This window comes from Mirounga angustirostris, unplaced genomic scaffold (assembly GCF_029215605.1).
Source record: "Mirounga angustirostris isolate CCGP_5_RB_7025 unplaced genomic scaffold, mMirAng1.0.hap1 SCAF_9, whole genome shotgun sequence".
Taxonomy (NCBI): Eukaryota; Metazoa; Chordata; class Mammalia; order Carnivora; family Phocidae; genus Mirounga; species Mirounga angustirostris.
In genome coordinates, this window is record NW_026991717.1 from 82,915,591 (window position 1) to 82,987,679 (window position 72,089).

The window sequence follows — 72,089 nt, forward strand, 5'->3', positions numbered from 1 at the left end:
TTTAAAAAAAAAAAAAACCTCATCTTCATAAAGTGTCCAAGTACAAACATGGGATTTCATTCATTATTCCTTACAACAACCCTATGAAAAAAAGTTGGGACTGTCCTAATTACATAATCAGGGCAACAGAAAAGGCAAGACTCTTGTCCAAATGTCCATGACAAACAGCTAAATGGGGATTAGAATTCTCTGTTCACACGCTTCTGGTCCATTTTCTTCTGCAGACTTTCTCTGAAAATTCTGTTATCAGGTACCGGCCTCCTCTGGGCTGTTCACATCAATCATTAGCCACCATTAAACCAGTAAATTCCCGCTGCTTCCTCCCTGAGCCCAGCCTGCTCTTGGGAGAATGGCATTGTCAGAATTCAGTGCCTGGGGACGCCTGGGTGGCTCAGTCGTTAAGTGTCTGCCTTCGGCTCAGGTCATGATCCCAGGGTCCTGGGATGGAGCCCCACATCGGGCTCCCTGCTGAGCAGGGGGCCTGCTTCTCCCTCTCCCTCTGCCTCTCACCCTGCTTGTGCGCGCTCTCTCTCTCTGTCAAATAAATAAATAAATAAAATCTTTAAAAATAATAAAAATAAAATAAAAAATAAAGAATAGGCAGAGGGGCGCCTGGGTGGCTCAGTTGTTAAGCATCTGCCTTCAGCTCAGGTCATAATCCCAGGGTCCTGGGATCGAGCCCCACATCAGGCTCCCCGCTCCGCGGAAGCCTGCTTCTCCCTCTCCCACTCCCCCTGCTTGTGTTCCCTCTCTCGCTGTGTCTCTCTCTGTCAAATAAATAAAACCTTTAAAAAAAAAAAAAAAAAGAATAGGCAGAAATTTTGTTTTATCTAAATGGGTAAGTGATATCATCCAGGACTCATAACACACGGACTAAGGTATTAAAACTGCTCTGGTATGTGGTGCTGATCATTATTTCTCCATCAGTGGCCTTAGAACAAGGGGCTTGTTAAAATGCAGATTCATAGGTCCCAACCCATACCTACCAAATCAGAGGTACTTCAGTGATTCTTACTTCAGCTCACCTGGGACTTCTCAGACTGCTCTCTTCTCGAGGCCAGGAAGCAGCTCTTACTCACCCTTACAGTTCCAGTGTCCAGCTGAGGTGCTTAATAATGCTCCAGGATGGACTGCATATGGATTGGTTTGTGGCCAAAGTCTTTTATGTTAGAATTAGTTCATGCATAGCGTGAAAGAATTTCAATCTAAAATACAACCAGAGGGCATCTGGGTGGCTCAGTTGGTTAAGCGCCTGCCTTCAGCTCAGGTCATGATCCCAGAGTCCTGGGATCAAGTTCCACATCAGGCTCCCTCTGCCCCTCCACTTGTTCTCTCTCTCTCAAACGAATAAATAAAAATCTTGCAAAAAAAAAATAAAATACAACCAGAGGAGGGGCGCATGGGCGACTCAGTTGGTTAAGCGACGGACTCTTGATTTCGACTCAGGTCATGATCTCATGGGTCGTGGGATCAAGACCTGCATTGGGCTCCATGCTGGGCGTGGGGCCTGCTTAAGATTCTTTCTTTCCTTCTCCCTCTGCTGCTCCCACCACTCTCTCTCTCTCTCTAAAAAAAATAATAAATAGATGATAGATAGATGATAGATAGATAGATAGATAGATAGATAGATAGATAGATAGATGATAGATAGATAATTAAATACAACCAGAGGATATAAAATGGGGAATCTCACACATGTGCCCTCAGGAAGACAAAACTAAGAGTGATGCCCCATAATTGGCCTGATTTACAGAAAACTGATAGGGCTGGAATTTTCTTAGCTGACTGGAGGTTGATCAGAGGTTGTCTCTGACCAGCCTTGGGAAATTTTGCCAGAGGCGTGAACTGGAGATGACCCAGGTCAGATTGGTCCCACAAATTCCACAGAATTGAGCTTTGTGTGTGTGACTGGACTGATTCTATCTGCTTGGGAAATTTTTCAAGGCTGGTCTTTGTTTGCTTTTTCCTTTAACGGACTCCAACTGAACTCCCCCCTCCTTAGGATCCCTGCCTATAGATGCAGCCCACCCCAACCCTCAGCAGACCTGTCTGCAGCTTGCTACAGTTTTCTTCCCCTGCACTGGAATCCCTTTGCCCTTCCTGAATAAACTCATTTTTTGGAGCTTGCCTCAGTTTACCTCCTTATTTAGGTCAACCATAGTTACTTAGGAGGCAGTATAAACACTTATAAACCTCTTAAACTGATTAGGATTTTCTGATTCCCAGGGTGTAGAGTGCAGAACTGAATGAGCCGAAGGCATGCCTACCTCTGCAAAACCCACTGTGTAGACCTGTTCCTTCCCAGCTGAAGGTTCATAGATTCTCCAAGGTTCATAGATTCTCCAGTCACTCAGAAAATAAAAATCCTTCCATCACTTTTAGGCAAAAATTCTTGTCTGCTCAAACAGCTCATCTACAAACTCTCATTCAATTAAAGCTAACTTATTTTCCAGTAGGAAAACCTGCTGAAGATGGGGTGCGGGGGCCTGGTCCGCTCCTTCTATGCCTACCCCCGCCCCCCACCCCCGTGCCCTTTGCTGCTTCTGGTTCCTCCTAGGGCCGCGAGGGAAAACAGGCAGGGACGTCAAAGTCCTCCAACAGCGGGGTGTAATCTGAAAGCAGGCCTCAGTGCAGGCGATGCGCAATTACTGTCTCTTCGTCCTCCCAGGCCCCTGCTCCCCACTGAGGACTTTGATGTCGTCCCCAGTATAGGTGGGAGCTCCTCCAACTGGCCACCAGTGCTGTCCGTCAGCTCTAGAGTCCCTGCCACCCACCTCCAGCCTCTTAATTCTGTGTTCGCCTTGCCCTCCAGGAGAGCATCCTTTTTAAGACGACCCAAGTCCCACCTCCTCTTCCCTGGGGCCTCACCTGTTCACACCTTAGCTCCTCCACCGCTGGAGGCACATGCCTTCCATCTTCACCTTCTTGCCTTACCCTGCCAGCTCTCGCAAGAAAGAAACATGTACTAGTCCCTTCACCTGAATCTCGGAAGCTTCCCTCATTTGCCTGACGGCCCCAGGGACATTCTCTCTACTCCCCCAGCGAGCCACACGAACAACTCTCCCCAAGAATTCTCACTGCCCGCCCCCGTGATGATTCTTCACCCTCTTCACCCTCTCCTAGAGCATTTGAGGGGCGAATGTTGGCAACACCAGCTCCACCATCTCTCAGCATGTCCTCCACAGGTGGTCCAACATTTCATGAGGAAGCGGGGGCATTTGTCACCTGTCATAGTATCTGGGGAGACAACTAAAAAGTCACTCTAACGTCCTATTACATTAGTCAGACTCTCAGCTACAAAAAAAAAAAAAAAAGACTCACTCAATTCATCTTAATTAGTGGAGGGTGGAGATGAGAATATTCACAGAAGCAAGAAATACTGAAGTATTACGCCAGCCCAAGGGCAGCAGGGTACAGCTGGCAGGAACCCCTGACCAGCCTGTAGCCTGACTCACCTTGGCTTGGGTACTCACCCCTGACCAGAAGACTAGAAATATGACCTCCCACCCTTAGCAGGAGATGGTGAAGGGGACAGTCTATAAAGAATCCCAGTTCTCTAACCCCTTTGCGACAGCCAACCATATTGAAGGGATATAACCAGGAGACTTAAGTTAAACAAATGTTTTTCAAGTGCCTTGGTAGTCCCCCCAACCTAGTGAAGTATACCATAATCAAAATGAGACCGGGGTCCATATTAACACCTCCAAGTTTCTTCACTGAATAGGTGAGCCATATTTTAAGTATAGACATTTTCAAGGTGTGTGTGTGTGTGTGTGTGTGTGGTATATTTAAGTACTATATAGGATATATAGCATATTTTAAGTATATATAGTATATATATTTAAGTATATAACATTGACTCCTTCCCTTAACCCACTATATAGCTCTTATATCAAGGCTAAATTATATTTCTGTGTTTGTGATTACTATTTAACCATATGCTTAAAGTCTTTAACAGCTAGTAGCAAACCAATAGTCAATGATTTTTTAATTTAAACAATCCAAAGTAAAAGGCTAGATGCAAAAATGTTTTGTAAGCTTCTATTTTCTTAAGTGCTGATTTGCAACACTGAACCCAATCTGTCTGTAGGTGGGTTTGGTCTTCTGGCATGTGCGGCCCTGTTCCTATTAAACATCTCGGCCCTCCTCATCTCCAGCTCACCGGTCACATTCAGCTCATGTGAGGACAGCACCAGTTCATTAACCTTATTCCACAGACTGGATCATAAAAATGCACCTTCAACATTGTAAGAACGTAAGTCGGCCAATGTGAATGAAGGTCAATTTAATAAGTCATGCACTCGTCCAGTTCCTCCTCCATGGGGTCATTTGTGAGCTGTAATTAACATGCAATGGCGAGACAGAGGACTCCCCAGCCAAGAGAAGGCAAGTGATGTAAAGTGCACAGACTAGGAGTCAGACGGGCTAGCTCCGTGACTTCAAGCAAGAAGGTTGAATTGTCGAAGTGTCGGTTTCCTCTTCTCTGAAATGGTGAGTGTCATGTGTAATATTCAGAAATAGCCTGTGTACGTAAAGGACCTGCCCTGGGCCTAGGACACAGTAGTTGCTCGATAACAGTGGTGGTGGTAGTAGAGTGATGGTGATGGATTATAGTATAGACAACACTCTGGTTGCCTTTCTTTTTTTTTTTTCTATCTGCCCAATATGATTTTCCTCCATATTCTAGTTGTAGCACCCCCATTCTCTTTGGGTAACTGCCCCTCCAATTCTTTGTGCTTCTGGATGAATGCCAATCACAGTGTCCCACACCCTTAACCATAAGGATGAGCTTCTGATCCAGGCCTTTGTAATCAATGTTCTTCTTCCTCCTGGCCCCAGGAATTAGAGGCAAGGGGGTGAAATGAAGCAAGGACAAATTAGTAAAGCAGAACCCATCAGACTCTTTCTTTTTTTTTTTTTTTTTCTTAAGTAGGCTTCATGCCCAGCATGGACCCCAGTGCAGAGTCCAACTCGAGGCTTGAACTCATGACCCTGAGTCATGACCTTCAAGCATGGAGCCCAATGCAGAGTCCAACTCCAGGCTTGAACTCATGACCCTCAAGACCTGAGCTGAGATCAAGATCTCAGATGCTTAACCAACTGAGCCACCCAGGTGCCCCCAGAGTCTTTCCTCAGGATTTTATGGAGAGATCCTGAGCGAAGCTTCCCATTCCTACAGGAAGACATAAGGCTGCAACCCTGCTGCCTTTTACCTCCTAAACACAGGGAACACATCTTGAAATAGGTGACAATGTGGCCAACACAGAGAATAGCAAGACAGAAGGAAAGAGAGAGAAAATAATATTTACATCCCTGGATTCAGCTCTACCCCTAGATTTACCAGTTAAGTAAGTCAATAAATTCCCCTTTTAGGCTTTAGCTAATTTGAACTGAGCTTCTGCCCTTTGCATTAAAAGGTTCCTGTCTAATATAAATATACTTTTTATGAAAGGAAGAAAGAAAGAAAGAAGCAGAAACAATACCCAGAGGCGTCCTCACACACTCATTCCAGCCCCGGAAGCGGAAGTGGAAGCCAGTGAGTGTGCATGGTTGCTACACGGACGTGAGCAGCAGATAAAGTGGAAGAGCGACCTGCGGCACAGAAAACACTGTGGCATCACTGCAATTTCTGGCCTGCAGCTTAGTGGAGGTAGGAAGGTGAACCCTGATCTTGTTTCCTTGGCCAGAGTTGTCCCCTGCTCTCGCTCCAGGATAGAGAGACCATGGCCAGCAAAGCTGGAAAAGTTAATAGAGACCATATGACAGGGGCCTCACTGTAAAATAAAAGAGCTTGGATTTTCTCAAATAAACCATGGGAACTGGAAACTGGAAAGTTTTAAGGAGGGGAATGACATGTGATTTTTGCATTTTTTGGAAAGCTTTCTCTGGCCTAGAATGGTGCCTGGGTTGGAGGAGGACAAAGCTGGAAGCAGGGGGACCAGCGGAAAGTTTGAGAAACAACCAAGTGAGTCCTTGAATGAAGACAAACCAACAATGACAGAGAACAGAGAATGTACATTTAGAAGGTCAAATCTACAAGGCGTGGTGATTGATTGCATGGGGTGAGGTGGGGGGCATGGAGGCAGGAAGAAGGAAAGAACCCAGGACATGACTTCAGGGATCCAGAAAGAGGGTCGGAAGCTGGCCACGGAAGAAGGAAGGAGTGCATGTTGGAACGTGCTCAGTTGGAGAATCCATGAGTATAGCCAAGTGAAGATGTCCAGTAGGAAATTAGGTGATTTGAGCCACTGATTCTGTGATCATGGGCAGGTTACTTAACTTCTTAGAGCCTCAGTCTCTTTTTTGTCAAATGGGAATAATTTTTTTTATTTAAATTTTACTTAGTTAACATACAGTGCTCAAATGGGAATAATATTCTCTAATCAGGATTTTAATTAACTTGTCCAAGTCCAACCAGCATAAAACATTGTTCTTAAACAGAAAAACTGGTAGAGAGTCCTGATTACTCTGAGGGTGAGATCCCTAGAAGGTCACTGGTCCTGGGGAGCATTCTGTCCTCCCCAGTCACCCATGCTCCAACTCCTGCCTTAGCCTCGGGAAGCCCAAAGACTTTCATAGCTTTGCCCTGAGGGTTTTTGTGCAACTCAGCCTACTTAAGGGTTTGGGCCTTTGCACCTATGGTTCCTTCTGACTGGAACACCCTTCTTACACAGGTTAGTAGTAAGTTCTTCCACTGGTTCTCCCACTGCCCAAGGAACTCCTTTTCATCCTTCCAGACTCACCTCCTATCACCAGCCCTGTGATGTTTTATCCGCCTTATCCATCTGGAACAATTCAAATGTCATGTTGCAATAAATCATTGTTTCCTTAGTCACCAGACTGTCCCGTAAGTGACTGACATCTGTAGGCCTTACCTATCAGGCTGACTGATGCAACCTGAGACAATCTGAACGTAGACACTGTCAAGGTGTGTGCCCATTACTAAGTTATACAGCCTCTCGGCTCCAAACCCAGCTTCTCTGCGGGGCCCCGTGGCACTGGGACTGGGCCTCTGCAAACCACATTTCTGCTTGGCCAGCAGTCTCCCAGTTAGGCTCCGCTCTGCTAGAGGGGGCCTGGGACGCTGCAGGAAGGAGAAGGGAGTCCTTCCTCTCTGTTCACAAGTCCTATGAGCATCGCACCAGCAACGCTTCTGCTCCAATAGCAGCAGTTGGATCCAGCCTGCAGGTTTTCCGATGCTTGTGCTAGTGGCCGCATCCCAGCTGTTTTCTCCTTCCCAGAGGTCTGGTGCTCAAGCCCGCAGCGCCCCCCTTCTGAGCTGAGACGCTGTTCCCAGCAGACCTCTGCCACCCCCTCAGAGGTCTAAGCTCCATTCCCTTCGGCCCCTCCTCCAAGTTTCTAAATGTTAATAATCGCAGTCTTTGTGAGTAGTGACTGCTTCCTGCAATTGCTCTCTCTCTGATAACTTGACCCTCTTTTACCGCCTTTTTGGCTACCCAGTTAACAACTTTATTCTAGTTAACAGTCTATACATTAAATTCTCTTTGTTCAAACAATTATTATGGTCTCTGACTCTTGACTGGACAATGACGGTACCAGGTGTTTTTAATATAAGCATATAATTGGCTTAGATCCATTTTTTTAAATTTTTTTTTAAGATTTTATTTATTTGCGAGAGAGAGAATGAGAGACAGAGAGCATGAGAGGGAGGAGGGTCAGAGGGAGAAGCAGACTCCCCACTGAGCAGGGAGCCCGATGCGGGACTCGATCCCGGGACTCCAGGATCATGACCTGAGCCGAAGGCAGTCGCTTAACCAACTAAGCCACCCAGGCGCCGCAGATCCATTATTTTTTAAGATTAATGAGTCATCTTGGCCTCGGGAGCCCCAGCTCCTGAGTATCTGGCCACCCTTAGTGTGACCGTGTAGCCCAGCCCCTAGACGCCTGACCACCTTGACAGAGTCAGGCTGCCCAGCCCACCTGCATGAATTCTTTCCAGAGTCTGGACCCCACCAAGTGACCCCATTCAAGGAGAGCCCCGTGGACTAGCCTTAGGCAACACACCACACTCCTGGTGCCAGCTGCAGTATGCTGACAGGGTCTCTCTCTCCCCAGGCAGGATAAGACATACCAGGCTTTGTCCAGTATTTGTGGCCCACTGAGACATCACCATCCTCCCTCTCTACTGTCGGTGTGGGTGGAACTTTGCCCTCTGAGCCCTTGCCTTTCTGCCTTGGGACCTTCTCCTTCCTTCCCCACTGAGTCTAGGAAGGCAAGGAGCAGCATAGAAAGACAAATACCATATGATCTCACTCATACGTGGAATTTAAGAAACAAAACAGGGGCGCCTGGGTGGCTCAGTTGGTTAAGCGACTGCCTTCAGCTCAGGTCATGATCCTGGAGTCCCGGGATCAAGTCCCGCATGGGGCTCCCTGCTCAGCAGGGAGTCTGCTTCTCCCTCTGACCCTCCTCCCTCTCATGCTCTCTGTATCTCATTCTGTCTCAAATAAATAAAAATAAAATCTTTAAAAAAAAAAAAAAAAGAAACAAAACAAATGAGCAAAGGGAAAAAGAGAGAGAGAGAGAGAGACAAACCAAGAAACAGACTCCTAACTCTGGAGAACCAACTGATGGTAACCAGAGGGGAGGTGGGTGGGGGGATGGGTGAAATAGGTGATGGGGATTAAGGAGTGCACTTGTAATGAGCACCAAGTGTCGTATGGAAGTGTTGAATCACTCTATTGTACACCTGAAACTAATACGACACTGTATGTTAACTAACTGGAATTTACATCAAAACTTTAAAAAAAGAGGCAGCGTAAAATTTGTTTTTGTGTTTAGCCACATACCCTCCATATTAGTGTCTTATCAAAAAGGTCCTCTTAGGGCGCCTGGGTGGCTCAGATGGTTAAGCGTCTGCCTTCGGCTCAGGTCATGATCCCAGGGTCCTGGGATCAAGTCCCGCATCAGGCTCCCTGCTCCTTGGGAGCCTGCTTCTCCCTCTGCCTTTCTCTCTTGCTCTGTCTCTCATGAATTAAAAAAAAAAAAAAAAAAAGGTCCTCTTATTTGGAGCGCAAAAACTAATCTGTTTCCCCTTCCACCTCTGGAACCAACCAGTTTGTCCTGACCTAGACCAACACAACTGGTGACTAAGACATGGTGCCCATCTTCAAAGGAGCTTGAGTATGCTTGGGGAAAGCAGACAACAGGTTGTAATTAGGATACAAGTTCAGCTGCATGAAGCAGAGATGCAAAACTGCAGTGAGTCGAACAGAATAAGCTTCTTTCTCTTTCATGAACCAGGGCAGATATAGGTGGGGGGTTGGTAGGGCCGCTCTATTCTATGAGGTGACCCAGAGACCGAGGCTTTCTTGTTACACCACCATCCCTTGAGGGTGGCCATTGTCCACAAGATCTAAGATGACTGGCTGTCAAGTTCACACTGTACTCAGTAGAGTAAAAGAAGGGGAAAAGAAAGGGCGTGCCCTCTCCCCGGAAGCCACACATGTCACTTTCCTTCACATCCCACTGGCCGGAATGGAGTCACATGGTCACAGCCAGCTGCAAAGGATGCAGAGAAATAGAGCCTTTGTTCTCAGGGCAACCATGTGCCCAGCTCAAAATTAGAAAGTCTATCTTTACAGAAAAAAGAGAAAATGACATGGAGGGGAACTAGCAGTCTGTACCATGTCAGACAACTGTAACAGTGTGGCAGATGGTTCTTGTGAAGGTGGGTATAGTAAGGAGCAGTCCTGGGCAAGTCTGAAGGGATAGAAAGAACATGTCCCAGAGCTTAAGAGTTTTAAGATGGAGCATTGCCACGTGCTGACAAGGTCCAGATGTGGCACAGGGTGAGTGACTAGAGTAGTAAAAGGAATAATTAGACCTGAGATAGTCGAAGATTTTTCAGGGTAGGATGTTGAGTGATTGTTGACTTGGGTTTCGAACCTCACTGGAATAATGCTATGCATTCGGGTGGAAAGAAAGATCGTGTGGAAGGCTGGGGAGTTGACCAGACATAATAGAGGTAAGGAAAGAGTCAAAGACCTTTCTGAATTTTCATTCTTGGGAAAAGGTCGAATGAAAGTCCTACCCACAAAAATAAAATGTTGGGATGAGGTCCCTTTTCTATATATTACATGAGGTTAAAGTGGGACACCTAAGTAAAACTACGCTATTGACAGCTGAAAAACCAGGTTTACCCTGAGTCTAGAAAGCTGAGTTACAAACAATGCCTATCTCTAAAAGTAACAACATCAATCATAAACCATTGTACATAAGAGGGGACAGTGGTAGGTGGTCCAGTTTGAATCTATTTGGGAATTGCCAGAAATGTAGCCAATTTGCCTAAAAGACTGAAGTACCTTCTGAGGGGAAAAAATCATGCTGTGTTTTTGCTAAACTTTGCATAAATCCGTATATGTCTGATGAGCTGGTGGAAGAACCAAACTGAAATTTACTTGGTAGGAGCCTGAGGATCTTCCTCCATGGAACTGGCACCATGAACTAATACAATAAAGAAGTTTTGGTTATTAGAGGCTGGGATGATGCTGAAGACAGTAGGGTCAGCAGTTTGGATTTAGTGATTAAGATAGTGGGCTGGAGGAATGCTTGGGTGGCTCAGTCGGTTAAGTGTCTGCTTTCGGCTCAGGTCATGATCCCAGGGTCCTGGGATGGAGTCCCACGTCGGGCTCCTTGCTCAGTGGGGAGCCTGCTTCTCCCTCTGCCTGCAGCTCCCCCTGCTTGTGCTCTCTCTCTCTTTCTGTCAAAATAAATAAATAAAATCTAAAAAAAAAAAGTGGACTGGGGTCAGACTGGCAGTACTAACTAGGTAACCTTGGGCAAGGAAATTAACTTCTGAAGCCTTGATTTCCTCCTCTGTAAAATGGAAATAATAATAGAATCTAGAATTAAAAGGAATAATTATCAAAGGGCTTATCGCACAGCGAAGTATATATTAAATGCTCAATAACTGTTAACTATAACAACAATTACGACACTCCCAAGCCCACCCCCCCGGATGCACACCAGGGTCCTAAGGGATACAAGTAGCTTAAAAAGGAAAAAGCTCTGATGGTATGTTGGGGCTAGTCGTGCTCTGCAACCCCTCTAGCTGAGAGCAACATCAAGCTCCAAGTTCAGAGGGCATCCTCATGGATGCCACACAGCTCTGGTCTGGGAAAAGCCTAGGGCATCAGGGACAGTATCAGGATTCAGGACTCAGCCACCGCACTGGGACCCAGCAGGAGACAGCAGGACCCAAAAGGCAGGTACCCCGTGGAGGTGGCGAGGCGGCAACAACACCAGGCTGGAGAGGGTTCATTTGTGTGCACTTAGGAGAAACCTCCTGGAGACTTCCAAAAATGTTTTACAGGGTGAAGCCCTGCTGGAGTGGGTGGGAGAAGAACCAATGTCATTTGGGTCACTGTGATGGATGTGATCCCATTTGTACTAATAGGCAGGTATCTTGGGTCACGTGTGAGATGTTGCCTAAGGACCAATCATAATCATGCTGCTGCAATCAACATTATCTTTGATGATAAGAGGCCTCACATTTAATATGACAGCCAAAACATGCTGCCTCATTTACATATAAGGAGTCTTCATTTTCCTGGGCCCACGAAATGTTTATCACACAGTTTTATTTAGGCAATAAATCTGTGCAAAACACAAAAACAAATAGGAGGGGCACCTGGGTGGCTCAGTTGGTTAAGCGACTGCCTTCGGCTCAGGTCATGATCCTGGAGTCCCGGGATCGAGTCCCGCGTCGGGCTCCCTGCTCGGCAGGGAGTCTGCTTCGTCCTCTGACCCTCCCCCCTCTCATGTGTTCTCTCTCTCTCAAATAAATAAAATCTTTAAAAAAAAAAAAAATCTCTAAAACAATCTTAAAAAAAAAAAAAAACAAATAGGAGTTCAGCTGCGAATTGAACTTCAGATGCACATGAGTTGAAATCAAGTACTACCAAGCAAAAGTCAGTGGAAAAAATATATAAAAAGGTATCATCGTGGCAGGGCTGGGTATTGGGATAAAAGATCCCTTCCTGCCCCAGCTACTTTCACGTGTTAATATTAAATCCGGTATTATCCATGATTCAGTACTTTGGAGGGCATGTCAGGAGGTTTCCGCTTTGGACAAGCCACAAGCACAACGAGCTTAGCCCTAAGGGCTCCTCAAACTCCTAAGTGATAACTTCTTTAAATGAGGGCATCCAGACTATTGCATCCTCATTTCTACTGATGACTAAGATATCCTTCGGTCCTGGAACCTATAGAAAAGTAAATGTTGGTTTCTCCTTGCCCAGAGTTTCGGCCAGTTATGCTTGAAGGAGGAAAGAGTCTGAAGTATTCCAGAGGGTCACCAATAACAGTCATTTCTTTTTTCTCTCAAATTCATTAAAAGGGAAACCAAACGTCTTGGCTAAGGCAAGAGCTGACCCTTTCCTAAATTAATAGAAGAAAACTCTTCTTGGCCAATCCAGAGCTCCTTGAATCAAAGGGAAGTGCAAGGCCACGGCTTTTGTAGATAACAAATTGGTTCAGGCAAGGAAAGACTGTAGATCTGACAAGGAAAAAATGGCATGCTCAAGAGAAGAGGAATTTTTACCATGTTTCATGATAGAAGGCCACAATGAAAGAAAAATGACCTCAACAATCCCATTCTGGGAGCCCTGGCGAGGCTAAGGACAAAAGGAGGAAGCCTCTGGAACTGGCTTGCTGTCATCGTAGTTCCATTCATCAGTTGAGAGCAACTTCAGAGGGGCAGACGCATCCCAGCCGACAGTGGATAAATCACAATTATCAAGACCTTATTAGCTATTGCCCTAGAGTTAAAGAGGGTCATTTGCTTCTATCAGATAGCAATCGATTGCTTTGTATGGGCTACGACTTATAAGGCCAAGGTCAAGGTATGGTGATGGAAATTAGGTTAGATATCATAAATCCTCCAGCGCCAATCCTTCTTATCTGAACGAGAGTGCTATAAACTATTAACTCCGAAGACAGGTTGGTGGGAAATAGAACAGAATCCAGAATCATAGCAAACTTTCTGATGGATAATACAGTATATCAGAAAAACCTAGAAAGACTGAACTTGCTTCACTTGATAAGAAAAAAAAAAAGAAAGAAAATTGAATTCACCCTGCCTTGATGCACATGGCTAATTCTTCAGACCAGCAAGTACTCAGCAAAAAGGGTGAAAAGACATTTTATGGAGGAAAGATACTCTTATTTCTCCTCTTCTTCTCTTGCTCTGATCCAAGAGAACCCATACCCTGATTGAATGGCTCGTAAGTGGCAGATACTACGAGGTTGACACTGACCAAAGGGAGCGGATAATTCTGTTATAGTGTCTTTTTGTCTCTGTAACTAACCACCAAGAAGCAAAAAAATAAAATAAATAAATAAACAGAAACAAAATGCAATTCTCAGCTGCCCAAATAAAAGATGTGTTGTAACTTTTTCAGAATTGTCAGGAAGTATTACCAATTCATAAACCTAAGGTAAGGGGCATATAGTGTTACTTGTACCATTCTTTCAACTTTCTTGACTCAAAATATTCCAATTAAGAAGTTGGAAAAAGATCTTGTCATAGTTGGTATGAAAGTAAAAGTAGCCATGGTTTAACTCATAAAAATAATTTTGGGTACTCATCTTTCTGTTTTTCTTATAGTTACTTGCATTTTTACTGTCATAATAAATGTATCTATTTTTATGTTTACTGAAGTTTTTATACCTAGCATTGTACCAACTAGAAATAATCTGTAAGTCAGCATTTTCATACTGATCACAACAAATAATCAAGGAACCTACCCACGTCCTTGGTTCGGCAACTTCAAAAAACTCTGAAGAAGACAAAAAGGTAAAAAATAATGTTATCTCTGATAATGGTCTTTAACATAGGTGAATTGAGAAAAAAAAAAGAATCAATTTTCTAAGCTTTACAAGGCATAAAGTTATCCATGAGAAATGACAGATATTTCTCAAATGAGTCTTTTTTTTTTAATTTATTTATTTGACAGAGAGAGCGAGAGAGGGAACATAAGCAGGGGGAGTGGGAGAGGGAAAAGCAGGCCTCCCGCAGAGCGGGGAGCCTGATGTGGGTGGGGCTCGATCCCAGGACCCCGGGACCATGACCCAAGCCGAAGGCAGACACCCAACCGACTGAGCCACCCAGGCGCCCCTCAAATGAGTCTTATTCACAAATGTCATAAATTAGAGATTGTTCTTAAAAATTAATGGGCAATGAGAATGAATCTGATAAATTCTGCAAGCCTAGAAAGGGACACAAGAAAATGTAAATCCAAAATGGTCTCTGGATTCCTAGCGAGTTGAACAAACCTTGACAGCAAGTCAAGTTTTTCTTAAATCAAAACTGAAATTTTCTATAGATTTCGATAAAGGCAGAAGCAGAAAGCTTCAGAAGCAGATGTCCATGAAAACTTTCAAAGGTCCAAAATTTATGACTTTGCCATCTCCCACTGCTTTCTCCCACTCTTGTTGGACACTGTTTTTTCCCAAAATGCTAGCTTTATCATGTTATTACGTCTCCAAGTCTCACTAGCCTACATATATTTCTAATTACTTGGTGACAATTTATGTTTGCTCTAATAATCTTTCAGTTGTAAGTATATGGTTTTTTTAACCAGGATCTTGTATTAAAAAATACTGTGATCCTCCACACCATGTCAAATTTAAAATAAAACACAACTCTGATGGCACTACTAATTGTAATAAGTTCTAGAAGATTTGGGGAAAGTATAAAAGCTTCCTAGATTTAATTATATTTTTACATTATTTATGCTGAGGGTTTAGTGAAAACACATAAATATAAGGGAAATTGTCCTGGAAATGTTTCTTCTGCCAGCTAAACTTTTTTTTTTGAGATTTTATTTATCTATTTACCTACTTATTTATCAGAGAGAGCACACAAGCGGGGAAGCTGCAGGCAGAGGGAGAAGCAGGCTCCCCACTGAGCAGGGAGCCTGAGGCAGGACTCGATCCCAGGACCCTGGGATCAAGACCTGAGCCGAAGGCAGATGCTTAATTGACTGAGCCACCCAGACTTCCCTACCAGCTAAACTTTAATGGTAAATAACACAGTGAGCTTTACTTTCCAGGCTCCTAACTAAAAGACTGATGTTTCAGGAAAGACTCTTTTAAAAATTAGTATGAGAGATAGACAGCAGGAATGGAGAGCAAAAGGCAAATCCCCAGCAACCCAAAAAGGTAGGCAGCTGATCTGTAAAGCAAGAAGAGCTATCCAATCACTATTTTGTACACCTGAAACTAATACAATGGTATATGTCAATTATATCTCAGTAAAACTGGAGGGGGGAGAAAAGCAAACATTACAGAACTATGCAGTATAGAAAGGGAAAATCACCGAGAACCTCACCCTTGGAGACTGACCACTGCCCACCACTCGGCACTTCTTCCTCCTGTTGTTTTCTTCCACATATATACTAACATACATATATAATGAGGTTGCAAAGTTTAATTTGCTACAGTGTATATTTGCAGAGAAAATGCATTTGACTGTTACAGTTCTCTTCTTAGGCCTTAACCGCCTACACACTAATAGATTAAACAAATATTTTACTGAACATCTACTGCAGCTTAAACTCAGTCAGATCCAGTATTTTAAGCAGTCGTTTCAGTCTTCTGTCTGGATAAAGATGCTCAGAATCTCAGAAGGCCTCCTCCCTCTGAAATACACTTATACATCCTCGGGGAGTATTGGAGCAAAGGGAGTCTCGGCCTTGAGCTAATCCTTGGGTTTACAAGCCTCATGTGCCCTGAGCTCCGGGGTGACTCTCTGTGTCTGCTGGATGGCCCAGTGTAACTCGTCTGCTGGACCCCCTGAAGACTCCATCCATGGTCTGTTCTTTTGGCTCACTCAATGTTCTCAAGGATTATTGGCCAACTCCTTGTTGATTCGACCTCCTCTCAGCTTCTGCTGTCTCAGGAGGCCCATCCAGTTTCTCACTGTGACCACCACGAGGTCCTAGCTTGGAGGGGCCATTCCATAGCCCCCTCCTAACATACAGAGATAACTCCCCCTGCCTTAGGAGGTCCCCTCTGACTCCCCAGTCTGTCTCTCAGCAGTTTCTGGGTCCCATCTAAACCCCAAGAGAACTAGAGCAACCCAGGGAGACACAAATTCAAGGCCTCCCTCAGCAGCTCATCACTAAGTATCCTTTGCGGTGGCCATGTCCCTAGTTGGCAATGTACAGCCTGAAAGGTGGTCTTCTCCCAGAGCCCCCGTCTTCGATCTAACATAACTCCAGGTCAAAGCCTCTGAACCACTTCACTCTCCACCCTTCTCTCTCTACAATCCAAGGCTCTCAAGCACAACTGTTGTGCTGCAGAAACTTCTTTTGCACGTCTAGACTTTTGCTCTAATGTCCAGATGCAGGGGGGGTTTAATGGGATGGTTCTATAAATCTATTTTGCAACTTTTTATGTGTTTTTTTTTTCTATTTCACAATATATTATGGACTCTTTTCAAATCCTTTCAGAGAAAGTTAGCTCATTCTTTCCAATAATTGTATGGCATTTCGTCGCATAGATGTACCATAATTTACCTACCAACCCCTACTAATGAACATTTGTGATGTTTCCAATATTTCACTACTAAAAACAATGCTGTAAATTCTTTTTTTTTAAAGATTTTATTTATTTATTTGAGAGAAAGAATGAGAGAGAGAGAGCATGAGAGGGGGGAGGGTCAGAGGGAGAGGCAGACTCCCTGCCGAGCAGGGAGCCGATGCGGGACTCGATCCAGGGACTCCAGGATCATGACCTGAGCCGAAGGCAGTCGCTTAACCAACTGAGCCACCCAGGCACCCAACAATGCTGTAAATTCTTATACATTGCTAGTAGGAGTATAAATTAGCATAGTAGAATGAATAAACAAATTGTGTTTACTCACAAAATGGAATACTACACACAGCAATGAAAATGAATGAATTACATGTAAGAACAGGATTAATTATACAAACATAAAAGAAGCAAGATACAAAAGAATACATAAAGCATTTTCCATTTGTATAAATTTTTAAAATAGGTGAAACTATATTATTTTGTGGATGTGTGCACAGATGGTAAAAATCTAAAGAAAAGGAAGAAAATTATTATCAAAAAGTCAAGATCGTGGTTACTTATAGAGCTGTGCTGTCCAATATAAATATAACATGAGCCACAAAAATAAGCCATACATGTAATTTTAAATTTTCTAGTAGTCATATGAAATGAAGGGGGGGAAGCTGGTAAAATTAATATATATTTTATTTAACCCGATATATTCAAAATATTGTCATTTCAATATGTAATCAATATTAAAAGTCATTAATGAAGTGCTTTACATTCTTTTTCTTATACCAAGTCTTCATAATCCAGTGTGAATTTTACACTTACAGCACATCTGAATTCCAGCTAGCCACATTTCAAGTGCTTATTTGCCCTATGTGGCCAGAGGCTACCACATTGGACAGCCCAATTCTAGCAGACATGAGAGTCAGGAAGGTTAGCTCTACAGGAGAAAAGTAAGGCTGTAACTGGGAAGGACGTGTGGGAAATTTTGGGAAACTGATATTGTTATCTTCCTTGAGAGGAGTGTTGATTATGTATTTGCACCGTAATAATTTATTAAATCATATATATGAATTTTGTGAACTTTTTTGAATGCATTTTATCAAAAAAATGTTTTAAAAATACTGAATGCATATTCCTGTTTTAAATGTTTTAAAAATACTGAATGCATATTCCTTATAATGTATCATTATAAACTTGAGCAAGTCTTTCTGAAGGATAGATTTATAGAAGTGTAACTCTTGGGGGTGCCTGGGTGGCTCAGTCGCTTAGGCGTCCAATTCTTGATTTTGGCTCAGGTCATGATCTCAGGGTCATGAGATCAAGCCCCGAGTCAGCTCTGCACTCAGCATGGAGCCTGTTTAAGATTCTCTCTTTCCCTCTCCCTCTACCCTGCCTTCTCTCTCTCAAAAAAAAAAAAAAAAAAAATTAATAATCAAAAATAAAAATAAAGAAAAGAAGTGTAACTACTGGATCAAATGATGCAAACATTAAAATATTTAATACAATTACTTCCACATGCTTATACTAATTCTCACTCCGACCAGTAACAATGAAAGAAAACTCCCATTTCTCTAATTACTTAGCAACACTTCAATTTTAAGACATTTTTGACAGTTAGGTGTAAGAAGATATTGGAAGAGTTAGAATCACTCAATGACTATTCCAAGAAATTACAAAATATATTCCATTCAGGACAAGCTCTCTTTCAGCATACACAGGCACTAACAATCAGTTTGTTGGTCCTTCTGGCGCCTCTGAAAGGGATGGGGCGCCTGCATCCCAGGGCGGCCGTGGCCCTACACCAGCAATTCACCCTGAGCTACATAAAATCTGAAACAGCCTTCCCTTGATAGTGCATACACCAACCTTCACTGGGACTGAACATTTTATTTTTTTGTTAAAGACTTTTATTTATTTATTTGAGAGAGAGAGCACAAGCAGGGGGCACAGGCAGAAGTAGAAGCAGACTCCCCGCTGAGGAGGGAGCCCGACGTGGGGCTCAATCCCAGGAACCCGGGATCATGACCTGAGCCTAATGCAGACACTTAACCGACTGAGCCACCCAGGCGCCCCAGGACTGAACATTTTAGACTTGGACACTTCATTTCAGGGCTGTTCATGCTGTCAAGTGTTAGCGTGAGTGGTGGCCAAATGCAAAAACCTCAAAGCGAAAGATGACCTTGATTCCACAGAATTTTTAAAAAATCTTTCCATCCTGGCACTAGCCCAACCTTTCTCCTCCAGAGCATAATCACAGTCCCCTTTCCTTTTATGTGACAATCTAAACTATTTAAAATATATGTTTGGAACTTCCCTAATAAAACTGTCTTCAGAGATGGGTTATCAGCCATACAAGAAAAATGAGATTTATTACTCTATAATCACAAAATACTATTTGTCAGATTCTTCTCTCTCTACACCTCCTTCTCTTTCTTCCAACCCTTTCCTCTTCCTTCTCTCTCACTTTTATTTTCCCAATATTCTCGGCTTAATTCTGATCTCTCCTTCCTTGCTCTTCAACTTGAGCCCACAGCCTAAGGATCCCAAGAGGTCACAGTCCACAGGCAAGATGCCCCAGGATCAAAAGGTGGGCAGCAGAGAAGGAAGAAATCCTGGAGATAAAATGAGACCTAACCACAGAAGGACACACCCAGGAGCTTTAGCAAGCAGATCTAGGGAGGAGGGCTCCCAAGTTCAGTGCTTATTTGCTGGCAGGAATCAATAACAGATCACAAACAACTTGGCACCGTTAAGTGAAATGGTCAGATATTAAGTCAGGCCTGCTTGTACTTTTCTCCTAATTAATAAAAGAAGACTGTCGGGGCGCCTGGATGGCTCAGTCATTAAGCATCTGCCTTCAGCTCAGGTCATGGTCCCGGGGTCCGGGGATCGAGTCCCACATCGGGCTCCCTGCTCCACGGGAAGCCTGCTTCTCCCTCTCCCACTCCCCCTGCTTGTGTTCCTTCTCTCGCTATGTCTCTCTCTGTCACATAAATAAATAAAATCTTAAAAAAGAAAAGAAAAGAAGACTGTCTGGTATTATAGAGCTATTAACTACAGAACCGTATAACTGACTAGTAGGGATTTTCAGGCTCCGTGCCAGATCTGAATCAGAACCATCAAGGATGATCATCCTGGTGCGGAACCCCTTGACAGGGGGAGGCACACAGAGTTTCTAGCCTAACAGCCCTGGGCATAAATCTGCAGACACACACACACACACACACACACACACACACCCATCACTTATTAGTGTGTGACCTTTGAAAGTCTCTATGAGGGGCACCTGGGTGGCTCAGTCGGTTAAGCGACTGCCTTCGGCTCAGGTCATGATCCTGGAGTCCCGGGATCAAGTCCCGCATCGGGCTCCCTGCTCAGTGGGGAGTCTGCTTCTCCCTCTGACCCTCCTCCCTCTCATGCTCTCTGTCTCTCATTCTCTCTCTCTCAAATAAATAAAATCTTAAAAAAAAAAAATTAAAAAAAAAAAGAAAGTCTCTACGAACCTCACTTTCCTTATCTGTAAGATAGAGATGATGCCAACCACACAGTATGAGTTTAAGGATTCTGCATGTAAAGCACTTGCACAGAGATTCTCAACAATAAGTACTGATGATAATAGCATATGATGATTTTAACAAAATGTGATAAGTGCCATCCAATTTTACTGAAATTTTGTCCAGCAGATTTCTATTGTTGGTATACTTAGGGGAAAAAAATAAAGGTACTTCTATTTTTAATGGGTCTTGCTTTTTCAAAAGCATAGTCTTTAAGTATCCATTATAGAATCTGTTACTAAAATTTTAAAGAGGAAGGGGAATGTGGTTCCACTTCATGGAATAGGAACTAGGGGAAAAAGAAATGTTCGTATCTTTAAAACATAAGTTTCTTCATCCCAGTTATACTTACAGATATTGAAATAGAAAAGAACAAGACAGACACAAGACCTACTCTCACACTTTTTATAGACTATAGGAAAGAGATGACTTATAACAGAAATCACTGAAGTGTGCTAAGTGACCCTGAGTCCCAGGGCCCTTCCCTTGGTCTGGAGTGTCATAGAGCTTCCCTGAGGAAGAGATGCCTGTACTGGGTAGACAAGAGAAATTCTAGAAGGAGGATGGGGAGGCACCCTCCAGGTGGAGGAAAGAGCCTAGGTAAACACCCTGAGCCCTGAGGTGGAAAGAAGGCTGGGGAAGGGAGTTGGAGTTGGGTGAGAGTCAGAAGAAAAGGCTTATGGGGGCACCTGGCTGTTTCAGTTGGTGGGGCATGTGACTCTTTTTTTTTTTTTTTTAAGATTTTATTTATTTATTTGAGAAAGAGAGAGAGAAACAGCATGAGAGGGGATAGGGTCAGAGGGAGAAGCAGGCTCCCCGCCGAGCCGGGAGCCCGATGCGGGACTCGATTCCAGGACTCCGGGATCATGACCCGAGCCGAAGGCAGTCGCCCAACCAACTGAGCCACCCAGGCGCCCGGCATGTGACTCGGCTGGTTCAGTTGGTGGGGCATGTGACTCTTGATCTTAGGGTTGTGAGTTCAAGCCCCACACTGGGTGTGGAGATTACTTGAAAATAAAATCTTTAATTTAAGAAGGGGGGGTGGCGCTCCTGGGTGGCTCAGTCAGTGAAGCATCTACTTTCAGCTCAGGTCATGATCCCAGGGTCCTGGGATTGAGCCCTTCGTCTGGCTCCCTGCTGTTCTCCCTCTTCCTCTGCCCCTCCCCCTGCTTGTGATCTCTCTCTCTCAAATAAATAAATAAAATCTTTTTAAAAATGTATTTGCTAAGCCAAATACTGCCCTGGGAATATTAAATAATATATACCATTTACCTTCCTAAATACTCCAAAAACAAAATATTTATATTCCCAGGGATTTTCGATAAGGGGTTATGGAATTCTATTCCTTATTGATTTCTAAAACATTTTTGTAGATTAGGAAAGTAAACCCTTTTTTATAGATTTTGCCAGTTTTCCCCTTTTTTGTCATGTTCCAATCTAGCTTATAGTACCATAGGTTTTTTAATTACTAATTAATTCATGTCCATTGGGAAAAAAAGTAAACACATTATGACAATGGGTCTTAATCCTTTCAAGTCAGTAAAGACTTTGAAAATCTGATTAAAGTAATGGGAAAGTTCCTCAGAAAATTTACATATAATTTTGCATATACTTTCAAGAGCTTTAATAGGCTTAGGCACCAGATTATGAACCTCTGCTTTCTATGCTCTTCCTAGGAACTTTCATCCTTTCCAAGGGATGATCCTTTTCAATCATCATCTATCCAAGACAGGCAAATATATATATGATACATATTGACATCTCTATCTATTTACATATCTATACCTATATATAGCTTCAGCCCAGATCCATTTCCTGATTATCATATCTCCATATTCATCTACTAATATCTCCACTCAAGTATTTCACTAACATCAAACTCAACATACCAAAAACTAAAATCATTTCCTCCCATGCCAAACTCACTCATCACTTTAGTTTTTAATGAATGGAACCACTAACCATTCAACTGAGTCAGCCAAAAATCTGGTCAGCAACCATGACGTCCATCTCTCCTCTATCTTTAATTTTCTCTCTTCTCGAATTGGTATCTCTCAATTTATCCACTTCTATCCATGCATTGCCTGAATTACCCTAACAGCCTCCTGAATAGCCCTCCTACCAGAGTTTTTATCCCCTCCAATCCATGTTCAACCTCACCACTTTTCTAAAATGCCTAGCTGATAACACTCATTCACTTAAAACTCTTCAGTGACTCCCCACTGCTCTAGGGAGAGTGTCCATACTCCTTAATATGGCTTACAAAGTCATTTACCAACTGCAACCCACTTAATTCTTGCATGATCACCCTATCTCTGATCCCTTCCCCCCCCCCCCCAGTCGCTGTATTAGTGAATGTCACCATTTACCAAGTGGCTCAAGACAGAAGTCTGGCCTCTCTCCTTCCCATCACCATCTATATCTAATTAGTCACCATATCCTGTGATTCCTACCTCCAGCGCCACCACCCTGGTCCAAGTTATCCTATTTTTCTCACCGACTACTAACCTAGCCTTCTCTCATTGAGGACAGAATAAAACAGATGGTTCTCGTGAATAACCTGGCCAACCAGCCTTCATCATCTTTCTCCTTAATGAAACTGAAGTCAGGGTAGCAGAGAAGGGAGAAGAGGGTCACGGAGAGAGCAAGCAGCTCTAAGCCAATATGCAAGGCTTTGCGTTCAATTTTAGGGGCACTCGTCCATGGCTCACCTGAATGAACTTCTAATGCTTTCAGGTCTTTACTAAGCAAAATGTCCCTCACTGCTGAGGCCATTTATTTCCATTTTTTAGATTCTTTTGCTGAGCAACCACAGCTACATTGTCTTTAGAGTTGTCCCATTACCCTATGATTCCTTCTTCCACCTGCCCAGCGACAAAGGCACCTTTTAGGCAGCTTGTTTCAATCCTACTTCTCACTACTCAGACTCTACTCATTAATTAACAGGTAGGATAGTGGGGGACCCTTATTCCCATAACCCACCCCATACTTGGGAAACAGCATTTACTACAGGATCACAAGTAGTCTCCACCCTCAGTCTGGCCTGTGGGGCCATTACCCTTCCTCTTCCAGAGACCATGTCTCTGTCAGCATCCTATGCTCATCTCCCAAACTGTCAAGAACTGTGAAGGGTCTGAGACTTCACCCTACTTGCAAGCTAACAAGTTAGTCTGGCCAAGTTCTGTGGGTGCTGGCAGAAGACTGGAGATTCTAGGGTTGGACACAAAGGACTTTATTACTCACAGCAACAGCCAAAGTATCACTGTCCTGTTCTGGTCCCCAAGCCCCAGTTCCAATAGAACAATCCAAGGAAAGGCCAGCTGATATGTATACATGCAGAGGGTGGCATTTCAGGAAGGAACCCTGAGCACAGGGAACCCAAATCTTTTATAATGTCCTTTGCTCCAGAAGGAGACACTCTCTTATTAAATAGCCTTCCATTTAATAGACCTGTTCCTAGTTCTCTTTCTGACTCTCAAGATTCTCTGTACAGCTAAACTTCTCTTCCATCTATCTCACAGGCCAGCCTATTCAACAGCAATTGAATGGATTTCAGAGAAGAGTGGGGATGAATTAAAGATTTCTGAGTAGAGGGCTAGGATAGGTCATCTGTATACCCATCTAAACTAGTGATTCCCAACTTTTCCTGCCTTCAACTCACCAGAGATTCAGATATTAGACATCCACTTATCAATGGTTCTCTATGGGGGGGTCCCTGGGGCAAAGTCAAATTTGAGCATTAATTGAACAAATTCAAAGTTAATTCCTCGTATTCATTAATTTGCTTGAATACTAAAACTAAATAATTACAAATTATCCTCACCATCCCTATTTAATAGTGATGATATAAATTGACTCTGAAAATACCAAACTTTTATATATTACTTCATACCTCTAGACTAAAAAACACTTCAAAAGGCTAGTTCTTAAAAGTTAAGTGCCAAGGGTGGGGTGGGAGGGATGGGGTGACTGGGTGATAGACACTGGGGAGGGTATGTGCTCTGGTAAGCGCTGTGAATTGTGCAAGACTGTTGAATCTCAGATCTGTACCTCTGAAACAAATAATGCAATATATGTTAAGGAAAAAAAAAAAAGAAGAAGAAGATAGCAGGAGGGGAAGAATGAAGGGGGGGAAATCGGAGGGGTAGACGAACCATGAGAGATGATGGACTCTGAAAAACAAACTGAGGGTTCTAGAGGGGAGGGAGGTGGGAGGATGGGTTAGCCTGGTGATGGGTATTGAGGAGGGCACGTTCTGCATGGAGCACTGGGTGTTATGCACAAACAATGAATCATGGAACACTACATCTAAAACTAATGATGTAATGTATGGGGATTAACATAACAATTAAAAAAAGTTAAGAGCCAAAAATACTTTTTAATATTTTTTAAAAAGCAAAACTTATTACGGGAGGCATGTTAAAATAGGTCTAGTTTTTTTAATTAGCAATACTTTTATGTTGAGAGACATGTTAAAATATACTTAACTGCTTACTTATCCACAGCAATCAATTCAGAAATTTAAATACTAGATCAATATTTAACAATCGAGGAAAAAATATACCACTACATCAGCTGATTTTTCTTTGAATTTAATGAGTTTACATCAAAAAATTAGGTATTTTACATTTAAGGAATAAAAATCTTTAAAAAAAAATACAAAGAGTGAAAGGATTTTAACCAAGTTTACATTTCTTTTTGCTATAGTTTTTAACAATTCATCTCATCTTATTGCAATGTGCATATGCATTTGCAGCACCCATTACAATCATGAAAACTAAATTTAAGGAAGTACATTGTTACTAATAACCCTCAGAGGAAACTGATTTACTTTCTACTAAAAACTCTATGGTATATAAGCATTACATAATAATGCTATTTAACCACCTTTTGTCATAAGAACCATCACCAAAGTTTTCTGGAAATGAGTCCACATAAGAATTAAATATTTAAAAGGTGAAATGTTCCTTATTTTAACTTTAGCAAGATCTTTCTTTTTCATTGTTAAGAAATACTTAAATAGTTTTAAAGCAAAAGCTGTTAAGAGTAGAGTCTAGATAGCTAAAACTGTACTCCTGAGTTCAAACTTACAGATAGTCTTTTGTAAATAGTTCTCAATAAAATATCCTCCCCTCCCCATCCCCCTGCCCCAAATCTTGTATTGTTTCTTACAAAACTTTGGTCAAGAGTAGAAATATATCCAGGCAGATGTATGTGCCATACAATAGCAAGAACAGTAAAGCCCAACTAATGACTTTGGGTTTTAGAAATAGAAGGCAATTAAAATGTACTCAAAATTACATTAAGAAAAGCTTTCACAGGGTAATATTGAAACAGTCACAAAGGTTAAGAAAATACTGATATCAAAGTACAAATGATTACAATGTTAAAATAGACAAAAACTACTATATAAGAGCCTCTTTTAAAATTAAAAATAAAGAACACAACACATGAGTCAGGAGTATTTTCCTGTTCTACTCATGAATTTTAGTCTTTATATTCATAGGGTTGGTTATGTTGACATCTAGTAGAGTTTCTTATGACAGCTGATGAGGTTTCATTCCATCTTCAGAGGGTGGTTCTTCCCCAAGGAGCCGCTCAGTTCTGGTCACATCTTGGTCATTGCACAATCTCAAAGTAGTGCAGGATTGCCATGATGTGCTGAGGCATGAAGACATATCCCGTGTACAGGGCCATCCCCACGATGGAAACCAGCATGGAATCTGAGTTGTAGTTAAGGAAACAATTTACATTCTCTTAATTGATTCAAAAGTAAATCCCCCGATTTTTTCAACTGTTTCATGTTGAAGTACCCATTCACTTAATGCTTTCTCATATGTGTCAGAAACGAATATTATAGCCACTAACATTAACTATGCCTGACACCATTCTAAGTTCTGTAGCTCACTTGACCTTCACTATCACCTTCCAAGACAGGCACCTGTTTCTTACTCTCCCTGCTTTACTTCAAAACATCAGAGAGCTTAAAATGAAGAAAGCGACACTGTTCAACCTAAGGAACAGAAATGTATAAGAATAAAATTATATTTAATGACTTCAAAAGGTCTACCACCTTCAACAATAATGTATGAAAAAAAAAGAATGTATGATCCAAGAATTTTTAAATTATTTAGACTATTTGGCTAAAAGCCCTGGCTTTTAGAGTCTAAGCCAAGATCAGTCACATACCTAATGACATATAAACTGACAGCATCTACTGCTATTAAACATTTATTATTATTATCACTAAATTTTGCAACATCAAATAAAAGTCATCCTGACCACCTAAACAATAAACATTTGTATTGTGTTCCTTTCTCTTCGTTCCAAAGAAACTGAAATGGCATACATGCAAATCAGCAAGGGGTCCTCTTTTTGGGCCACACAAAATACTGCCAAAAAAATTATGTAAACCCTAAGGGCTTTCTGCTTTGCTGTCATGTAGCCATGTTCAAAGGAATAACCACTTCTGGACTGGGACCACATTTTATTAATCCATTCCTTCACATCCTCTCTCTCTCCTCTGTCCCCGCTCCTAACTTTCAGACCTTTCGACTCTACATACTGGTAGTTCCACAGTGCGTGACATTCTTTCACAAGAAGATAGGGTTTAAATAAATAATGTGCTTACTACCAACTAATATTTGTATAACAGTTCAGTTGACAAACCTCTTTTATATATTATCTCGCTTGACCCTATCAGCTTTCCTGTGAAATGTTCATCATGACCATTACTTCTCAGAGCCTGACCAAACACTAAGTCCAGGGACCCTCAAGAAGTCGTCTCTACAGCCAGAGCACAGACTGAAGCCATCTGACTTAAACCCCCAAACATGAATGAAAGTCTCCCATAATCATTTTTTACATTTACTTTTTAGCCTCCCTTAATCCAGTTCTTTCTAAAACTACCACCTTCTATTTACCCCTTAATTTCTTTAAATACACACACACACACACACACACTTACTGCTTCCATATCACTGCCCATCACACAACCATCTAAATTCTACCCCTGCAGGCTAGAGACGCTGTTCTCGGGTCACCAATGGCCACCTATCAAATCCAATGGCTATCTGAACTGACAGTTTTAGTCCTTCCTCTTCAAAACCCTTCCCACTCTGAGCTAAGAAAGTACTTTTCTCTAGGACTCTTCTCCCATCTCTCTCACCATTTTCCTGTGTCACTGGCTCTTTTTCCCTATCTGTCTCTCATATGTAAGATAATTAGAGTGAATTTTGTGCTTTTATCCCAAACACTCACTCCACCCCTCCACCCAGTATGACAGTCACGCTCTTTAGATGGACCTAACCTATCCGATCTCCAGTCCTGACTGATTGTAACCAATCAGAAAACCCTTCTCTTTGTAACAGTGCTCCCCCCTCAAAACCAATCAACCAGGGCACCTGGGTGGCTCAGTCGTTGAGCGTCTGCCTTCGGCTCAGGTCATGATCCCAGGGTCCTGGGATCGAGTCCCACATCGGGCTCCCTGCTCCGCGGGGAGTCTGCTTCTCCCTCTCCCACTCCCCCTGCTTGTGTTCCTGGTCTCGTGATCTCTCTCTCTGTCAAATAAATAAATAAAATCTTTAAAAAAAAAAAAAAAAAAACGATCAACCAGCTCCAAGTTTAGCACTTCTACCGGGAATTAAGGAATACAGATTCTCTCCCTCTCCTTCTGAATATGCAGCTTGCTGATGGAATCCTGGCATCACCAGAGTCACTTTGCCTCCATTGAAAAAAACAAAACTTAGAACAAAACTGACACATGAAGGTGGCAGAACAAAAGTAATCACAGAAAAACGAAACCAGAAACCTCACCCAAACACCTGAAACCCACCCCATCACTGGGTTTTCAGATACAGAAGCCAATAAACCTCCTTTACTCGTAAACCAGTTTTAAATTTTTGTTATACTTGTAGCTGAAAGCATTCTAAATGACAAAATGGAATCCCCAATGTTTTGTCTTGGGTCCTGCAAACTCTTGTAGCCTAAACAATGACCTTAATGTTGTTGACGTGAACCCACCTTCTGTACAGCAGACAAGGATTTCCTACAATTTCCTCAACATTTGCACCTATGACATTGCACCTATGACTTTAAATTCAAGAGTCAAAACTGAACTCATTAACTTTCTCCAAAACTACGTCTTTCTAGGAGTCTTATTTTTTCAACTATCTGAAATAGTTGATGTTACTACTGATTCACTATTTGCCTTGTCGCTCAATCTAGAAACTTCTTTGATTCCTCCTCCACAGATTCAAATTATCTAAGACTTCTCAGTTCTTCCCAACCCCGACAAATGACTTTCCTATCTCATGTTCCCCTACCCTAATCAATGATAAATGAGTGAGGTATTTATCACTCCTTAATTATGTCAAAGCTCCCATCTTAGGCCTCTAGCCACTTTCCATGCCACTCTTTTACTAAAGTGATCCTTTTAAAATACATTAGGCTTCCCAATGCAATAGGACAGCACCTGGAATTCTAAGCCAAACATCCAAGAATTTTCCCAATCTAGTCCAAAGTACCTTAGGTTGGAGACCATAAAAGTAGACAGAAACTGAGAGACTGGGACAGGGATTCTTGTACAAGGGAGTTTTAGCAGAAGAGGAGTAAGTAGAGCAGAACTGAGCAGGGAGAAAAAAGTAAGTAGGTTCAGGGGCTCAGCTCCCACAGGATGCTCTGGAGCCTGAATTATACCACATGTTGATTTTGCTTTGAGGCAAGAGGCCTGACTTTCAGTATCCCTTTATCTGTCAATCATTGGCTGAACTGAGTGAGAAAAACTCACCTAAGTAAGACAGCTGCCTTGGCCAAGGCCAATACTCTGAAGAAGGGGGCAGCTAGATGGGATGAGCAGACAACAGAGACTGGGGGAGAGATACATCAGCTAGCAGAGGGGGTTGAGGTAGAGACCAAGCGTATCACCTACTACACTACTTTCCCGCTGTTAACTTTCAACACTCCAAATAATTCCCCTGACAAACACAACCTACTCAGAGCCATATTAAGTGAGTCTCAGAAAACAATGCTTTTTATTTTCATACTGCTCTGCTTTTGCTTATGGTTTAATAATAATATGAGTAAGAATAATAGTAGTAACCATAGCTTTCATTCTGGGAATGTCCAGTGTGTGCCCAGCACTGTGTTAAATGCTTCAGCAAGTTCAAGTAATCCTGAATCTTGAAATCAGAGTAAGCAATAAAGCCAATTCCAAACCAAATCACTCAAATCAAAAATCTGTGTTCTAACCACTATGCATAATACCTTCCTATATGTGAAAAATCCTATTCCTTCTAATAAAACCCATTCTTAGAGCTTGGTTAGTTATCCTCTCTCATATGAGGCCTTCCCTAGCTTTCATATTTTTCCCATTCTTACCCAGCCTCCTGGCCCTACTGCTCACAAAGCTCTTTATTCATATAATTTGGCCCTTATTACTTGACATTACCTATTTTTTATGTATCTCATAATCTCATCCAGATTATCAACTTCTTGAGCACAGGAACAATGTCTTCTCTTTTTTGTATCTCCAACATCTAAAATAACACATGCTTAATAAATATTTAATGAATGATGAAATTCCTCAAGAAACATTTGATTCTAGCTTCACTGTGGCACTTTCTACACATTTCACATTACAGTGATGAAAAACTTTATAGTGACTACAGAAAGAAAAACAAAATCCATTTCTGGGCAGTATTATATTTTCAGAATGTTTTTAAGGTTTTTTACACTTTTATTTAAGTCTTATAAATGTACACACTGGGGCATCTGGGTGGTTCAGTCAGTTGAGCATCTGACTCTTGATTTTGGCTCAGGTCATGATGTCTGGGTCATGGGATCGAGCCAGAGTCTGCTCTGTGCTCAGTGGGGAGCCTACTGGAGATTCTTTCTCCCTCTCCCTCTGCCCCTCCCCCTCTCTCTACTAAATAAATAAATAAACACTATAATTCTACCTTCCATTCAGGTCATGACCTTGGGGTCCTTAGGATGGAGCCCTGAATCAGTCTCCCTGCTCAGCAGGGAGCCTGCTTCTCCCTCTCCCTTTGCCCCTCCCCCTGCTCGTGCTCTCTCTCTCTCTCTCTCAGATAAATAAAATCTTTATAAAAAAATCATAGGGTACTAGAGTTCATGACTTTATATAGCATTATGCTGTGATGCATATATATGTGGAATAAAAGCAGTAGGAAATAAATGATAATAATATAGGCTAAATCAGGATGGTTAGTTGGTGAGGTGAAATGGGGAGAGGAAGAAAGGAGAACTAACTGAGAAGGGGCATAAATGAAGCTTCAAAGGTATTAGTAATGCTTTTCTTCACCTAGTTGGTAGTATATGCACATTCGCTGTATTATCATTTATGGAGTTTTTGTATGCCTGAATATTCAGTAACTTTTTTTTTTAATAAGAACTGTAAAGGAAAATTAAACCACATACAGTACTAGACTAAAAACTGTTTTGTGTGGGGCGCCTGGGTGGCTCAGTTGGTTAAGCGACTGCCTTCGGCTCAGGTCATGATCCTGGAGTCCCGGGATTGAGTCCCGCATCGGGCTCCCTGCTTGGCAGGGAGTCTGCTTTGCCCTCCAACCCTATCCCCTCTCATGTGTTCTCTCTCATTCTCTCTCTCTCAAATAAATAAATAAAATATTTAAAAAAAAAAAAAACTGTTTTGTGTGAAGGATTCTCCCCCTTTACAAAATTTGAGTTAGACATCATTGGGTCTAATTTGTTACTAAGAAATAAACAGAAAGTCTCAGCTCTCAGAAACAGAATAAAGAATTCTTGATTCTGGCCAAGATAAACAGAAAATTATTGAAAGTCACTTGAACCTAGATGCAAAAATGCCAATTTATAAGCTGCTCAAAAAAAATAATAAAAAAACTTAACCTAACCTTTTACTCATAGCCACTTACTAAATTTAACTTTCTCCTGTGTCTCTCCAAAAAAAATGTTTCTATATTCTGATCCCATTTCTAATTATTTCCAGAATCACAATAATTAAGTAAGCCTCTAACAGTAAGTTTTCTGTACAATTAAATGTCAAAATTATTTCCAAAAATTATCTTAAAGCTCTGAAACATAATATTAAAACCAACTTAACTATACAGTAGGTGAGTAAGTAGACACTGGGACCATGAGGAACTTCTACTACCCTTAATAATCACCTTTCCAAAAAATGCAAAAAGAAGGCACCTTATATAAGTAGCTTCCTACAAATGCAATTTAAGCAATGTAGTTGAAATAGCTCCCATGTAACTCAGTTGAATATTCCCTGAGATTATGCTTGGCACCACTTAAAATAGTAGTTTTATTGACATTCTTAGGCACTTGTTTTAATGTGACATTTGCAAGGTTTATCTCCTTAGAAGTGTTCTCACAAACAGAGCTAAACATACACCATTTAGAGTATATACTACCCATAATTTTATCTGGTACTTGAGTGGATTTCTCAATCCACTGCATTCTTGAACACACCTCTCAAAGTTTCACACACTGGGAAGTACAAGAAATGGGTACTGGGAACACCAGGGCCCTGGTTTGAGTTGTGACTCTGCCAATCCCTGATTGTGTCAAAACTCTCAGATCACCAGTCTCCTTGTCTATAAAATAAGGACACACATCACCTACCCTTCAGGGCTGACATGAGAATTATGAATCAAATCCATTCAGCAACAAAAGGCAATATAATCCTTATTAAAACTATTGTTTGAGGGCTCAGGCATTTAACATCATGACTTAGACAATTGCTTGGGAATTGCTCAAGGTCACCCTACTACTAATTTGTTATTAATTTATAGTACAATTCTGGGACATCACAACCCCTCTGGAACCAAGTTTCTTCTCCATAAAATGAGGCCACTTCCTGCATTAACATTTTCGGATCCCACCTGCATGGAGAGGGCACTTAGGCACCACCTTGCAGTCACTCTTAATGTAATCTCCTGTTTCACACACACAGAGAAAAAAATGCAAACAATCAATGTTTTGTAACACACATACGTTGGAAGGTAATACACAAAATAATCATCGTTCTATCTGCCAAACTCTTACGGTTGTCTGTAATATACATATCAGCAGCTGTACACAAATTAACCAGGATGACATTCTAGAGGGGGCTACATGATTTGAGAAGTATAGAATAAAGTTAGTGAAATCTAGAACAAACAAACAAAAAACCTCAAAAACTAAAAAAAAAAAATTGTTTTGTGTGTTTACAACTATCTCTACCACTGAATTTTTTTTAAAGATTTTATTTATTTTTTTGACAGAGAGAGACACAACATGAGCAGGGGGAGTGAAAGAGGGAGAAGCAGGCTTCCCGGCCGAGCAGGGAGCCCGATGCGGGGCTCGATCCCAGGACCCTGGGATCAGGACCTGAGCCGAAGGCGGACGCTTAACGACTGAGCCACCCAGGCGCCCCTCTACCACTGAATTTTAAGTGCTTAAGAGTGAGAGTGCCTTGGCTCGGCTGCTCCTTTGCTTCCAGCTGTGGTGTGTTGCTAGATAAAGTGGGTACTTCATAAATCATTCAAGAACTGAGCAGATAATGTGCCAAGATATGTGCAGGCACTGAAGATAAATGTTTATTCAAGGACTGAATGAACAATCAGATGTTATTTATAACCTGGATATAACATAAATATTTTATGGGTTCCATGGATTTTTTTTTTTTTTAAGATTTTATTTATTTATCAGAGAGAGAGACAGACAGAGTCAGGCAGAGGGAGAAGCAGGCTCCTTGCTGAGCAAGGAGCCCGATGTGGGACTCAATCCCAGGACCCTGGGATCATGACCTGAGCTGAAGGCAGAGGCTTAACCGACTGAGCCACCCAGGCTTCCCTGGTTCCATGGATTTAAAAGCAAATGAATTTAAAAGCAAATGTGAAACCATATATCTGTAAGTTTGCTGTTTCTTTAACAGGGATCCCCAACTAATCATGAGCTGGTAAGTTTCCGGCTAGATAGGAAAAAATAAAAAGATTTCTTTTGCCCATACAAGGGCCATCCCCAACCCTTTCCCCAGCAACTTAAAAAAAAAAAAAAAAAGGTCCTGACAACAAAGAGAGGAAATGCTTTAAAGATAAGTACAGTACTCAGAAGCAAGACCACAGTAACTAACACTTTCTGTCCCAATCAGTAACTGCACTATCACCGCCTACCTTAGTAACCTCCAAAGCAACACTCTGGAGAAATCAAAAGTAGTTTCTCATTGGAAAAAGGCCAGGGACCTTTGTTCCAGCAGGTATGACTTACACCTCTTCACTAATCTAAATAATTTCAATGCTGGGGCACCTGGGTGGCTCTCCCGCTCCCCCTGCTTATGTTCCCTCTCTCACTGTATCTCTGTCAAATAAATTTAGAAAAAAAAATTAATAAATAAATAATTTCAAGCTTTAAGTCTCTGATTGCACTGTTCACTCAAAAAACAAAAGCTAAAACGTCACTTAAAATAATCCAATCTTCTATTCGTCAAATTTCTTTTGTAAAGTCAATTCTGAATGTTACTTTTATCCTTAGAAATACTCAAAAGTTCTGATAAATCTAATTTAAGGAACCATCTTAATAAAAAAAAAGGAAAATCATTTGATAAAGTATTATTATAGGTTGTTTTGTGAAAAGCAATCAAAACCCTAAGTGAAAACAATTGTCAACTACTGAATAAAGCTCTAAAAAGGAAATCTTCCTTACTACTGTGATTTTTTTTCCCTTGACCTCAAAAAACTGGGGATCATCTTAGACAATCCAACACCCAAAAAACAAATAATCCAATTAAAAAATGGGCAGAAGACATGAACAGACATTTCTCCAAAGACATACAGATGGCCAACAGACACATGAAAAGACACTCAAAATCATTCATGATCGGGGAAACACAAATCAAAACTACAACGAGATATCATTTCACACCTGTCAAAATGGCTAAAATCAAAAACACAAGAAACAAGTGTTGGCGAGGATGTGGAGAAACAGGAACACTTGTGCACCGTTGGTGGGAATGCAAACTGGTACAGCCACTGTGGAAGACAGTATGGAGATTCCTCAAAAAGTTAAAAATGGAAGTACCCTATGATACAGTAATTGCACTACGGGGAATTTACCCAAAAAATATAAAAACACTAATTCAAAGGGATATATGCACCCCTACATTTACTGCAGCATTATTTACAATCGCCAAATTCTGGAAGCAGCCCAAGTGTCCATTGACAGATGAACAGATAAAGAAGATGTGGGGTATGTGCATGTGTGTGTATGGACATGTACGTATATATGTGTGTATGCATACACACACACACACACATATATAATGGAATATTATTCAGCCATAAAAAAAAGAATGAAATCTAGCCATTTGCAACATGGGTAGAGCTAGAGAGTATAATGCTAAGTGAAATAAGCAAATCAGAGAAAGACAAATACTGTATGATTTCACTCATTGGTGGAATTTAAGAAATCAAACGAGCAAAGGAGAGTAACAAAAAAGGGGAGAGAGACAAACCAAGAAATAGACCCTTAACTACAGAGAGCAAACTGATGGTTACCAGAGAGGAGGTGGGTGGGGGATGGGTGAAATAGGTGATAGGGGTTAACGAGTACATTTATTGGGGCACCTGGGCAGCTCAATCAGTTGGCCAACTCTTGGTTTCAGCTCAGGTCGTGGTCTCGGGGTCATGCGATCAAGTCCCACGTCGGGCTCCATGCTCAGAGCAGAATCTGCTTGGGATTCTCTCTCCCTCCCCCCCACCCCCAATCACACACACTCTCTCTCACTCTCTCTCAATAAATAAACAAAATCTTAAAATGAGTACATTTATCATGATGAGCATTGAGTAATGTGTAGAATTACTGAATCACTATATTGTAGGCCAGAAACTAATGTAACACTGTATGTTAACTATACTCAAATAAAATTAAAAACTTAGTAAAAAAAAAAAAAATCATCACCAAGAGAAGTATTAAGAAAGTATATTGTTACCAAACATATCAACTATCTCTTGATACTTAAAATGAAAGCAAGTAGAAGATATTGATACTGTTACAGTCTGTATATATTAACTAATTTGGTATTTGTGGGTCATATTAAAGGACATCACCTCAGCATCAGAAGTTAGTGTTTAGCAAGCAAAACACATTCTCCAGCCTTTCTGTAGTGTGTTGATTATACCAAAGTATAGAAATTCATTTTAGAAGCTACAATTTGATGACAAACTCTTTAAAAACTAAACAAACAAAAAAGCATGCTGCTGAAACCACTAATGATCATGTTCAACTCCGAACCAGTCCTGGAGCTGGTTTGCAGCTCTGAGTCCAGAGACACCAAGGCTACGTTTCACTGTGCACCTTTATAATTAAAGTGTCTATTAATTTCAGGCAGATTTGAAGCCCCAGGGTCGGGGGAGATGGAGGGGGGAGAATCCCAGCCTGTTCTGAAATCTAATCTGTTCTGCTGTAATACATCTCTGCGACATCAGCTAGCTCACATCATACTAGCTCACACTAGTATAGCATAGGAGCTGCATTGTTTCCTATGGGATTTTTCATAAATTAGGGGAGCCAGATTAGTGGGAGAATTATAATCTTCTTCAAGAAACATCTTTTAGCTCGGTTGCTGCACAGACAGGAATCCTTTGAGCTCTATCTTAAGAAAATTCAGTCAGCATCTGCAGCCAGGCTCCCTCTCCAGAAAGGCACACCTCCTGACCAGCACAGCCCTCCTGCACCTCCTCAATGGCAGCCCACACCATCTGCCCTACCGAAGCATTTCCAGTCAATTCGGTCCAGACATTTTTAATGTCCCCTGAGGCAGCCTCCAGCCTGCCTGCCTGGGCTATCCAAGTTATCCCCCAAGATGCCAATTATTGTTTTGGTTAGTGCTTGGTGACTAAGTTGCACTGATTTTGATGGTCTGCTCTAGCTCTTTTCCCATAAATCCTGTTATTTGGGGATTTTCCAGGCACACATGAGGGCCAGAAGTCTTGTTTTAGTAGTAATTCTACTTTTCATAGCTACTGATCATAAATAATATCTATCATTTCTTAACTACTATTTTTTAAGCATTTCAATTTATGAAAAGAATATATGCTTAAGTAGATCTTCTGGAACATATAGTTTTAATTATTAAATTTGAACATTGGAGTTTTTTTTTTTTTTAAGCCAAGAATCTATCTTATCTTTGCTCCTAAGTACAATAAATGTTACAACACTCAAAGCCTAGGGGGTGGAGTGGGTCACAAAGTCTTTAAGAATGTGAAGTAGTGGGGGCACCTGGGTGGCTCAGTTGGTTAAGCGACTGCCTTCGGCTCAGGTCATGATCCTGGAGTCCCGGGATCGAGTCCCACGTCGGGCTCCCTGCTCGGCGGGGAGTCTGCCTCTCTCTGACCCTCCCCCCTCTCATGCTCTCTATCTCATTCTCTCTCTCTCAAATATATAAATAAAATCTTTAAAAAAAAATTTACCAAAAAAAAGAATGTGAAGTAGTGGAAGGGGCGCCTGGCTGGCTCCTTCTGTAGAGCATGTGACTTTATCAGAGTCACAAATTCAAGCACCACACTGGGCATAGAGCTTACTTAAAAATTAATTAATTAATTAAATATATATATAATGAGCCACAGTCCCCTCTACTGACAAATCACTGGTACCACATGCTGAAACACTGCAGAATCTGTGTGTTCCGTCCCACTGCCAACCTTGTGCGACTTCCCCTGCCCATCCTTTTACAGACCACTCAGTTCTTGTGTAGCATTTTCTTCATCTTCCACCTTTCCTGAAAGCTACTAAAGAAGAAATTAAATATCCTAAGGAGTATAGATAAGGGCTATTCTAACTTTTTCACTTAGCCCACCAAACATCAAGACAGGGTAAAACAGGCTAGAGCAGCTGTCTTTGAACTAAAGCCCATGAGCCTCAGATAGACAAAGAAGACGTTCCAGAAGGTTCGGATGGGGTCAGGGGAAGGGTTTACAGAGCTTCAGCTACCAATATACCCTCTCCTAAAACTGATCTGACAATTACGGTCATCGGCTAGTTTCCCTTCCCAGACCCCGTACAACTTCATTTCTCCCACTTTACTTCCTGAATCTTACAATTATGCATTTCCCCGGGGTATAAAATAACTTCTGGGACAGCAAACAAAGGAATAATAACGAACTTGAGTTGCACTTTATTGCATTCAGGTAATAAACTCCTGGCACAGCTACAAGCCTCACCTATCTATTCATCTAATAACTTAAATTCAGAAGTGAGACACCTTTCCAGCCTGGGTCTGACAGAATGACTCCTACAAAGAAGGATGGCGAGAAGAAGGGCCTTTTGCCATCAGTGAGGTAGTGACCAGAAAATACACTGTCAACAGTTACAAGTGCACTCATGGAATGGGCTTCAAGAAGCATACCCTTCAGGCACTCAAAAAAAATCTGGAAATTAGCCACGAACAAGATGGAACTCCACACGTGCAGACTGAGATCAGGCTCAACAAAGCTGTCTGAGTCAAAGGAGTGAGAAACGTCCCGCAGCATACCCATGTGTGGGGGTCCAGGGAACAGTGAGGATGAAGATTCACCAAACAAGCTTAATACATTGGTTATCTATGTACCTGTTACCACTTACAAAAATCCACAGTCAATATGGATGAGAACTAACCAATGATTGTCAAATCAAGTCATAAATTAAAAAAAAAAAAAAAAGTGGGGGGGGAGACTGGATTAAAAGTGTTTATGTAACAATTTTTTGAGCAGAAAAATGGCACTGAACTTTTCAGGAATTAAGGTTGGCTTTGCCTATTTGGCTTCACAATGAGGGCTGGCTTTGCCAATTAGGGTATGTGATGAACATTTTCTAAGAATTGTACAAGAAAAAACAGCTTTAAGGTTTTAACAAAAATACGCAATAATAAAATACACATAAGCAAAGAGTGAAATCCTTTTAACTGTCTAAATTTACTATGAAATATTTCTGATGTTAACTTAAATGAACAAGATGTTCGCCAACATAACATGCTTTTTGTTCTTGGAGGGGCTACACAAACAAAACGTCTGAGTACCTCTGGGGGGGGGGGGCTTGCAAGTTTTAATTTCTCAGTTACAATTATTCTTACCTCTGCTTCCCCCCCCACCTTCATCCCTCCCTTGTAACAGAGACTGCATTCATTTCTACAAAAGGAAGTTCAAAAGGAAATGGCATGAAATATAGAAGACTGAAGATTATTGAGGAGAAATTATTTTTTTCTTAAGTTTGAAGGCAATGTTCAGGTTATTTCAACATTATTCTGAAATCATATTTGTTAAGCTGATTTGCTAAGAATATTTTTCTAGAAGTAACTTTCTCTGATATTAGGAATTTTGCCGAATCATCAAACCACATGCTGATTTTTACTGGAACTCTATTTAAAGTGTCAAAGAATTCTGTATGTACATTTTCTTCAAGAGGCACTCATTAAGAAGAAAGTTCTAGTGGAAGACTGGTGAAATGGAGTTTTTATGGTAATCCTTCTACTGAAGAGCTCAGAGGAAGCTCTGCCAAAGACAGAGAAAGTGATCTAAAGGTCCCCACCCCCCCACTCCCCCAAACCCCCGGGCCAAAATATAGGGTTCTTATTAGTCAATTTTGTTTTGTTTGTTGTGTTTATTTACAAAAATATGTTACATAGGAAATACACAGAAAGAGATACTAACTTAATTATTAATACCTCCAGAAGTGGCATAGCAAAATACATTCCTCAAACACCTCTCTACTGCCTTATAAAAACTCTGGTTTCGCCAAACCGGGCACTACTAAACATGGATCAAGAGCCTTTTCCAGGTGTTCACAGATGCTTCAGGAGAGAGGCGCAGGAAACTGGTGACACTGGTTGTCCCGGCGTGGCTGGGGTGGAAAGAAGACTTTGACCAGCTACCTCTTTGGTGCCTTTTGAGTTTTGAACCATGAGGATGTGTAATCTATTTTTATTTAAGAATTCAGTCTTAAATATTTTAGTATATTGAGATGCAAAGAAAAATTCTCAATTCTAGCTGTGAGCACTTGAGGATACAGCAGAAATCTAAGAAAATTAATTAATTTAGCTGCTACTGAAATAGCATACACCATGAATTTTGTAATGCTCTTGTTTTCATTATCATGCAAAGCCTACCTCAATCCAAAATACCTACCTTTGCTTCTACCCTTGCCTCCGCTCACCACCCTTAAACTATCCCAAATCTGCAGCCAAAGTAAACTTTTTCAAACTTAAAACCAGATCAGATCACTCCTCTCTCAAAAACCTTCCAAGGGCATCCTTTTCAACTAAGATTAAAAGCCAAGGGGCGCCTGGGTGGCTCAATCGGGTAAGCGTCTGCCTTCAGCTCAGGTCATTAGCTCAGGGTCCTGAGATCGAGCCCCAAATCGGACTCGCAGCTCAGCGAAGTCTTCTTCCCTCTCCCTCAGCCCCTCACCCCCCATGCGCACACGCATGCTCTCTCTCTCCCCCTCAAATAAATAAAATTAAAAAAAAAAAAAAATCCTCCAGGATCTCACTGACTCTGACCTCATCACCTACTGCTCCAATCATACCTGCCTCAGTGGTGGCCTTCACACATGCCAGGCAGGCTCTGGACTCAGGAACTTTGCACTGGCTGTTCCCTCTGCCAGCTATGCTCTTCCCTCAGATTTCTACCCGGCTAACTCCATCACTTCCTTTATGTTTTACTCAAATATCCCTTCTCAACAGAGCCTCTCCCAATATCCTCTTTAAAAACAGCATTATGTAAAACAGAAAAGTAGGTCAGTGGGATAAGAAATGTGCACTGACCTACTTTTCTGTTTTCCATAATGCTTACCACCTAGCATACTATATAATTCAATTATAAAAGTTCCACAAGGACAAGGATCTTTGTCTCATTTGCTCAGATTTACTGCAAGCACCTAAGCCAGCATCTGGTACCAGGTGTGCACACAGAAGTATCTGGTGAATTAATAAATGGCCCTAACCTGTTTCTTCAACTTTATTTCACACCCAAACTGCCTTGAAGAATCCCTGTTCCAGGCAGTCAGCCTGGCATCCTCATCATCCCAGCACACCTCTGCACCCCAGTCCACACCTTCTTCCCACGGGGGGGGAACAAAAACAAAACAAAAAAACCAAAACACTCAAATACCTCCCTGAAAGTTCTCTGAGCACTCCCAGTGCCCGTGTTCTTCCTGCCCTGTGTCCCAAGGAAGGCACTTTTTGCCCAGCTCACTCTACTGCAATGACCCCAGGGTGGATCCATCTGAGAACATGTATAAATCCCAATTTTCCCTAAAACCTGGCTCTAATTTCCTTGAAGTCTATCTTCTTGAAAACTTGTTCTAGAACTCAGTATGTTAAAAATGAAAAAAAAACAAAACAAAACACTTCCAGGTTGTAATTTTTTTTTTTCCATTCAAAATGAAAAGAACTTCAAGTCTCATGGAGAAATGTATGTTTTTGTGGCTTATTTTCCTAGTTTATTAAATATTAAAATATCAATGAGAAAATTCTTACTGGATTTGAGTGACTCTACTCAAAAGGTATGAGTACCTCCCCTATCTCCTGAACTCTGAATCCAATGCCTAGGAGATCCTACAGGATCTGATCTTCTCTCCTACTAGGTGGATACCCTCCTTCACTCTGCCCCAGCCACACTGGCCTGTGGGCTATCTGTGAAACAGGACAGACATGCTGGTCAGAAATGCTTTCGGGCATTCATATTTACTGTCCCTTCTGCCTACAATGCTCATTCTCCCGGAATTCTCTCCCTGCTTAAATCTTTCTAAATGCCCTTCCTGACCACTCTAGCTAAAATTGAAAAACACTCATTCTTCCTTACTTCCTATCCTCTTGTTTTATTTTTTTCCGCAACAGCTAAAACAATCTAATAGTCTGTATTTTTAACCTATCTAGTGGCATTAGAATAAATATTTTTATCTGTTTTGTTCAGTCATACCCCCACTATCTAGAATAGTATCTGGCAATTAGGAAGTACCTAATATTTGTGAAATGCAGAATTCAGCAAGCATGCATATTTTACAAATGAGTAGACATAAAAATGCCAATTTTGTTAACATCTGTTAAAATAAATCAAAGAAGTTCTTTCAACCTATAGCATTTTCTACTTCTTAAAATCTGAATTCTAAGAACTGAATTCTGTTCATCAGGAACGGCCAAGTTCCAAAGCTACCCTAAAAGTAGTTTAAAATCAGGTCTCTTTTACCATTCCCCAATACTTCTGCAGTTCCTTTGAAATGACAAATCAATAAACAAACAAATGTTTCTCAAGCACTATCTGTGTCCAGCACTGTGGTCTTAAAATAATTCTTTCCTGGGACACCTGGGTGGCTCAGTCGGTTAAGCGTCTGACTTCAGCTCAGGTCATGATCCCGGGGTCCTGGGATCGAGCCCCGCATGGAGCTCCACACTGAGCTTGAGATTCTCTCTCTCCCTCTCCCTCAGCCTCAGCCCTACCCCACCCCCCACTGGTGTGTGTGTGCACACGTGCTCTCTCTCTCCCCAAAAAAATAAATTTTTTTTAATTTCCTTGAAGAAACAAATAAACATAGACTGTCTTTCAGGGAGAATCTAATTCCTAACAAAAAACAAAAATTGCCTACATTTTGCTTAAAATAAATAGAAGTATAAAATGCCATGGAAACATAAGAAGCCATAGAGAGATAGCAAATATAGCTCAGTGACTACAGAATAAATTTAATTTTTAAAGGTTAATCTCTTACTTATGCTTCAAAGAATCTTTTTTTTTTTTTTTGAGATTTTATGTATTTATTTGACATAGAGAGACAAAGCGGGAGAAGGAACACAAGCAGGGGGAGTGGGAGAGGGAAAAGCAGGCTTCCCGCTGAGCAGGGAGCCCAATGCGGGGCTCAATCCCAGGACCCTGGGATCATGACCTGAGCCGAAGGCAGTCGCCTAAGGACTGAGCCACCCAAGCGCCCCTGCTTCAAATATCTTAACAAGGTATTTTTCATTTTTCCACACCTCTCCTGAATAGCATGGTTACAATGTTACTCAGTGAGGCACTACAGGGAGTGTCTCACTGGTTACAAAACCTGTCTTGGTTACAAAACCTGGTCTCCTTTCCCACTGATGGCTGCCAGTAGGGAAAGGGGGCTTTAGAAACGTGTTACAACTTCTACTCTGGAGCAAAGAGTTCAATGGATTTCAGTCTGCACAGGTCTGCTGCAGCACTCACTGTAATACTACTCCACTTATTTGATTTCACTTTATTGCTGCCTTCTGTTTTGATCACGTGTCACATCCCCTTTTCCTGCACTATAGAAACCATGTCTGCACATGGAAAAAGTTCAAATACTGGCTGCAAAGCAAAAGCTAATGTATCAGGGCGCCTGGGTGGCTCAGTCGTTAAGCGACTGCCTTCAGCTCAGGTCATGATCCCAGGGTCCTGGGATCGAGCCCCGAATCGGGCTCCCTGCTTGGCGGGAAGCCTGCTTCTCCCACTCCCGCTGCTTGTGTTCCTGCTCTCTCTATCTCTCTCTCTGTCAAATAAATAAATAAATCTTTAAAAAAAAAAAAAGCTAATGTATCATTTCAAATGTGGTAACAGAAAGCAGATGATAAGAGAAAAAAATAGGATATGGGCCCTAGCATGGAAGGATTTACAAAACGGATTTTTAAATCTTGCTGTTCCAAGAACCATTTACAGTGTGCCTGACTTGACACAGATGCATTTCCTTAAAAACATACTGAAAATAATTTTTTTGACTCACAATTTCCTTACTTAATTTCAAAAACCCTCATATTCAACTGGGATTGACCTTTCAATTCACAACAACTGATAATTAACTTGTAGCTATTTGATCTGGAGAAACAGAGAAGCAAATTCAGATGTTCAAGGATCCCCTAGAAAATGTGCAGAAGTAGTTAATAGCGAGCTATCGGTGTTCTCTAAAACAGGGACTTCAATTTATTAAAGGAGTTATAGCAGCGATTACCTTCTTCTAGAGTCTTTCTCTTAGGACCTTCTAACTCAGAGACCATTTCTCAGATAGCCAGACAAATTTTTCTTACATGAAATTTAAGGTTGCTAACAGTGATAACCATATTCAATGTTATTTTTAAGAAAGTATGTCTCTTTCCCAAAACCATGTAACTAGCCACAAAATTGTTCTATGTGAAGCTTACTAATTATTAACAAATTTATGAAATTCAAACTACTTTGCAGTAATTAAAGCTCCTAATGAGTGGGGGGGAATCCAGCTTTCTCATTCAGTTCCTTCCTCCAAGCTAGAATACAGATTCATCCCAAATAGATGTTTCAAACTATACAATAATAAATGCCTGACTTTAACTCTAGAAGTTGTTAGAATAATATAACAGCTTATAGTAATTTAAGATCGTCTTATGTCAAAAGGATTACATTTCTACCTTGGGTTAATTCAATCATGTGATCCTTGAAATAACTTTTTTTTTTAATCTTAGGTTTAAAACCATAGGATTCTATAGGACCCAATGCTAGTTGGTTGCTGTTCTCACTAGTTTCTTAAAAACTGAAATCACTTGGTCACATAAACCAACGACAAGTCAAAAGCTTCAAAAGGAAAAATCTATAGAAGCACTAAATTTCAGTACATAATTTATTCCTCCATCCCCCCAAAAAAGCCATCATCTAGGTTATTTAAAGGACACTGTTACTATTACTATGTAGTACAGAAAAACCTTAATACCATCGACACTGTAGCATGTATCCACATGCAAACAAAAGCTTTTCAGTGTAACAGATTTAATAGACTGGCAGTGGACTCTACATTCAACTTCTGACATAAAGAGTGTCAATTTAGTGCAACATTGTTTAAATTCACTTTTAAGATGATTTTAACTGAGGGACACCTGGCTGGCTCAGTTGGAAGAGCATGTAGCTCTTGATCTCAGGGTTGTGAGTTTGAGCCCCACGTTGGGTGTAAAGATTACTTAAGTAAATAAATACACATATTTTTTTAAAAAGAAAAAAGGGGACACCTGAGTGGCTCAGTTGGTTAAGTGTCTGCCTTCAGCTCAGGTCGTAATCCCAGGGTCCTGGAATCGAGCCCCACATCGGGTTCCTTGATCAGCAGGGAGCCTGCTTCTCCCTCCATCTACCATTCCCCCTGCTTGTGCTCAAGCTCTCTCTCTCTCTCTCTCTCTCTGACAAATAAATAAAATCTTTGGGACGCTTGGGTGGTTCAGTCAGTTGAGCATCTGCCTTCAGCTCAGGTCATGATCCCAGGGTCCTAGATCGAGTCCCGCCTCGGGCTCCCTGCTCGGCGGGAAGCCTGCTTCTCCCTCTCCCACTCCCCCTGCTTGTGTTCCCTCTCTCGCTGTTTCTCTGTCAAATAAATAAATAAAATCTTAAAAAAAAAAAAAAGACTCTCTCTCAGGTGCCTGGGTGGCTCTAACGCTTAAAGTGTCTGCCTTCAGCTCAGGTCATGATCTCAGGGTCCTGGGATCAAGTACCACATCAAGCTCTCTGCTCAAAGGGGAGTCTGTTTCTCCCTCTCACTCTCCCTTTGTGCGCTCGTTCTCTCTCTCAAATAAATAAGTAAAATCTTTAAAAAAGAAAAAAGTCTCCCTCTCCCTCTGCCCCTCCCCCCTTTAAAAAATATGATTTTAACTGAGTCAAGAATATGTGCTTCTATATTTTAGTATACATTTTAGAAAGATAACTTCATGAGCTCTAACCTATAGAACTGCAACTACAAATAAATGGTGCAGGAATTCAGAACATACTTTACATTCAGACTTTAAAACCAAAATACGAATTATGGTTCTTAAGTTCTGGAAAGCTTTGGAAACAAATAATAAAAATAAATAAATTTCCTTGTAAGCAGCTTAAGATTCCTCCAAAGTGTTGAAACAAAAAACAGCTTTGAGTACAATCTTATGCTAGTTCAATACAAATAAACACACTTATTAATGCTTGGAATGAAATCATCTCAGTCACTCCACCTGAATGCAACAATGCATTTGCAAAGCTGTTCTGAAGCTACTCCAAACTAAACCACATTGAAAAGGAGGCCGTGTAACATACCGTGTTGTCAAATCACTGTTGTATACCTAAAACTAAAGTAACACTGGGGCGCCTGGGTGGCTCAGTCGTTAAGTGTCTGCCTTCGCTCAGGTCATGATCTCAGGGTCCTGGGATCGAGCCCCGCATCGAGCCCCGCATCGGGCTCCCTGCTCCGCGGGAAGCCTGCTTCTCCCTCTCCCACTCCCCCCTGCTTGTGTTCCCTCTCTCGCTCTCTGTCAAATAAATAAATAAAATCTTAAAAAAAAAAAAAAAACTAAAGTAACATTGTGTTAACTACACTTCAATTTAAAGAAAAGGGTGGAGCCTGTATGAAGTAAGCATGTTGTGTGAAATGTTCCATATTGGCCCCCAAATTAAAAAAGAAGAAGAAAGTTACAGCTCATTATTAGTATGTATTCTGCAAGAATATCAAGGGATGTCAACACAGACAAATGACACAAACATCACAGACTTCAGAAAGCCTATTTCCACAACCTTGCGTATTCAGTGAGGTTGTTATGAAGTTAAGATGAGTTGAGGTACAGGCAAAACGCTAGCACAATTGCTTGGCTCATAGTGAACCTTCAGTATCATTAACAAGTATCTATCAGCTATCTATGAAAACACAGTTTCAAACCCTGTCTATAATTAACCACAAATTCCTTTCTTGGCTCGACTTCTATGGACTGTGAAAACAGCAACTTAATGAATAAAACACAGTCTCTAAACTCCCCATCCCGAAAACCAAAAAGGTACAACAAACTGTTTTCAAAAACTATACTGGGGTGTCACAAACACAAGCTCACATGATTAAAAGTCTGGTAAACCGGTTAGCATTCTCATTAGGACCAAAGTCAGCTAACTCAGGGACAGTTAAAGGTCAAAGGCGTCCCAGCCGGGAACGATCTGCTCCACTTAACACGGCCCCTGCCTCCCAAAGACCAGGGGACTGAACCAAAGGCAGGCGCGGCCGAAGTGCGAGAGAGGACAAACCTGGTTAGACATCGCCCCAGGGGATTTCCTCCGACAGCAAAGCCGCTTCCACCTCCGCTCCAGCGGCTCACAGGCCCCCTCGGATCTCCAGAGTTCTAGCCCCCCATTCTCCCCACCCGCGGGAGCCCGCCCTCGGCCCGAGACCTCCGCCCGCGTGCCCGCAGCGAAGAGGCGAGTCAGCGCGCGCGCGCCGTGCCTGCAGGGCCGCCCTCAGCCCCAGCCTCCACCCCTCCACCCCCGGCGCCTGGGCCCGGGCTCCCGCTCCCCACCCCGGCCCCCGCGGCCTGGGCAGGATACTGAACACAGTCCGCTCCCAGGGCTCCAGCATGTAGAGCGCCGTGACCAGCAGATACTGGTAGTAGAACCAGGACATTTGTTTCCAGGCCCGCGCCAGCGCCATCCCCGCCGCGCGCCTCCGTCGCTGGGGCCGAGCGTCCGTCTGCCCGGCCGGCCTCCGCTTAGCGTCCTCCAGCCCCCGGCCGCGAGGCCCGCCCGCCCGCCACCGTGCGCCTATTGGCGGGTCCGGCCCGGCGCGTCACCCGTGGGCACGCCCAGCCCCGCGCGCTCCCGGGCAGTCGGCTGCGAGCCCCGCCCGGCCGGCGCTCATTGGCGCATCCGCGGCCGCGCGGCGCGCCCGCCCGCTCCCCGCTCTCCCCCTCTCCGGGCCGCGCCCACGGGAGCGGGAGGACCTTCCGCGCGAGGGCGCCCCGCCGCGCGCCGCCTGCCGCGCCCTGCCCGCCCCGCCCGCCCCGCCTCGCCTCGCCCCGCCTCGCCAGGCCGCTGGTGGGCGGGGGTTTAGTCCCCGGTGGGGTCGCGGCGCGGGAGCCGTCCGAGGCCGCCCCGGGGCGGTCGGTACCTGCAGTCGGGCCCAGAAACGCTCGTCGAAGACATATTCGTGGAATATCTGGCATCCTACTGGGCGGGGGGATTGCAGGGGTGAACAGGAACGTAGGAGGTTCCTTACCGAGCGCAGTGTACGATCTAGCGGGGGGACGGGCACTAACCACACGAATGCAAGTCACGCTGCGATCGGTGCAGAGACGGAGAATAAGGTGCTCTGAGGGTGGCGAGGCGAACGTCAGCTAGTCAGGAAGGTCAGGGAAGGCGTCTCTGCAGAAGCGATGCACACATTGCCTCCTTCCTCCTTCCCCCATCCACGGTGCGCGCGCGTGCACGCACACACACAAAAACACACCCACATCGACCGACATACCCACCCCATGCACTCCTTAACCTAAAGACAAGGAGAGATTACCTTAAGTATGTCTATCCGCATACCTCTTTCAGTGGCTATAGGCACCCTGTAGGTGAAAGCCAGGAACAGGACGCTGATCTGGTGGGTTCTGTAGATGACAGGCTGCTTGAGATCCGTCTCTAGGCTGATGATAGCTCCTGGAGAAGCACTTTTAAATGTCCAGATCTTCCCACTGGCAAATGGGCCAGCATTATTGCACTCACCTTCAGGAACAAGATAACCAGCATGTGAAATGACAGTTAAATGGCCTGCTGTTTAAATGTTAAAAAGTTTCTTTTAAATATCCTACTGCTTAAACTTTAAAACTTTCATGGTTGATAACTTTTTATTTATTCATTTAGAAATACCAGCTGCTGTTTATGAGCTAAATATTGGGGACAGCCGGCTAGACTGAGATCTGCCTTCATAAAGTACCCAGTCTACGAAGGATAAGAAGCAAGTTAACCGATTACAGTGAGATGTAGTAAAGGGTATTTTTATGTTATGTGTAGGCTGCCACGAAAGCCCAGAGAAAATCAGATTGGGGGTGTAAAAGACTTCTGGGAAATGGTACTTGAGCTTAGTATTGAAGGAAAAGTAGAAATGGCAGAATGAATGAGTTTAGAGAGGAGAGGGTGAGACGGATATTCCAAGCACAGGCACATGGAACCACTATAGGAAGGTGTGATGCTTTTAAAGGGCTGGAAGAACTTTCATGTGGCTGAAGCAAAAAGAATTTGTAGTCAGTAGCAGGAGAAGGAGCTGGATAGTAAACAGGGACCATATCCTGAAGGACCTTGTGTAAGAAGCAAAGGAATTTTTACCTGGATATACAAAAGTTAAAAGAGCCAATGGATTAGTAAGATTAAACAAGACTTGGGGGTGGGCAGAAGCCTAGAAGATACTAAGAAAAAGAGGATCGGGTTGGAGACATTACAGAGGTAGAACCTGTAAATGGAGCAACTATAACCCATACTCACTCCGGGTCTCCTTACCCTTAAGAGATCTACGTACATTTGGCCTTCCCATTTCCGAATCTTACTGTGTTGGGCTTCTCTCTGTCCCCATTCCTCTCTGAAGTATTTCTTTTCAGATCTGTTTGGGTATATGCAAGCTTTGGTCCTTTTTCTTCAAGAACTCCAAATACCTCAGCACTTAGTGATGCTCAATTAAGTTTACCCAGGATTGGAAGCATCATCCATAGCTACCCTTCCCTCACTGGGCCAGCTCCCTAATTGCCATTCCTACCACATGGTTCTCCCCAGTGTATGTAGCTCCTCAATCCACGGCCTCTCTTTGGGAGTACAGCCCTACCAAGCCAATCTGCATCCCTCAACTTCCTTGGGAATCTAGGGCACAAAAATTCCTTCATCTTACTATTACTGACAACTGACTAGAAATGGGGAAAAGAGACTAGGATCCCGGATGCTGACAATATTCACAAAGAATCCATGGGAAGAAGCTTGGCTGAAAAGATATGAATTCTGTTAGGATGAGGCTGAGTCTGAGGGACCTGAGGGACATCTAAGTGGAGGTGTCCAGTGGGCATTTAGGCATATGCGCCTAGAACTCAGAAGAGAAGCCCGAACAGGAGCTAGAGTCTTGCGAGTTTTCAATAAGCCCCTAGTAATTGCAGCTGTGATTGCAGATAAGTTCACCCAGGGAAAGCACACAGCATGGGAAGAACAGAGTACAGAATAAACCCAGCCACTCAGGCATTTAGGGGATGAGAGTCCAAAGGGAGCCAATAAATGGCACTCAAGTGGAGCCGAGATTTGGTAGCAAAGAGGAGGGACCTATAGGAGAAGCCAAAAAAAGAAGGGACAGCCAGGAGATCAAGTGGCTCAGGGAGGGCAAAAGAAAGGAGGAAGGGAAAGACCAATTTGTTTTGTCCACTTGGGGCTCAATTGATGACTCATTCATTGTGGAATGATAAGGGCAAAAACCGGATTAGAGAGCGAGCGGGGGAAGTCAGAAGAGAAGTGAGCTAATCAGATTTATCTTTGCAGGAAGCTTGCCTGTGAAGAGAAAAAGATAGGATGGTAGCAAGGGTTTTTGTTTGGTTTGATTTTGGTTTGGTTTGATTTTGTTTGGTTTGATTTTCAGATGGGAGAGGTGTGAGCAAGTTTATGGGCTTAAAGATACAGGTGAAGATGGTGAGCTGGGGGATCAGATCTAAAGCTTGAAGAAACTGGAGCCAATAGCTCTTTTCCTGAGAGGGGAAGGAGGGAAAGCTGGGAGTCAGAGGGACATAAACACAAAAGAGTAAGTTAAGGAACTCCCTACTTTGCAGCCTCAGTTTTCTTAGAGAAAAAGAAAGGCCTTTTCTAAAGTAAGGTCCTCTGTTGAGAGTGAGCAAGATATTGAGGTGGAAGGTTTGAAAAAGAAAAAGGAGTGGGAGAAGCTCTCTAAAGCTTCTTAGGGATTGGCAAGCAAAAAAATCATATAATTTTCACCAGCGATCCACAAGGACCCTGATAAAGAACTGGAGAGGATGAATTAGGAGACTTGCTCCAAGGTGGAGTCTTGCTGGCTGAGTACAAGGGAGAAACAAAGAAGCAAGACGGTTGGTGGGGAGGGAACAATCCTAATAGCGGCTGTGAGAATTGGATCAGAGTTCCTCTTAGCTTCAATTGCTTCTCGGCCTCTTGGCTAAGATCAAGTGTAATAGAGTCATACCTAATCTGTAAAGCTACTCTGTCCACTTAGACTTTGAATGTCACTCTTTGTCACAGCTCCTCAGGAGTCTCCTCTCTCCCCACACCCCCAGCTTCCCTGCACCCTCCATTACATTCTCAGGCAATCATTCTTCCCCTATTTTTCCCCTCAAATCCTTTTTGGAATAATAGTATAAAAAAATCTATCAAGCTATCTTCCCTTTGCTGTTAAGTTGTGGTGATACCCTGGGCCATCACTTCCTCTCTTCCAGTATCTCAACACCTATTCTCACCCACCCCTCCAAAATATAGAGTCTGGGCTCTACCTCTACCCCCCACCCTCCACTAAGACAGGTTACTCAAGTTTACCAAATCCAATGCAAATTAATCATTCCTCTTCTTACTCAGCCTCTCTCTCTGTAGCATTTGACACTGCTGAACATTTCCAGCTTCAAAAACTCCTCCACAGTCTTGGTTTCTACCACCCTGCCTTATCCAACCTTCTCTGGGGAGTTCTCACAGAGTACTCTTTGATAAACCCTATTTTCTCTCCCATCCCTAAAGACTTGCTGACCCCTCTAGCTCTCTCCATTGATGCCTACTTCCTCAGTCGCCTCATCCCACTTAGATCCCAAATGTCACTTCAAGTCTTTATTCTAACTGCTGGCAGAATATATCTAAATATAATTAAAATAATAATAAAGGTTATCATTAACATAATTGTCTAGTCCTTCCCTTTTCAAATTTCAAAGTGCTTTCACATCATCTCATTTCCTCAGAAAGAGCAAGCACAACCCCTATTTAATAATTATGGACGCTGGAGTTCAGAGACCAATTCAAGTCCAAACTAATCTGCACCTTCTTTCTTACCTCACTTTCTTAATCTCTGTTAAAGGCAAAAAGTATCTCAATCTCCAGGGCAGAAACCTTGTACCAGTTTTAATTCCCCTCTCTTCTCCCCACCCCTGATTTCTGTCCCTAAGTAATATGGAGTCCTTCTCCCAAGTATCTCAGGTTTGCCTTCTTTGGTCGGATCTGCCATTTTAGAGATCCACACACAACTTCACTCTATCAAGATAACAAACGGATTACTGTCATCCCAACTTGGCTTACCAGCTACCACTGGCTATTCCTGCTTGCTAACTACGTACTTGAGTTCCAAGAAAACTTTCATCCTGAAAATCCTTTTAATTTATGAGAAAAGAATGACACGTTTTCAAGAAACTATCCCATGTTTTTTACCTCCTGAATGTTTTCACTTAAATCATCCTTTCAGTTAAAATGAGTCATGGGGCGCCTGGGTGGCTCAGTCATTAAGCATCTGCCTTCGGCTTGGGTCATGGTCCCAGGGTCCTGGGATCGATCCTCCCTGCTCTGCGGGAAGCCTGCTTCTCCCTCTCCCACTCCCCCTGCTTGTGTTCCCTTTCTCTCTGCATCTCTCTCTGACAAATAAATAAATAAAAATCTTTTTAAAAAATTTAAAAAAAATTTTTTAATGAGCCAGTCATTTACCAACCCATTCACTCACCTCCCACTGCTATATGCCCACAATGTGTGGGGTCACAGAAAGACCAACATGACACAGCCTCTGCCCTCAGAGTTTATGGTCTAATAAGAAACATGTCCATATGTCCTTCAGAAAGAATGTTAACAATTAAGTCTCACCGTAGTGAGTACCTCCCTTTGCCAGGGGCCATGGGAGTGGTAGGGCAGGTCATACAGAGCCAGCATTTAAGGAGTTCATGGCCCAGCCAAAGAGACAGGAAGAACATAATGGCAGTGAAACATGGGATCCGTCCTGCCCACTAGGTTTTCATGATATTCCTGGACCAGCAGCCACAGTAACCTCGGGGTTCTTGGCCCAAGTCTCTCCTGCAGGGGCTGGGCAGAGCCTCTGCAGGCTGAGCTATTCCAGGAACAATGAGGGAAACATTTGTAGGAAAAGGAGAAAGAAAAGAAGGTGAAAAGCAGATGGGCTCTGGAGACAGCAGGGGTGAGAGCTGGTCCCCAGGGTAGAGAAAGTACTGGTATGGTGGGCTGGCATGGGAGGAAAGGGTTCAACCGAGGCTAGCCAATTTGAGTACATAAATGAAGGAAAACCCTCCAAACATGTCGCTCAGTGTCTCAAAACACAGTAAATGCTCGGTAAAACCTTTGTGCATTTTTTTTAATAGAAAATACAGAAAGGCACAAAGAAAGTAAACATTTATTTATGATAGAATGACTACCAACATTTCCGCCATACATAATTTATTCAAATGGATTGTTTCTGTGGAATAAGAGAGTTCAGCAAATGGATGTGCTTCCAAATGGGGTAGAATGAATTTTGGAGTTTCCTTCAGCAATGTTATGTGTAAAAGTTGCCAACCTTAAAAGCAAATTTTATCAGCAAAATGAGTTTATTTGGGAATAACAGGAATTACAATTCAGGACAAGCAAGCTATAGCAAAAGCCACAGGCAAGTTCAGAGAACAAAGGACAGTAATGCTCTTTTATAGAGCGAAGGGGGGAGTTGGGAAGGGCTGTTATAAACAAAAGTCCACTAACGTAAACTTCGAGTTGGAAGTGTAGTGGCTTTTCATTGGCCCAGCTGTGACAGTCTTGCGTTGTGGGGGCCATTGCTGGACAAGGAGACAACCTTTCTTTCTCTTTCCGGGGTAGTAAAGTAGGCTTCCTCCTGTTGAGAATGCAAGGTACATCTCTTCCTGATGGGTCTACAAAGGGCTGCAATCAGTGGTAGGACCCGAGGGCTCCCCTTCTGGCCTCCCAACTCCATTTTAAATGAGGTTTCTTTTATTCAGTTTCCCAAGGTAAATACACCTTATCATTTGGTTAAAATGTGGCTAATTATGGCAAGTAATTTGATTGAAGATAAAGGAGCTACAAGAAAGTTGATCTAACCACTATATCCAAACGTGTATTTAACAAATCCTTACTGAATGGTTACTAGGTGCTAGGCACCAAGGCCTGATTTGTAATACTCCCACTGTGTTTGGCACCAGTTGACTGACTACTGGAAACTTCTGGGAAATGCCAAGGAGCAAATGAGGCGGCACTGGTAGATCAGGAACCCTGTTATCGGCTGACATGTAGTCCAGATGCCAATGCTCTAGGTGGTTTCCTGGGAGATGAGCAGCAGGAAGTGAGGAGTTTCCCCCACCATCCCTTATGGTCAGCACCATCAGTCCCTACTCTGACCTCAGGTCTTCAAGGAAATGAAAGCTTGCTCTCCCTTACGAAGCCATGCCCCCCACATGCAGGTCCACAGACCTGTGGGACTAGAAGGGTGGCATGATCTTACGCTCCTCCCATCAGAAGTAAATGAGAAGAGTTCATCCACATCCCAGACCAACCAAAGAGGGGGTCTTGGGGAGGGAGATGCAGAATGAAAGGAGATGAGAACCGAGGAAGCTGAGTCTTGAGAAGTCAGAAGCTAAGTAGGCAAGGAAACAAGGAGGCAAGGAGGCTAGGGGTGTGGAGAAAGCTGTGGAAGCTGAGGCACCGAGGCTACTGGGAGAAGAGGAAAGCAGGGAGCAGTATCTGGCTGCAAGGGGAAGATCCTACAGGGAGATCCAAGAGCAAGGGCCCAATGTGCCCTTTCAGAGGTCATCAGTTGCAAACCTGCCTGTCTCTTTAGCGAATATATAGAAACAAGAGGCCCCACTTCAACAAGTCTCACATTAACAGGTCCTACTTCCTCCAACTCATTCTGCCTGATTGCCAAGTACAAACACAAAGGTGATTTCATGCTTAGTCTCCTTTAGGTCTCAAATAAATAGCAGGCCCCATGCCGGAAAACAGTATGGAGGTTCCTCAAAAAGTTGAAAATAGAGCTACCCTACAACCCAGCAGTTACACTACTGGGTATTTACCCCAAAGATACAAATGTAGTGATCCGAAGAGACACCTGCACCCCAATGTTTATAGCAGCAATGTCCACAATAGCCCAACTATGGAAAGAGCCCAGATGTCCATCAACACATGAATGGATAAAGAAGATGTGGTATATACCTTAAAATAATTTACCTTACAATTTTGCTGTTCAGTGAATCATTTTGATAGGTGATCAACAGTTCTAGGATGCTGTACTTTTTTAAAAAAGATGTTATTTATTTGTTTGAGAAAGAGAGAGGGAGAGAGCAGGGGAGAGACAGGCAGAGGGAGAGGGCAAAGCCGACTCCCCACTGAGCAGGGAACCCAACATGGGGCTCGATCCCAGTGATGTGGTTTGGGAATATAGATGAGGTTCAGAGCCGATGACCAAGAAAGAATTCCTGAGATGTCTTTGGTGCAAAATGGTGATTTATTAAAGCATGGGGACAGGACCCGTGGGCAGGAAAAGCTGCTGCCCCGGGGTTGTGAGGGGTGGCTGATTCTATACTATGGGGTTGGGGGAGGTAAGGAAAAAGGGAGGTTTTGAAAGAACTTTCATGTATTAAAGGAGGACACAGGATACCGGAGGCTTTGCTATTTGTCCAGTTAAGGTTTGTTTTCCTGGGGCACCTGGGTGGCTCAGTCGTTAAGCGTCTGCCTTTGGCTCAGGTCATGATCCCAGGGTCCTGGGATCGAGCCCCACATCGGGCTCCCCGCTAACAGGAAGGCTGCTTCTCCCTCTCCCACTCCCCCTGTTTGTGTTCCCTCTCTCGCTGTCTCTCTCTGTCAAATAAATAAATAAAATCTTCAAAAAAAAAAGTTTGTTTTTCCTTCTAGTAAGGCATTAACAGTAAGATAGCTGGGAGCTTCCTGGAGGAATGTTACATTCCTCCTATCACACATCCTTATCAATGGGCTGTAGGTTTAAAAGAAATTCAATTTTATTTGCATTTCCTTCTGCCTCAGCCTCCCTCAATTTTATGGAGGGGAGGGTGATGTTAGGGCTTCGGGAAACTGAGTTATGGGTCTTTGGAAGTTAGGCTATTGATAAGAAAGCTTCTTCCTTGTAAATCACTAGGACATTTGTAAAGTGGGAGACTCAGGTCTTGCAGGATTGTGATCTCTACAAGTTAACTACTTGTTTTCCCTTTAGAGCAGCCAGCAGTGCCTGAGGAATGTCACAAATATCCCATGGAGGGGGAGGGTTGTGGGGTGTCAGCTTCTGCTTTGTCCTCAGCTTGCCTTCTGCTCCCTCATCATCAGGACCCTTAGATCATGACCTGAGCCAAAGGCAGACGCTTAACCAACTGAGCCACCCAGGTGCCCCTAGGATGCTGTACTTTTAAAGTCTAAAATTCACATGCAGGGGATTTGACTACTTAGGAAGATATTTGAACTGATTAGTAGTTCACCTGTAAGACAAGATTCTACAAAATAATCATTTGATAAAGTAAAATAACTTCCCCTTTATGACTCTGGAAATTACATCAAATAGGCTTTGGACTGTGCTATTTAATCCAGACATAATTAACTTAAGGTCCTGGAAGAGCTTGTCCAAAACTTAAGGTGGCGGTGGTTTCCAACTATTTGCTCAAAATGCACATCTGCTCGTAAAAGCTAATTGGTGTTTTCTGTTGATTATGCTAGAATGCTGAGCTTCCTACTGCTGAATTTCAGTCCCATTTGGAGGATATATTACTCAGGCCAGGGATTTAGGAGCAGCTGCCTTGAATTATTATGTCATTTCATTATAATTTTATAAATTATTTGTACAATAAAAGCTGGATTATCTGACATTGCCCTAAGAAGTTCTAGGAATCTTCGGTGTCTCTGATGTACTACCAAAATAAATCCTTAAGCTAGTTGACTATTAATACTGAAATTCAACCAGTATCAACACATTCTGAAGACATGTCAGAGTCGTCTCAAAGTCTGTAGATAAGCAGAGGAAGGAAAAATAAATAAATCTTTCTCCCAAAATTCAAAACTAAGAGAAGCTTAAGAGATTCATAAGATATTCCTTTTTTAAAGAAATAAAATGTGATTTAGGATACAGTGCTGTTGGATTTTATGCAGGGGATGTGTTCCTGAAGACTTTATATAATTTAAAACATTAATTCCAGACAGAGCCTGACACAGGGTGGCCTTTATTTTTGCTTATCTTCTAAAGAAGAAATGTCATGTAGCAATACTTAAATGGCATTTACTAAGCCAACTTCTTTTAGAATATATGATTCTTGATTATTTTTTAATTTTGGAGGAATTTCATTGTTTCAAACTTTGCATATTGAGTATGACTTAATATCTTTATAATGCTCTATTTCAAATACAATGAAAAATACATTAAACACGATTACACTACAGAAGAAACAGGAGAAAGTTATAGAAAAGGAAAAGAAACTGAAGGATAGTCATTAAAATAATCTGGTTTAGTTACCAATTATAATTTTTCCTTCATAATATTTGCAGCATATATGACAAAGAACCAATTTGCCTAATAATACACAAAGAATTCTTACAAGTCAACAATAAAAAAGATAAGCTAGTGATATAAATCCTTCTCTCTATAGAATCTTCAGTAAAATCCACTTTACATCCTTAAAAAAAAAGAAAAAAGATAAACTATATTTTTAAAGGGAGAAAAGAAATGAAAAAGTGTTCCACGAAAGAAATACAACCTATAAAGACTGATAGCCAGTGTTATCATAGGTGGGGATTGGGGGTGGGAGAAGACTTTAATCCCTCTTAATGAGGGTGTAAATTGTTACAACCTCCAAAAGAGGGTGATTTGGGCCATCTATGTGAGAACCAGAAATTTCACTTATGGGAATTTGCCCTAAGGAAATAAAGCCACAAGGAGAAGCAAATGTCCATGAGCATTGTTTACAGGACCCAGGATGTGGCTGCCAGCCTCATCCATGAAGACTGACTCAGGTTTCCCAGGTGCCAACTAGCACACATTACCTGCCCCTTCAGCAGCTCCCACCAGGAATCCAGGCACAAAGAGAACACAGGGATTTCTGCAGCTGCTCTGGGCTGGGTAAGAACACAGGTGAGATGTCACATCTCCCAGTGGCATTTCACTGAAAAATCCTCCAAAGATCTGCCTCTTCACTTGGGCCTCTGGCCAACCCTGTGGCTCCTCCCAAGTCACTATTATTCAGGAAATCTGGTGGCCCTTCTTAAAAAGCCAGGCCCAGGGGCTGGCATTCCCCCCACAGTCATAGCTTACCAGACCACCTCTACCTAGCAGGCAGGACTGCTTGCAATAGCTACTAAGAACCGGAAAATGTCCCTGGTATTATGTTTGTAACAGTGAAAAACTAGGCCACAAGTATAAATGTGCTCATATAGGGGATTAGACAAATTATGATACAGTCATCCAATGGACTAGCTTTTGAAAGGAATGAGTAGGATCCATTTCAGACTAAAATAGAATGATGTCTAAGAGATACAACTAAAGAGAAAAGACTTGCAGAACAGGATACCTGCCTGCTTGTACACGGAGGTACCCCAATGCCTGAAACAATGTCTCGAACAAAGGCGGTGATAATAGAGCACCTCTTCTGAGGTGCTGACAGCTGAATGGATGCATGTTTGTAACGAGAAAAATCTAGAAGGTCTACAATCTTGTCTACCATATTCCCTGTAGTCTCCTAGAAGCTGGAAAATTACCTGGTAGCCCGGTAATCCCATAGTATGTCTTTAAAAAATACACAACAGTTACAGCAGCTAACCCTGAGAAAAGGAAGACTGCAGGAAGAAGGAAAAGAGGCCACTTTTTACTTTACATGTTCCTATATTCTTTAGCTTTTCTTAAAAGCACGTAACACAATGGTGATCATTTATATAGTAGAGGGAGAGGACAGAAAGTTTGAAGTTTTTAGAAAAATATGGGTAAACAATAGCCAAACTATGGAAAGAGCCCAGATGTCCAATGACAGATGAATGGATAAAGAAGATGTGGTATATATATACAAAGGAATATTATGCAGCCATAAAAAAATGAAATCTTGCCATTTGCCAATGACATGGATGGAACTAGAGAGTGTTATGCTAAGCGAAATAAGTCAATCAGAGAAAGACAAGTATCATATGATCTCACTCATATCTGGAATTTAAGAAACAAAACAGAGGATCATAGGGGTAGGGAGGGAAAAATAAAACAAGACGAAATTGGAGAGGGAGACAAACCATAGAGACTCTTAATCATAGGAAACAAACTGAGGATTGCTGGAGGGGGAGGAGGAGGGATGGGGTAACTGGGTGATGGACATTAAGGAGGGCGCGTGATGTAATGAGCACTGGGTATGATAAGACTGATGAATCACTGACCCCTACCTCTGAAACTAATAATACACTATATGTTAATTAACTGAATTTAAATTTAAAAAAAAAGAAAAACATGGGTAAAATAAGTGTATGTCCTACAATCTGTTATCCTTCAAATTATTCTCATTTTAACTACGTCGCTCCAGCCATTTTGTTCTAGGTCTCTAAGTGATCCAGGACAAACTTACAGTTCATAACTGTATGACTCCTTGACTATGCCTGTTTACATGAACAATCCTTTCCATATCTATTTCTAGGTCCACAAGGGTAAGTCTTGAGTAATAGGAATTTTGGATACCTAAAAACTCCCATTCCTCCAACACATAAAGTAGCTAAAGCTTTTAATGTGGCATAAATTAATATCCAGGGATGGTATGAAAACGACACTCATGGGTGATGTGGAAAGTGGAGAGTGTCCTTTTTTTACCTTCAGTGGAGTGCTGCTGACCCAATGACAGTGGGAGAAAAGTTGACACGAAATAGAGAGGGATTCCTGGCCCCGCTGCCCCAGTCGGTGGGAGCCATGGACCTTAGGGCATCCCCATCACAAGTCTGTGAGTTTCCTTAACTCTCCCAGCACCCCACGGAGACTATCTCACCTGCCCTCTCCACCCTTTACCACTGAGGTGCGGCGGAGGTGGGGGGAGGCAAGTTCACCCCTGAGGTGAGAGAGGGGCCAGCCAGAACACATTGGCACAACATTTGTTTGAAACCCCACTCTAAATTGGCATTCTACTCAAAACCGTCTATCTGCATTTGTTTCTCTTTTTTTAGATTTTATTTACTTATTTGAGAGAAAGCACAACGGAGAGGGGCAGAGGCAGAGGGAGAAACAGACTCCCTGCCGAGCAGGGAGCTGATACGGGGCTCAATCTCAGGACCCCGAGATCACGACCTGAGCCAAGGCAGCAGGTAGACACTTAACTGACTGAGCCACCCAGGCACCCCTGCATTTGCTTCAATATAAAAGTATACGAGTATTTTCCCCCAAAATCTCCCAAATAAATCCTCTGTTCCGGGAAGATGGAACCTGTGTAGATGGTGGTTTCTAGTACCCCCAGCAACACACACACCAACTGAGATTTGAGTTGAAAACCTAACGGCAGCCTGTCCTACCTCACCTTCAGCTCAGACTTGATTATCAAAGTCTCCAGGCCATTCCAGGACTCCAGGATTCCTAGGCTTCAGTCAACCACGCACACCATCCCCCCAACACATGGCTGTCCTTATCACTCTTTTTTCTACTCAGAAAGCATAGGGGTCCTCTTATTTCCTTCTGCATTTGGCACAATCTCCTTTGTCGTGTTTTCCTGAATCTCCAGTTGGACTGCACCCTCCTGGGTCCTCTAGTGCCCACACCTGCTGGTGGTCCCACACTCACAAATGGCCTCTCCACGTATAAACACTACCTGCTTGCTCCCACCTTTACGCCTGGAATTTCTTTCCCACTCACCTCTAAACGTCCAACTCATGTTCTTCCAGGCCCAGCTTAAGTTTCCCTTCTCAAATGTAATAATTCCCTGCTCTTCAAGAATGAGGTGACAGCGGCAGTCTATGCTAACTAACAGTTTGGCTGGTCGCTTGATTTTTTTCTTGATTTTGGGTCATGCCTTAGCTCTGGTCCCTAAGCCTCCTCTGAAACCATCCCAGTGGCGTGTTTCCTTCTCCCACTCCCCCAACGCCATGCCAAGTCCCTGTCTTGGTCCCTGTCTACCTTGTCCCTCCAGGCCTTCCAATGATCCTGGCCCTGAACCCCAGCCCCATCCTGCTTTCATGTCAGTCCTCCCTGATGCCCACCTATTGCTGCTGCCTGGGACCAGGGGGTCCTGCCCCCTGGCAGGGCACCCTCATGTAGCCTCTTCGTGGTGGGCTCTGGGTTCCAACCTTCCCAGGCAGAGAGAACACTGGTTACTACATTTCTGAATCCTGGACACCTCAACCAAATGAATTAAACTTATGCTGTTTCCAGGTACGTGAATTACGGCAACTCAAAGATGGGCCTATGGAGCCTCTGTTAAAAGAGCATGCAGTGGCTTTTTCCGCCATCTTGGGGTCTGAGGAGGCCTGCTGGGAACAGGACTCCTATAACGCCAAATAATGTCTGGAAGGCTGTGGTCCAAGGCCATTTTTGCTGGCTATAAGCGGGGTCTCCGGAACCGGAGGGAGCACATAGTTCTTCTTAAAATCGAAGGTGTTTATGCTCGAGATGAAACCGAATTCTATCTAGGCAAGAGATGTGCTTTGTGTACAAAGCAAAGAACACCACAGTGACTCCTGGTGGCAAACCAAACAAAACCAGAGTAATCTGGGGAAAAGTAACTCGTGCTCATGGAAACAGTGGCATGGTTCGTGCCAAATTCCGAAGCAACCTTCCTGCTAAAGCCATTGGCCACAGAATCCATGTGATGCTGTACCCTTCAAGGATTTAAATTTAATGAAAAGTAAATAAAGGTGTAGATTTGTAAAAAAAAAAAGAGCACACAGTGTACTGGAGAAAACAGTCCAGAAGAGGCAGTGATTTTTCCTGCCTGCCATGTGAGGGTGTCAGTAAAGCAGAAGGGGCAATACTTGACCTGGGCCTCAAAGGGTGTGTTATGATTCCCCAGAATGAAGTTGGAAAATGGGGGGCTGGAGGAAACATGTGGGGACAGTCCAGACAGAAGAACCTGCCTGAGCCAGAGGCATTGAAAACATGAAAGGCCCAAGCCTCTTCAAAATACCAAACATACTAGCTCAGTTCAAGACTGAGTTTGCACTAAATCTTTCCAGTTATGATATGTTTTCCCAGTTCCAGATAAAAGAAAACATTTTAAAGAACAGGGCAGAGCTTGGGCATGTTCTCTTGCAAATCCTTACTGGGGGGTAATAAACCTTATCCTTTGAAAGTAGATCGTTTGTTGTAAATATCCCAAAGTCAATTAAAGGATGACCTAATGATTCATGTGGGTTACCAAACTGGTTCATGCACTATGGAATGAGTAAAAAGTAGACTAAATGAGTCATCTTTATGCTCTATAGACTGAGTAAAAAAGGAAGGACACTGATCTTGGCCCGTGAAAGGTCTCAGAAGGCAATTCTTTTAAAGATTTATTTATTTTAGAGAGAGAGCGCGTGTGCACATGAGAGGGAGGGGTGGGGAGAGAGGGAGAGGGAGAGAGAGACTCTCAAGCAGACTCTCCACGGAGCACAGAGCCCAACGACGCAGGGCTCCATCCCAAGACTCCGAGATCATGACACTCAGTCATCTGTTCCACCCAGGCACCCCGCAGAAGGCAATTTTAAAAGTTAGTGACAAAGCAAGAAATATAGGAATTTTCTTAGGTACTCCCTCTGCTTCTACCTTCACCTTAAATTACTGACCGAATGGCGCCTGGGTGGCTCAGTTAGTTAAGCATCTGCCTTCGGCTCAGGTCATGATCCCAGGGTCCCGGGATCGAGCCCCACATCGGGCTCCCTGCTCAGTGCGGGGCCTGCTTCTCCCTCTCCCTCTGCTTCTCCCCCTGCTCATATTCTCTCTCTCTCTATCTCTCTCTCTCTATCTCTATCTCTGTGTCTCAAATGAATAAATTAAAAAAAACTTAAAAAATAAAATAAAATAAAATAAAATAAATTACTGACCGAGCCAAGATCTGTAATCTTTTCCCTGACCACTGAAAGATTCCGTTGTCCTGGCTACCTCATTCCTTTCCTTCGAGTCCCTAACTTAGGTTAGCCATTGATTCTCACCTGGATAAACCAAAGGTGCAACATGATTAACATGTTTTCTGGTTGGGTAGAAGGTAGGGGAAGTCAGGTCATCATTTTCTATATTGAAAAATGTTGGGGCGCCCGGCTGGCTCAGTCAGTGGAGCATGAGACTCTTTTTTTTTTTAAGATTTTATTTATTTTGGGGCGCCTGGGTGGCTCAGTTGGTTAAGCGACTGCCTTTGGCTCAGGTCATGATCCTGGAGTCCCAGGATCGAGTCCCGCATCGGGCTCCCTGCTCGGCAGGGAGTCTGCTTCTCCCTCTGACCCTCCTGACCCTCCCCCCTCTCATGCTCTCTGTCTCTCATTCTCTCTCTCACATAAATAAATAAAATCTTTTAAAAAAAAAGATTTTATTTATTTTTGTGAGAGAGAGAGAGAGAATGCATGTGAGCATGAGCAGGGGCAAGGGCAGAGGGAGAAGCAGACTCCCTGCTGAGCAAGGAACCTGATGCGGGACTCAATCCCAGGACCCTGGGATCATGACCTGAGCCAAAGGCACTTAACCAACTGAGCCACCCAGGCACCCAGAGCATGAGACTCTTGATCTCAGGGTTGTGAGTTCAAGCCCCATGCTGAGTTTAGAGATTACTTTTAAAAAATTTTTTAATTTTTAAGATTTTTCTTTTATTTATTTATTTGACATAGAGAGCACAAGCAGGCAGAGCAGGCAGAGGGAGAAACAGGCTCCCCACTGAGAAGGGAGCCCGATGCAGGGCCTGATCCCAGGACCCCGGGATCATGACCTGAGCCGAAGGTAGACGCTGAATGACTGAGCCACCCAGGCGCCCCAAAAATTTTTAATTTTTTTTAATGTGTAGGGGTGCCTGGGTGGTGCAGACGGTTAAGTGACTGATTTTTGATTTTGGCTCAGGTGGTGATCTCAGGGTCGTGAGATCGAGCTCCATATCGAGCTCAGCATGGGTCTGCTTGAGATTCTCTCTCCTTCTCCCTCTGCTCCTCCCACTTGTACTTTCTGTCTCTGTCTCTCTCTCTCAAATAAATAAATCTTAAAAAATAATGTTTAGGGGCGCCTGGATGGCTCAGTCATTAAGCATCTGCCTTCGGCTCAGGTCATGATCCCGGGGTCCTGGGATCGAGCCCCACATCGGGCTCCCTGCTTGGCGGGAAGCCTGCTTCTCCCTCTCCCACTCCCCCTGCTTGTGTTCCCTCTCTCGCTGTGTCTCTCTCTCTCTCTGTCAAATAAATAAATAAAATCTAAAAAATAAATAAATAAATAATGTTTAACTGTGACGTTCTTGCAGGACACATGGAACCGCAGGCTACATTTTACCATGCACATCAACAGTTCACATACTGGAGAATTCTAACACCCTTGTCAGAGTCACAAAAGTATTTCACCCCCCCAGGAATCTGGGGAGGCAGTGCATAGCATATTCCCTCGGGCACCTCCCACAGTGTCACCCAACTTTGTGCAGATGAGCAGCAGTAGCCTCCATACCTCATCCCCCTCTCTTGTCCCCGAACCCAGTCCTTCCTCCTCACTACTGCAGGAGTGAGCTTTCTAAGAATCATTCCAGGATTCTTCATTATCTCAGCGTGACGGGCAAGGCTCTCCTGGGCCCTGTTTCTCCCCAACATACTGAAGGAGTACAACTCTTTGTGGAACACACCCTCTCACTCCCTTGTGCCTACATAAAAGCACTGTTATTCCTTCTGCCAGGAAACACGTGAGTCCCCACTCCCTTGCATCCTGCTGAACTCCAGTTCACATTTCAAGGGTCAGCTCCACAGTCTCCTCCTTCATGGTGCCTCTCTATCTCCTTCAGACCCCAAGCAGCCCTCCCCCCTCACACCCACCACAATGACACAGCACCTAGCTCACCCCTCCCCTGGAGCACCTACTATCTACATTGTCACTGTCGCTGCACTGTCATGGTCGCCCCACCATTCGGTGAGCTCCTGACAGATCAGCCCTAGACCTTTTCATCTTTTTTTTTTTTTAAGATTTTATTTATCTATTTGAGAGAGTGAGAGGGCACAGGTTGGGGGAGAGGGGCAGGCAGAGAGGGAGAGGCAGGCTCCCCAGATGCGGGGCTTGATCCCAAGACCCTGAGATCATGACCTGAGCCAAAGGCAGATGCTTAACCCACTAGCCACCCAGGCGCCCCCCCCCACAGGCCTTTTCATCTTTATGTCCCCTGCAATGCCTGGGACAAAACACATTCTCAACAAATGTTTGTTGACAGAATAAACAAAAGAATGAAGAGCTCTTAAAATATTTTACCAACAATAGCATCAGGAAAATAAGCACACAGTTTCACAAAGTCACTGCTATTAAGAATAAAATTAGGGGCGCCTGGGTGGCTCAGTCGTTAAGCATCTGCCTTCGGCTCAGGTCATGATCCCGGGGTCCTGGGATGGAGCCTTCATCGGGCTCCCTGCTCCGCGGGAGGTCTGCTTCTCCTTCTCCTACTCCCCCTGCTTGTATTCCCTCTCTCACTGTCTCTCTCTCTGTCAGATAAATAAAATAAAATCTTAAAAAAAAAATTAAAGAAAAAAAGAATAAAATTAATTTTTAAAAATAGTGGCATACTGGGACGCCTGGGTGGCTCAGTCGGTTAAGCGTCTGCCTTCAGCTCAGGTCGTGATCCCAGGGTCCTGGGATCGAGCCCTGCATCAGGGTCCTTGCTCAGTGGGGAGCCTGCTTCTCCCTCTCCCTCTGCCTGCCACTCCCCCTGCTCATGTGCTCTCTTTCTCTCTCTCTCTGACAAATAAATAAATAAATAAATCTTAAAAAAAAAAAAAGTAAAGGGGCGCCTGGGTGGCTCAGTTGTTAAGCGTCTGCCTTCAGCTCAGGTCATGATCTCGGGGTCCTGGGATCGAGCCCCGCATCGGGCTCCCTGCTCGGCGGGAAGCCTGCTTCTCCCTCTTCCACTCCCCCTGCTTGTGTTCCCTCTCTCGCTGTGTCTCTGTCAAATAAATAAACAAAAAATCTAAAAAATACATTTAAAAAATAAAATAAAATAAAAAATAAAATAAAGTAAAAATAAAAATAGAGGCATATTTTACTTACACTGGATCTTGCAAAGGAAAAGTCATTTTTTTTAATACAAAGGTTTCAGTGATACCATCCCCTGACTTAAAAAATATTAAAAATGTGTCATACTTAAACACCTAATAGTCACGACTAATGAAGCCAGAAATTATCATCTTCTTCTTTCTGTTCCAGCCTGGGATAAAGATAGAAATCAGAAGGTATGAAAATCTGATGACTAGCAAGGAGCTGTTTGGAAGAAAAAAAAGTGTCTGATTTACTGATATCATTCTAAGTACTTAATTGGATATGCATCAAACCAACAAACTGGAAGATTTTCGCCTTCTCTGTCAGCTTTTTCCTTCCTCCTGCGCAGGTCAGCCCAGCCAAAAGCTCATTTAATGAACTTCATCAATGTGCTGGGCAGGCACTGTGCTACAGTCCGGTCTGAGAGATGCTTCCCGGATATAACTGCTCTGATGATGCAGGGTTACTTGGGAGCCACCGGGACCCAGATGGGAGGCACCCAGTCCAGCAAGGAGCACCACCCATTCTCCAAGGAGCTCATTTTGTCACTTTATTAAATCATCAGTAGGCTGCCCTAGACTTCATACTTACTGCTTCCACGGAACTTGCATTTTTTTCAAGATGACCCCAAACAACCCTTTATGAACAGAATTCAGCTGTTTTCCCCAGCTTGACCAACGTTCTATCCTAGCACTTCCCATTCCAACCAAGAGAATCTTGCCATTCCCTAAGCACAGTCTGCTCATTCCCAAATTAGTGCTCTATAAATGCCATCCTCTAGAAAGCATCTCCCTCAGGCAATCCAATGTATTCTCCTCCTGTAAGTCAGTGGTTCTCATCCAGGGGTGATTTTGCTGCCCAGGGAATATTTGATAATATCTGGAGACATTTTTGGTTGTCAGAACTAAGGGCCGCTACTGACATCTCGTTGCTACTTGATAGAGGCCAGGGACGCTACGAAATATCCTACAGTGCACAGGACAGCCCCCCCACACAAAGAATCATCTGGCCCCAAAGTACCAGTGGTACCCAGATTGAGAAATCCTGCTTTAAGTTAGTCTATTTCAATTCAGAAATATTCCCAAATCAACCATAGCCAACCCTGATTATGCCTTTGCTCTCCACTACCTCAGAATGCATAGAGTGCTTATATTAGCTCAGATATGATGATAAGAATCATAGAGTCTCGGGGCGCCTGGGTGGCTCAGTTGTTGAGCGTCTGCCTTTGGCTCAGGTCATGATCCCGGGGTTCTGGGATCGAGCCCCGCATCAGGCTCCCTGCTCTGTGGGAAGCCTGCTTCTCCCTCTCCCACTCCCCCTGCTTGTGTTCCCTCTCTCACTGTGTCTCTCTCTGTCAAATAAATAAAATCTTAAAAAAAAAAAAAGAATCATAGAGTCTCAAGATCAGATACGACTTAAAAGTCACATAGTCTAACCACTTCCTTACCAACTTTGCCTCATGAGCCTCTTTTGCATGTGAAAACCTTGTCTTTCTTCAACTAGATTATAAGCAGTTCCATTAAATCCTTCTATGTTCATGCACTCTGCAAACATTTATTGAGCACCTGCTCTGTACCAAGCAGTATCCTAGGCACTGGGGAATACAGTGATAAACAGACATTATTTCTACCCTTGTGGATCTTAAATTTAGTGCGATAGACATATTTTTTAAAATCATGTAACTTCCGCTGTAATAAATGTTCTAATAGGAAGAACATGGTCTACCTGATAACAGAGGCACCTAAACTGATCCAGGGCATCAGACAAAGCTTCTCTGAGGATGGGACTTTCAAACACACATTAGGTACCCCACCAAAAAGGAGAATTACAGACCAATATCCCTGATGAACATGGATGCCAAAATTCCACCAAGATACTAGCCAATAGGATCCAACAGTACATTAAAAGGATTATTCACCATGAACAAGTGGGATTTATTCCTGGGCTGCAAGGGTGGTTCAACATCCACAAATCGATCAATGTGATACACCACATTAATAAAAGAAAGGACAAGAACCATATGATCCTCTTAACAGATGCCAAAAAAGCATTTGACAAAGTACCATATCCTTTCTTGATTAAAACTCTTCACAGTGTAGGAATAGAGGGAACATACCTCAATATCATAAAAGCCATATACGAAAAGTCCACAGTGAATATCATTCTCAATGGGGAAAAACTGAGAGCCTTTTCCCCTAAGGTCAGGAACACGGCTGGGATGTCCACTCTCAGCACTGTTTTTTTGTTTTTTGTTTTGTTTTTAAAGATTTTATTTACTTGAGAGAGAGAGCAGAGAGGGAGAAGCAGACCCCCACTGAGCTAAAATTAACCACTCAGGAAACGACAGATGTTGGCAGGGATGCGGAGAAAGGGGAGCCCTCCTACACTGTTGGTGGGAATGCAAGCTGGTGCAGCCACTCTGGAAAACAGTATGGAGGTTCCTCAAAAAGTTGAAAATAGAGCTACCCTATGACCCAGCAATTGCACTACTGGGTATTTACCCCAAAGATACAAATGTAGTGATCCGAAGGGGCACCTGCACCCCAATGTCTATAACAGCAACGTCCACAATAGCCAAACTATGGAAAGAGCCCAGATGTCCATTGACAGATGAATGGATAAAGAAGATGTGGTATATATATATGATGGAATACTACTCAGCCATCAAAAAAATGAAATCTTGCCATTTGCAATGACGTGGATGGAATCAGAGGGTATTATGCTAAGCGAAATAAGTCAATCAGAGAAAGACAATTATCATATAATCTCATAGTGGAACTTAAGAAACAAGGCAGAGGATCATAGGGAAGAGAGGAAAAAATAAAAGATGAAATCAGAGAGGGAGACAAACCATAAGAGACTGTTAATCATAGGGAACAAACTGACGGTTGCTTGGAGGGGAAGTGGGGGGATGGGGTAACTGGGTGATGGACATTAAGGAGGGTACGTGATGTAATGAGCACTGGATATGATATAAGACTGATGAATCACTGACCTCTACCTCTGAAACTGATAACACATTATATGTTTTTTAAAAACCCACATATTAGGCATTCAGTATTTATTAGATAAATAAAGGGGAAGCCTGAAGGATAAATAGAAGTTATCCAGCTAAAGTGTGCAGAGGCAGGGGGGAGACATCAGGGGAGCTGAGTTGGCCATGATGAGTGAGACCTTAAGGTGGAGAAACCACATGGGCCATTAGAGGTTTATGTCTGGAGCCCAGACAGGGAGGCTGGGACCACACCCAGGAAACTCTGACTCCAACATGCTAAGTCAAAAGGGATGGAAGAACCAATAAGAAACCGAGAAGGGGAGGCCAGAGATACAGGCAGAAAACCAAGAAAGCTTTTCAAGAAAAGGACAGCCAACTTGCAAGACTGACCAGGAGGCCCATCCTCTTGCTGTCCACATCTCCTCAGCACTAGGAAGTGAAGAGCCTAAACTAATTATACAGGCATCCTATAGGATGAACAAAGTACTGCTTTTATATTTTGAATTAGTGTAAAATCTTTTCCTGATGAATTTTCTACTTCAAAATTAACCACATTGATGTGAGTATCAATCAGAATTAGATTTTGTGGGTGTTTTCATTTATGACACTCAAATTTATCAGGCTCATTTAAAAAAAACAAAGCCTACCTAATTTTAGATTCTTTTCAGGCCTTAGTGTCACAGTGTTCTACAGGTTAGGGCATCAGTGAGAAAGAGTTTGAGGCTAGCATCTCAGTAGCTTAATAAATAAAGATGCATCTGGCAACATACAATTAGACCTTGATAATTTGTGCTAGTGAGGGGTAGGAATTCATGAATAAAATTAATGGAATCTAAAACCCTAAGTTCAACCTTTTTTCCAATTAAATACTTACATTTTTAAAAATTGCTAAATAGCAAAACTGACAGTAATCTCATTCTCAGTTCCCTTTCACCCTGATCTGGAAGGGATGAAGCTGCTAAAAAGCCATGGAGGTGGGGAAAAATTAATAAGGTGCCCAGATAACCTAGAAATTCAGAAATCAACTCCTCAATAATGTTAAGTATAGCAACCTCTTATTGTATAACATTAGATCCCCAAAGAGTACTTTCATTTCTATTTTTTTTTATTTTTTTAAGATTTTATTTGAGAGAGAGAGTGAGCACGAGTCAGGGGAGGGGCAGAGGAAGAGGGACAAGCAGACCCCGCTGAGCAGGGAGCCCAATGTGGGGCTTGATCCCAGGACCCTGAGATCATGACCTGAGCCAAAGTCAGACACTTAATTGACTGAGCCACCACGTGCCCCTCCATTTCTAATTCTTTCAGAATGAGTTTTCATTGAGTACCCAATATAAGACATGCTAGAATTATGAGACAAGAAAGACAGTATCTTGCCCTGAGACTCCACCAGAGAGACAACAAGCTGAAAGGCTAAATGCAATAGGTCTAACAGAATCATGAACAAAATGGTAGAAGCACAGAGAAGGGAGTAAGTCATTCCAACATGTGTGGCAGATGGGAAAGGAGATCACAGAGGGCTTCATGGAAGATGGTGGGAGGTAAGGGAAGAGCATTCTGGGTAAAGGAAGAACAGGAGCAAGACTTTTCAGTTACTCTGTGAGCCCAAGATAAAAACTCGTAATTAATATGGCTAAAACGTGCAGATGCATAAGGTAAATGGTGGAAGAATGAATAGGAAAACCTGTTAGAGTCAAACATAGAAAGTCTTGAAGATCTTGAGTATGGACTGTATTTTTCATGAAAATGGGGAAGCTTTCTGAGAACTGAAGTGCCAAGATCAGTTTTGAGTTAGAAATAAAATTGTGGCAACAATATAAATCGTGGATTTAGGATAAGAGAGATGGAAGCAGGAAAAACCCCCATTAGGAAGTTATTGAAATGACCAAGTTCAGGATTGCCCAACATGTTCCAAGGAATACTGGTATTCTCAAAAGAAAGGGGTGGGGGGATGGGTCCTTCTTGGACAGTTATAATGCACATTAGCATATTAGCTGCTCTTAGAAGTCCTTTGTTCAACCCAGAGTGTCCCAAACGTAGTTGACCAAAGCATCTCTGCTGTTACGGTGACGGTTGTTATAGAACACCTATTAATACCGGGCAAGGCACTAAGGTATAAAACAGAAAACAATATGGGTGTACTAGAAGATTAAGTTGAGGAAATCTCCCAGAAAGAACAAAATGACAAAGAGATGGACAATAGATGTACTATATGGTGGCTAACTGAACATAATTAAAAATTTTTTTAAAAAGAGATGGACAATACTTATCCTGGCTGGAATAAAGACAAACAGGTGAACAAATTTTTATCCATTCATTTTCTAAATAAAACCTCAGAGAATAAGAAAAAATCCAGAAGGTCCTACATCTGACAAGAGATCCTGAAAGAGAAGAGAGCCTAGTGGGAGGGAAATGATAAAGAAATAAAACACTTCTACAGCTGAAGATCCAGAATGAATGGGCCATCTGAGTGACCCACTCTACAGATTAAAAACAACAACAGCAACTAAACTAAAGACACATCACTGTGAAATTTCAGAATATCATGGGAAAAAGAAGAGGGGTAGAATACGGGCTGTTGTAGGTTAGGTAACCCCAGAAGCACACCTTGAACCTGAGTACAAGTAGTTTATTTGGGAGATGATCCCAAAAAAAACCTTAGTAGGGAAGCAGTGAGACAGAGAGAGAAAGAAGCTTTAATGTGGACAACTGAGTCCCACAAGGGATCTTTTGGAGACAGTGTAGAACACATTTCAGAGCTGTCCCACCCAAGGGGTACTAACCACCCACTCCTGTAATCATTGGTTGCAGGCTACTCTGAAGCCATTAAATCTGCCTGGCACTTCATCATGCAGTAGGCATGGGCCTTGCAGGCTCCAAGCACTAGAGAAAGCAGAGCTTTCTGAGGCAGAGCTTCCCAGGCATGTACAGGGAGAAGCATTTAGAATGAGGGGAAAGGGCATAGTGGAGGGGTTACAAATGGGCACTAACAGTATCTGCCTCGTCATGTACAAAGAAATCAAAATGGCATCTGATAGCAACCCCAGATACTAGAGTACAGACAACAATGCCCTTAAAATTCTTAGTGACAATTATTTCTCATCAAAATTATTTTAAAATATTTTATTTAGGGGCGCCTGGGTGGCTCAGTCGTTAAGCGACTGCCTTCGGTTCAGGTCATGATCCGGGGTCCTGGGATCGAGCCCCGCATCAGGCTCCCTGCTCAGCAGGAGGCCTGCTTCTCGCTCTCCCACTCCCCCTGCTTGTGTTCCCTCTCTCGCTGTGTCTCTCTCTGTCAAATAAATAAATAAAATCTTTAAGATAAAAAATAAAATATTTTATTTATTCATTTGAGAGAGAGTGAATGAGAGAGAGGGAGACAGAGCACGAGCCAGGGGAGTGGGCGGGGGAGGGGGGCCAGGAGGAGAGGGAGAAGCAGGCTTCCCACCGAGCAGGGAGCCTGACGCGGGGCTCAATCCCAGGACCCTGAGATCATGACCTGAGCCGAAGGCAGACGCTTAACCAACTGAGCCACTCAGGTGTCCCTCTCATCAAAATTCTTAACTGGCCAAACTTTCTTTTTTTTTTTTTAAAGATTTTATTCATTTATTCATGAGAGACAGAGAAAGAGAGAAAGAAGCAGAGGGAGAAGCAGGCTCCCAAGGAGGAGGGACCCCGACGCGGGACTCGATCCCAGGACCCTGGGACCATGACCTGAGCCGAAGACAGACACTCAACCATCTGAGCCACCCAGGCGCCCCTGGCCAAACTTTCTTACATATTAGGTCCCATATACCCTTTCTCAGAAATATATACTCTAGCAAAAAAATGAGGGATTAAACCAAAAATGATTAAGACATAGAATCCCAGAAGCAAGATCCAACAAAGGAGAGAAATAAAGAGAATTCCCCATACTATGGCAAAAGGGAAGTCCCAGAATGGCAAGTGTATGACAGAGCTAGAGAGAGATAGAGTAAGATCAAGGATTCCAGGAACATGGTTTCTAGGAAAACCTAGAAGGGATAGATTAGATTATCTGACAGGTTTGACCACATGGAATGATTCATTGAAAAGCAGTTAAAGATGTGGGAAGACTTGCTTAGATGTTCAAGAAAATTAAGCAA

The 72,089-nt window shown here is 42.8% G+C and overlaps 1 protein-coding gene and 1 pseudogene across 6 annotated transcripts; one reads left to right on the top strand and one right to left on the bottom strand.

The window, feature by feature from the left end:
• Positions 1 to 24,684: 24,684 nt before the first annotated feature.
• SPTSSA (serine palmitoyltransferase small subunit A) lies at positions 24,685 to 46,597 on the bottom strand. Of its 6 annotated transcripts, none has more exons than XR_008508097.2 (4): positions 46,109 to 46,318; positions 29,557 to 29,644; positions 27,512 to 27,667; positions 24,685 to 25,831 (listed from the first exon to the last, which is right to left on the bottom strand). XR_008508097.2 is itself a non-coding variant. In XM_045900690.3 (2 exons), the coding sequence occupies exons 1-2, from the start codon at positions 46,506 to 46,508 to the stop codon at positions 25,728 to 25,730; spliced, it is 207 nt and encodes a 68-aa protein (XP_045756646.1). In that variant the 5' UTR covers positions 46,509 to 46,597; the 3' UTR covers positions 24,685 to 25,727. The 6 variants fall into 6 exon arrangements, 1 of the variants encoding a protein (XP_045756646.1); XR_008508096.2 differs by lacking the exon at positions 46,109 to 46,318 and adding an exon at positions 34,017 to 46,101; XR_008508103.2 differs by lacking the exon at positions 27,512 to 27,667 and having other exon boundaries at positions 46,109 to 46,339.
• A 13,647-nt stretch (positions 46,598 to 60,244) lies between these two features.
• On the top strand, positions 60,245 to 60,678 carry LOC123862413 (large ribosomal subunit protein eL33-like; annotated as a pseudogene).
• The last annotated feature ends 11,411 nt before the right edge of the window (positions 60,679 to 72,089 follow it).

Coding starts and splice junctions, on each gene's coding strand:
- SPTSSA (XM_045900690.3), bottom strand. CDS start 46,508: ATGGCGCTGGCGCGGGCCTGGAAACAAATGTCCTGGTTCTACTACCAG. Junction 25,832..46,405: donor CTGGGAGCGGACTGTGTTCA/GTATCCTGCCCA, acceptor ACTACAACTCAG/ATTCCATGCTGGTTTCCATC.